The sequence below is a fragment of the Trifolium pratense genome, linkage group LG2, assembly GCF_020283565.1.
Source record: "Trifolium pratense cultivar HEN17-A07 linkage group LG2, ARS_RC_1.1, whole genome shotgun sequence".
Lineage (NCBI taxonomy): Eukaryota > Viridiplantae > Streptophyta > Magnoliopsida > Fabales > Fabaceae > Trifolium > Trifolium pratense.
The window spans coordinates 10,520,942-10,580,084 of record NC_060060.1 but is presented as its reverse complement, the minus strand read 5'-3'; the positions used below and the strand labels follow the sequence as shown (position 1 = coordinate 10,580,084).

General features: G+C 33.4%; 3 protein-coding genes, 1 long non-coding RNA gene and 2 pseudogenes across 4 annotated transcripts; 2 read left to right on the top strand and 4 right to left on the bottom strand.

Moving 5' to 3' along the window:
• Window positions 1-545: 545 nt before the first annotated feature.
• LOC123904150 lies at window positions 546-1,733 on the bottom strand. The gene has a single exon (XM_045953843.1). It carries the CDS (start codon window positions 1,731-1,733, stop codon window positions 546-548), a length of 1,188 nt encoding a protein of 395 aa, XP_045809799.1.
• A 15,656-nt stretch (window positions 1,734-17,389) lies between these two features.
• Window positions 17,390-19,422, top strand: LOC123908811 (cyclin-dependent kinase inhibitor 7-like). The gene is made up of 4 exons (XM_045959534.1): window positions 17,390-18,382; window positions 18,629-18,687; window positions 18,856-19,011; window positions 19,119-19,422. The coding sequence occupies exons 1-4, from the start codon at window positions 18,107-18,109 to the stop codon at window positions 19,186-19,188; spliced, it is 561 nt and encodes a 186-aa protein (XP_045815490.1). The 5' UTR covers window positions 17,390-18,106; the 3' UTR covers window positions 19,189-19,422.
• Window positions 19,423-21,447: 2,025 nt separating this feature from the next.
• Window positions 21,448-24,370, bottom strand: LOC123904149 (annotated as a pseudogene).
• A 12,321-nt stretch (window positions 24,371-36,691) lies between these two features.
• LOC123905387 lies at window positions 36,692-40,429 on the bottom strand (annotated as a pseudogene).
• A 10,072-nt stretch (window positions 40,430-50,501) lies between these two features.
• LOC123910297 lies at window positions 50,502-51,700 on the top strand. Its single transcript, XR_006810187.1, has 2 exons — window positions 50,502-50,956; window positions 51,055-51,700. It is a non-coding gene; the product is annotated as an uncharacterized LOC123910297 (long non-coding RNA).
• A 5,703-nt stretch (window positions 51,701-57,403) lies between these two features.
• On the bottom strand, window positions 57,404-58,541 carry LOC123908904 (rho GTPase-activating protein gacU-like). The gene is made up of 2 exons (XM_045959631.1): window positions 57,890-58,541; window positions 57,404-57,780 (listed from the first exon to the last, which is right to left on the bottom strand). Exons 1-2 carry the CDS (start codon window positions 58,406-58,408, stop codon window positions 57,748-57,750), a joined length of 552 nt encoding a protein of 183 aa, XP_045815587.1. The 5' UTR covers window positions 58,409-58,541; the 3' UTR covers window positions 57,404-57,747.
• Between the last annotated feature and the right edge of the window lie 602 nt (window positions 58,542-59,143).

The window sequence follows — 59,143 nt, the reverse complement described above, 5'->3', positions numbered from 1 at the left end:
CCACGTAAAAGGATACCCTTCCATTTGTAAATCAATAAGACCACTATCTTGCACCGCTTCTCTGAAACCTCTGATAAGCCATGGTGGTTGAGTTGTACCTCCACGTTTGTCATCTGCCGACAACATGTCATTAAAATCGCCCATTATACACCAGGGAAGTGAAGTATCATGTGCTAAACTCCTAAGAAGATCCCATGAGTCCTTACGTCGATCGTGTTCTGGGTACCCATAGAAACCTGTGAATCTCCAAGAATTCCACCCCTCCGAACTGACTTCAGCGTTTATAAAATTTTGAGAGTAATTAATGACGCGACATGAAACTTTGTGCCTCCAAAGTAAAGCAAGACCCCCACTTCTTCCGTTTCTATCTACCGCAAAAGCTTCATCAAAACCCAACTTAGTTTTAATTTCTGTAATTTTATTCATATGTACCAAAGTTTCACAAAGAAACATAACATCCGGTTGGTACGTCCGAACGAGGTCGCGTAATGTGGGAACTGCACTCGGGTTACCTAAGCCCCGGCAATTCCAACTTAAGAAACTCATTATCCCCGGCGGGCCCCGCCAGGGCCGGCCGTTAAAAAATTCTTCTCATTGTTGCTAATATCTGATGTACTAGGACTGCTATTTGGCACTTCCTGCACTTGTATATTTTTTGGCACATGATTGGGTTCACCACTTCTAGATCGTTTCCTATCCCCTTCTACAATTAACACTTCCACCTCATCTTCATCCATTGTCTCTCTATGAGTTTTGACATTTTTATTTTCTATTGGTTTAGGGAATAAAGCTTCTGGTTTGCTAAATATAGCAGCTAGCTGGGATTTTTGCACTCTCTCTGCATTATTAGCTTTGGTTTTCTCTTCAATACTTGTGCTATTACTTCCACCTTGACTTCTCATCAAAGTAGGATCCGGTGCAATCCAGTTCGAATTTCCTCCTTGGCGGAGCCATTTTGAGTCACTGCCTTGTCTCTTTCCCATCTCTGCTCTTAATTCTGGTCCCCATCCTCGCACAACCTTGGTTGTTTCCATGTCAAATAATTTAGGACATTTGTTTTCAGCATGTCCTAGCAGCCCACATACATAGCAGAATGTTCCAAGTCTCTCATACTTGAATTGAATCAATTTACTTTCCTCTCCAGGCTTTTTAATCTTCTTGGACTTCTTCAATGGTAATCGAACATCTATTAGGACACGAATTCTCATATACTTCCTCCATGAAAGACTATCATTCTTCTCATCATATTCCAAAAATTCTCCAATATAATCACCCACATTCTTTCCTACCTTTTGTGACATAAATCCTGATGGTAAATTGTGAATTTGAATCCAGAATGGAACATTAAACAGTGGAACATCCCGTGGGTCAACATCATCAGAAAGTATATTTAGGACAAGAGTGTGATTATCAAAAGACCATGGGCCTTGTTTCAATATGTGTTGCACATCTAATTGATGGAAGAATCTGAACACAAACAAACCTGGGTATGCTTCCTCAACATCCATTCCCCTTCCAGGTTGCCAAATATCTCCCATCTTCCCCATCATCATATTCACTCTGATGGGTCTGTTTGTCAAGAACCTGCCCACCAAATTGAATGATTGTTTGTTGACATGTGATTCTTCATCTAGTGTTATCTCTAGTTCGTCTTCATCATCATTGAGTGTGAGATTTTCCACGGTAAGAGTGGTATCGTGAATGGTGTTTCTGTTCCGAGTTGATTCCTCCATATCAGGTTGAATAATTGGATCAAAGGTGAGAGTTTAAGATTGTTGAAGAAACTCTCAAGAGGAGAGAAAAAGCTCACAGTCGGAGATTAAGAAAACGTTTTACTCGAATTGTACAGAGGGGTTCTATCAACCTTTGTGAAGTTCAAACTAGCATGAATCTAGTAGAACAACAACGCGGATGAATCCTCTACACTTGTTCCAAGCAAAACCCTAGCAGAGCCTTTGTCTGCCGTCTAGTTATAAAATTGAAATAACCTATTTTTGAGTAATCAGTCAATTTAGTCCCTAAACTATCACTCTCTCACCAACTTAGTCCCTAAACTATTACAAACAACTAAAAGGTCCCTAATCTATTTTTCATCCGTCAATTTAGTCCCTAAACTATTACTCTCTCACCAACTTAGTCCCTAAACTATTAAAAACAACTAAAAGGTCCCTAAACTATATTCACATCCTTCAATTTAGTCCCTCACAAACATCATTTTATGATTTCTAACAAACCTGTTATAATATCTCAAGGCACTTTTGAACACACTAGCATGGATGAAAAAAGCTAGCTCCTACTAGTATTACCAATAACACAATCAGCCTGCAAAAATAATTCACCATACAAATGTTTGAAATTTAATAAGACTTTGTTAGCATACTAAATCAGAAGAAAAGGAATAGAAGGATAAAAAAACTCTCAGACCCGCAAGAAACAAGAGATCACAGTATAAACTTCAAAGGGATAAAACAAAATCACAAACCCTTACAAATTTACAAAAGTGAGAACAAAAAACAGACCTGATTTTAGCGTAGTCACTAACAAGAAAAGTAAATGCTTGAGCTTGAGAAGCTTCCGGTCCAGTGGGACTATAAAACTCACTAGGATAAGCAGTATTATTAAACCAGACAAAACAACAAGGTATAAAACCAAAAACGGTTGAATCATATCATTTTTTTTAATCTTTCAGTCAAAAAGTTGAATAAAAAAAATATTCTGTGTTAAAAAAAAAAGAAACCGACAATTGTCACTTTTTTCATACTAAAGATCTCTTTCGTTCTAAATGATTATTCTGAAAGAATGAATTGAGTTCGGCGACTAGATGTTATATTTGCGTTGCGAGCAAAACGGTTGTTGCCGGAGAGTGGAGTGGTTGGCGGCGAGCAGGGTGGTTGTTTCCGTTGAAGCACGGGGAAAAAGAAAGGGTGATAATATTTTAGGGTTTGATAGACAAGTTAACCGAGGACTAAATTGACGGATGAAAAATAGATTAGGGACCTTTTAGTTGTTTTTAATAGTTTAGGGACTAAGTTGGTGAGAGAGTGATAGTTTAGGGACTAAATTGACGGATGAAAAATAGATTATGGACTTTTTAGTTGTTTTTAATAGTTTAGGGACTAAGTTGGTGAAAGATTGATAGTTTAGGTACTAAATTGACGGATGGAAAATAGATCAGGGACCTTTTAGTTATTTTTAATAGTTTAGGGACTAAGTTGGTGAGAGAGTGATAGTTTAGGGACTAAATTGACTGATTACTCTTTAATTATTAGTACTATTTTATTAGAAAATTTCTCATCCCACTACCCACTTTCTCACCCACCCGCTGGAAATTCTATTTTTGCCCTTAGTCAAAAAATTCGGAACGCGTTTTTCGAATTTTTTTAGTTTAAATTTGGAAAAAAATCGGAAAACACATTCCGAAGTTGTTTTTGAAGGCAAAAAAAATTCGGAAAACACATTCCGAATTTTTTGACCAAGGGCAAAAATGGAATTTTCAGGGGTGTGGTGAGAAAGTGGGTAGGTGGGATGAGAAATTTTCATTTTATTAGTTATAAAACAAAAGGGCCAGCCCATCCACCGGTTTGTTTGGACTCAGGAACCGTTAAATGTTTGGGCTCTCGATTGTATGAAGCCTTAATATTAAAGAATTTTTTTTGCCATCTTACCGACTACTCATGCGCCTTAGGCATTTCTCATTTTACTCTTCCGCTACTTAAGTAGTGGACGTTATAAAAATGAAAAATTTTGAGGAAAAAACACTCTACCAAGATTATGTCCGCTACTTAAGCAGCAGACGTTATAAAAATCTTGATAGGGTGTTTTTTTTTCTAAAAAATACCTTTTATTCCCTAAAGATGCAATTGTTGCTCCATAAATGATGTTCCATATTTAGATTCTTGAAACAATCCATTTTTATTCCCTAATGTTTTCACGAGCATTAACTTTGTTTCCCCTTGTCAATCCATTAACTTTTCTGTCAACTTATGTATTGGATTGGGATTTCATGAGACAATTTTGGCAAAAAAAAGTCTTGATGATTTTATGAGATTTTGTTGGACTATATTGATTTTGTGAGATTTTAAAGACTTTTTTACAGAGACTTTTTTACAATCAAGATTTTTAACACATGATTTGAATGGATTTTGAGAGATTTTTTTCAAAAAACTTTTTACAATCAAGATTTCATAATACTTTATATATTAAGAAACTTTTGTATATTAGGCAAATTTTAAAAGAATCAATAAATTTTAATAAAAGAAATTATATTTTTTTGGGAATCCAAATTTTTAAACAAAAAAAAAGCCTTACATTTTTTTCACGTATATGTTTCTAATCACAAATAAAAACCATTATCACCATTGATGGGAAAAGAAGCAGATGAAGGTAACGAAAAAAAATTTGCCGTAAAAAGTTGTATTGAATCAAAAGTTTGTAAAAAAGATGTAGAATTTGTTAAAATATTTTTTTGCAAAAAAACATATTTGATAGAAGAAGAAGAAGAAGAAGAAGAAGAAGAAGAAGAAGAAGAAGAAGAAGAAGAAGAAGAAGAAGAAGAACTGATATAATGATGATGAAAGTAAAAAATCTTGGAGAGTTTGAAAAAGTCTCAAGTCTTTTGGTGAGATTCTTGAACAAGTGAACAAAGAAAAGAAGAAGGAGTGCAGTGATGATGAACTATGAAAAAATAAAGAAAAAAAATTTGATACAGTGATGATGAAAATAAAAAGTCTTGGAGATTTCAAAAAAGTCTCAAGGCTTTTGGTGAGATTGTTGAAAAAGTCTATCAAGTGTATTTTCAACTAAAAAGTCTCTTAAAATCCATTCCATAGAAGAATCCATCAAAATCGGTAGACTTTTGAATACCAGTAGACATTTTAAAAGTAGTACCAAATCTCAATTGAATACCAACGGATTTTATTGCCCTGAAAAAAAAATCATGTTTGTCTTAATTGAATACCACAAGATTTATTTAACTTTTGTAAAAGTCTTGATTGAATACCTCAAGATTTTTTTGTCATAAAAAAGTCTTTTAAAATCCTATGAAATCTCAATCCAATACACCCTCCTTAGATTCTTGAAACAATCCATTAACTTAGATTCTTGAAACAATCCATTAACTTTTCTGTCAACTTTAATCCAATTGTCGTGTAATTAATGACTTGGATTCTCCTTCCAAATCAGGCTGCACCGTGTAATTAAGTAGCAGACAGCGATATTTTGGTAATTTCGTAGGGCGCACCTCATAATCAGTATTTCGAAATTTGTTTTCAAAATCTGTTTTAATACCCCTTCTAAGGTTCGGAACCAATTATGTTTAATTCGTAGTTTGAAGAATCGGATTCCCTCTTGCGATCCATAAATGCTCTTTTTGCTAATTCTCGCGTCTTGCATCAATCCAACATCAAAGAAACTTAATTCTTACCCACAAGTATTTGACGGTTTAATGTATTCGACAATTATTTGTTTTGGTTTAATGGCAATTATGGTTTTTTTGTTCATCCGATTTTTTGTGTTTGGTTAAGTATTTGAGTATTATTTTGATGGTTTAATGATTGGTATTTGAATTGGTATTAAAACATTTTAAAATGAGCAGTTGTTTCGTTTTTCGTTTTTGGTTCCAGGGTTTCGGAATCTAGAATCAAACCACATAACTAACTAGTTCGGAAAATATATTTGGATTCAATTTTTCTAAATTTCAAATTCTACATTCCAAAAAATGTCAATCTAAAAATTATTTCAGAAAATAAAATTATTCAAACGAAAATTGACATAGAACCAATACATCTTTAAAAGAATCAAACAACATTATGTGTGTATGATAATTAAATAATTCCTAGACTTCATCTCCTCAAAAAACATAGCACAAGAAGAGGACATAAACGCTCTAAGCAAACAGAGTAAAAAGTCATGAGGAACAGGTAAAGTACATAGTACATGAAATTCCATTATTTACTGGCATGAATAATTAATTTAGTTACATTACTATTTTTTTTTTTTTACATAATACTTACTATTTGAGTTTACATCGACAATAGTTTAAAAAATAATGTAATCCATGCCATTTCCACTTCATGAATGACACAAGGCATCATGTGATCGATTCAATAAAGCTCTATCAGATTATTAAGATGAAAAAGCTTCAACTTTCAAAAGCATTTGCTGGAACGTAAAAGAGTACACACCCCACAGGCCACAGCTGATTTATGATAATTTGTGCATGCAATCATATTTTTTCACATGACTTTTGAAACAATTAAAAGAAGGAAAAGGTTAAAAGCCACAAAAAGTCCTTTACTTTAGAAAGTGTGTAAGGGGGGCCTTAAGAAAAACAACATGTCCTTACTCTCATATCAATATAACCATAGAAAGGGAAATTTATGCTTTTAGAAAAAATAATTAGAGGCCCATTTGAGCACTAATAGAACAAACATGTCTTGGACATTTATTGAAACCTTACACTGAAGCCTAACTCTTATCTCGTTTAGGACAATGTTGAGATTCTTCAATTTGCTTTTGCTCCCCACTTTTGATCTATACCTCTTTATCCTTTTCTCTTTTGGCAATTTAATTAGGTCTTTCCTTTGTCTAGTAATGCAGAGCATGGCAGAACTTAAAGTTTGTATGGTTTTTTGGGAAATGTGGTCATGAGAATTTTTATTTGAGATGTAATTCAAATAGTTGATTAAGAACATCCGAAAGATTATTAGATAGAAATTTTATATGGAGTGATCAGAATAGAAGGTCAGCGTTGTGTAGAGAACCATTAAGGTAGAAGATGGTGGAGTATCTGTAAACAATTTTGACACTCAACTCAATATGAGAACAAGGAATGAGAAGTTTTTGACATTTGAATCGCATACCTTAACTCTTTGTGAGAAGGTGTTTTTATATTAATGACGCCCCACTATAATGAGGTGTTTATTGGCCGCAAGGATGTTACGACGATTCTGTAAGAATATGAGGCAAGCCGTTATGTGAGGTTTTGCGGAATTGGCCTTGTAGGCCTCAGCATGTTCTGGCCTTTATGTTTCTGAGACTAGATGACGTGGCGAGAATGGGCTTTGACAAGTCCATAACATATTTAAAGTTTAAATCCTTAATGTTAGGTATTGGGCCTTATGAGCATTAAGCCCAATACAAATATGTACTTTGACCCATTAGCTTATATATGGTGCTTTGCCTATATAAGTAATGTGTGCTTGATCAATAAAGGTGTGCATTACCATTTTGATCACAACAAGTGGTATCAATCGCCCTTAATCCAGGGGCTGAGAGAGAATAGAGTTTGTTAAGAGTTTGTTGAGGCAGTTACACGGTTGCAACCACCGTAACTGTCACCGTCTGTGCTAGTTTCTTGACTATCCCACCGTACCTTGCGCCTCAAGCCATCTTCTTCCTCACATTGTTCTAACAATGGCTGATCAATCTGACTTTCTCAAGCCATCAATTCCAAAATTTGATGGATTTTATGATCATTGGGCAATGTTGATGGAGAATTTGCTCCGATCAAAGGAGTATTGGTCGTTGATTGAAGATGGAGTCACGGTTGCTCCACCTAATGCTACAGCAGAGCAAATTCGATTAGCCAATGCAAGCAAGATCACTGATATGAAGGTAAAGAACTATTTGTTTCATTCCATTGATCGTGAGATTCTAGAGACAATTCTTTCGAAAGAAACCTCGAAAGAAATCTGGGATTCAATGAGATTGAAGTACAAAGGCTCGAGCAAGGTAAAGCGCGCTCAACTTCAAGCTTCAAAGAGAGAATTTGAAGTTCTTGAAATGAGGGAAGATGAAACTGTGGCTGAATACTTTGCAAGAACTATGGCAATTGCAAACAAGATGACATCACAAGGTGAAAGAATGGAACAAGTGACAATTGTTGAGAAGATCTTGCGCTCAATGACAGAAAGATTCAACTATGTCACCTGCTCCATAGAGGAATCAAATGATGTAACCAACCTTTCCATTGATGCACTTCAGAGCAGTCTAATTGTTCATGAACAAAAGATGAAAAGCAAGCATACAAGTCATGAAGAACAAGCTCTCAAGGTTGCTAATGGAGGTAGAGGGAGAGGAAGGAGTTCATCTTCAAGGGGTCGTGGCAGAGGAAGAATCAACAAAGAAAGTGTTGAGTGCTATAAATGTCACAAGTTAGGCCACTACAAGAATGAATGTCCATCTTGGGAAGAATCTGCAAAGTATGCTGCATTTGATGATGAAGATGAAATGCTTCTCATGGCCAAAACCAACTATGAAGAATTTGAAAATGAGAGATGGTTTCTAGACTCAGGTTGTAGCAACCATATGGTTGGGAACAAAGGCTGGTTATATGAATTTGATGAAAGCTACAGAGATACTGTAAAGCTTGGAGATGATTCAAGGATGAATGTCATGGGAAAAGGTAATGTCAAGCTAAACATCAATGGTAGAACTCATGTCATTACAGAAGTTTATTACATACCTGGTTTGAAGACAAATCTTTTGAGCATTGGACAAATACAGCAGAAGAATGTAACTATCATTTTCAAGAATGATACTTGCAAACTCTATCATGATGACAGAGGGTTGTTATTTGTCTCACACATGTCAGCCAATAGAATGTACACTTTGAATGCTGCAGTGATTACTCCCAAATGTCTTAAAGTTTCAAAAGAAGATTTGTCCCAGTTATGGCATGATAGATATGCTCATTTGAGCATCAAAGGCTTGAACATTTTGGCTAAAAAGGAAATGGTAAAAGGTTTGCCATCACTAGATGAGGTGAATGAAAGGTGTGTAGATTGCTTGACTGGTAAGCAACACAGGGAAGCTATTCCTAAGCAGGCTGTATGGAGAGCTGGCAAGGTATTGGAGCTCATTCACTCAGATATATGTGGTCCCATCAACCCAACAAGCAATGGAGGCAACAGGTATTTCATTACCTTCACTGATGACTTCTCAAGGAAGACTTGGGTTTATTTTTTGAAAGAAAAGTCTAGTGCATTAGATACTTTCAAAAACTTTAAGGCATTAGTTGAAAATGAGTCAGGGTGTACTATACAATGCTTAAGGACAGATAGAGGTGGTGAATTTCTCTCAAATGCTTTTAATGAATTTTGTAGCAATCAAGGCATTAGAAGACAGTTGACAACTGCATACACTCCACAGCAAAATGGAGTTTCTGAGAGAAAAAACAGGACAATAATGAATATGGTAAGGAGTATGCTGGCTGGGAGAAATGTACCAAAGATGTTTTGGCCTGAAGCTGTCAAATGGGCCACATATGTCATGAATAGAAGCCCTACATTGTCAGTCAAGGATGTCACTCCTGAGGAAGCTTGGAGTGGAAACAAGCCCTCAGTACATCATTTTAGGGTCTTTGGCTGCTTGGCATTTGTTCATATACCAGATAGTCAAAGGACTAAATTGGATAACAAGAGTATAAGCTGCATACATCTTGGAATAAGTGATGAATCAAAAGGGTACAAACTGTATGATCCACTGAAAAAGAAAATCATAATCAGCAGAGATGTGATCTTTGAAGAAAAGAAAGGGTGGGAATGGAACAAGCCTAGCAGAGAAAAGAATAGTGAGGTCACTATTGATGATATAGAAGGTGAAACCAGTGAACCAGTCACTGAGAATGAGATAGAACTTAATGTTGACAGTGATTCAGATATGAGTATAGCTACAAATCCAATTCAGACTCCAAATGAATCTGATGATGAGGTTGCTTTACCACCAAGAAACAGAAGACCACCAGCTAGTCACAGTGATTATGTATCAGGGACTGAACTTGATGATGAAGATTTGCACAATCTAGCTATCTACTCTCCTGTTGATGATCCAAAGAACTATGCAGAAGCTGCAAAATTTGATGTGTGGAGAACTGCTATGGATCAGGAGATTGAAGCAATAAAGAACAATGATACTTGGGAGTTGACAACTCTACCAGATGGTTCCAATGCAATTGGAGTTAAATGGATCTATAAGACAAAGTACAATGAAAAGGGTGAGATTGAAAAGCATAAAGCTAGGCTGGTTGCTAAGGGCTATAGTCAGAAACTTGGTGTTGACTACAATGAAGTATTTGCTCCTGTGGCAAGATGGGATACAATCAGGTCTATATTGGCATTAGCAGCTAAAGAAAGGTGGAGTGTGTTCCAATTGGATGTAAAAAGTGCATTTTTACATGGTGAACTAGTTGAAGATGTATATGTGGAACAACCTCTTGGATATCAGAAGAGTGGTAATAACAAAGTGTACAAGTTGAAAAAGGCCCTTTATGGATTGAAGCAGGCTCCCAGAGCATGGTACAGCAAGATTGAAAGTTATTTCAATTTTGAAAAGTTTGAAAAATGCTCTCATGAACACACATTGTTTGTGAAATATGGAAAAGATGGAAAGATATTAATTGTCAGCTTGTATGTTGATGATTTAATATGTACTGGTAATGATATGGATATGATTCATGAATTCAAAGAGTCTATGAAAAGAAAGTTTGCTATGACTGACTTAGGGAGGATGAAATATTTCCTTGGAGTTGAAGTCATTCAATCCAAAGCAGGAATTTTCATCAATCAAAACAAGTATGCAGCAGAGATTTTGAAAAGGTTTGGCATGGAAAACTGTAATGAGGTGTGTAGTCCAATAGTGCCAGGTTCTAAGCTTGTCAAAGATGAAAATGGAACAGCCACTGATGCAAGGGAGTACAAGCAGATGGTGGGTTGCTTGATGTATTTGCTAGCTACTAGGCCAGACTTAGCCTACTCAGTGTGCTTGGTTGCCAGGTTTATGGACAGGCCAACTGAATTGCATGTCACTGCTATAAAGAGAATTTTGAGATACTTGAAGGGTACACTAGCTGATGGAATCATGTACAGCCACAACCCTAATGAGAATGAGCTAATAGGTTGGTCAGATTCAGACTATGCTGGTGATTTGGATGACAGAAAAAGTACTTCTGGTTATGTGTTTATGCTTGGAACAGGTGCTATATCTTGGTCTTCAAAGAAACAGCCTATTGTAACCTTGTCTACTACTGAAGCTGAGTATGTTGCAGCTTCCTTGTGTGCTTGTCAGTGTATTTGGTTGAGAAATATTCTGAGTCATTTAGGAATTGGACAAGGGAAGACATCTTTGATCTACTGTGACAATAGTTCATCCATCAAATTATCAAAGAATCCTATAATGCATGGAAGATGTAAGCATATAGATGTGAGATTTCACTTCTTGAGAAATCTTGCTAAGGAAGGAATTGTGGAGCTTAAGCACTGTACAACTCAAGAGCAGCTAGCTGATTTGATGACTAAGCCATTAAAACTTGATACATTTCAGAAATTGAGAAGCAAATTGGGAATGATGGCTCTTCAGAAGATGTGATAGTGTTGCTTGATAGGCTGCAGTTGAGGCCTGCAAGGCTTGCCTGGCTTGTCTGTCTGTGCCTGAGGCTTGCAGGATTGGCGCGCGCTCAACTAGCTTGCCTGGCTTGCCAATGAGCTTGACTGGCTTGTGATGCTGCAATCTTTGATCTGTTTTAGTTTGTAATGTTTGTTGATTCTAGTTTGTTTTTGCTTGTTTTGTTAATTGTATAGTCATACAATTAGGGGAGGATTATGTTAGGTATTGGGCCTTATGAGCATTAAGCCCAATACAAATATGTACTTTGACCCATTAGCTTATATATGGTGCTTTGCCTATATAAGTAATGTGTGCTTGATCAATAAAGGTGTGCATTACCATTTTGATCACAACACTTAATACCATTTTCCTAGCGCCGACGGTTTTCTACGTCTACTCTTTAAATTGAGGTTTGATTAAAAGGTGCTAATTGGTGTTAGGCAACCTTTAATTTGAACAAGGATGGAGTAGTACAAAATTCACTAAAGTTGCAAAATTGAGTTAATACTATATTATAAATTATATATAAGATAATTACGTCAATAAATTAATATAGTATTTAATTAATTTGAGAATTACTCCCTCAAGTTGGAACCAATCGGCCAGTAGGCCAAATACTACTATACCAATGGCAAAGAATCCACAATGTAATGCGAGCTTAATTAGAATTTAGATTAGGGAATTTAGGCCATTATCAGATTAGTGAGAAATTATCATAGTTTTACACATAATTATATAGCCTATATATACATGTTACTATCAAAATTCAAGCCTAAGTTATAGTTAGTGCAAGCACAACATTTGACCATTTGTGCTAATTAACTCATCGTGTTGGATATCGCGAAAAAAAAAAAAAAACTCATTGTGTTGGTATCTTTTACTTTTACCGAATGTTTGTTGATTTAGTGATGATTGACGCTGAACTTGATAGGAAGGACCACAGTTCGATTCCCCGCAACTGTAATCGGAAGGGGTTGGAACCACTTGATGTCAGAACTGACCCATAAACCAAATTAAACTGGTGGTGAAAGCCAACAAAAAAAATGTTTTTTTTTATTTACAATGAGCTGAGAGTCGAACCCAAAACATATACCATACTACCAAAATCTTTTAGATATAAAAGAATCACATATGTTAAATATGCTTGGATCTCAACCCCAAAAGCTAGCTCAAAGGGTGAGGTCGCCCTCACATATTTATACACTTCACATCCCGGGAACCTAAGCAATGTAGGACTTCAGACAAACTCCGACAACACAAACAACATATTCAACACCCACCCTCACGCATAGCGTGGTCCTTGGTCAGGTGCCCATATTACAGTCCTTAACCCGACTCTGATACCATGTTAAATATGTTTGGATCTCAACCCCAAAAGCTAGCTCAAAGGGTGAGGTTGCCGTCACATATTTATACACTTCATATCCCGAGAACTTAAACAATGTAGGACTTCAAACAAACTCTAACAACACAAACAACATATTCAACGACGTACACTACTCATTTGAAAATTTCATACTAACATTTACTCAACAATCAATAAAAAATAAAAATAAAAAGAAGTTATTTTCATATTTATACGTAATACTCATAATTAACTTTTGCTTCATATCTGCGACTTATTTTCATTTGTGTTGCTGCCAAATTATGAAAGTGTTACTATATTTTTGCATGTATATGGATTACGTAATTAAGCTCGCATATTTTGATTGAAGTATTGGCCTTGTTCCCACGTGTAAATGAATGCACATAATTTCTACATGTTTATATGTCTCAACCGTATTCGATCATTATGCAGTACATTAATTTCTATTGTTACCTATATGGTCCTAAATTAAATGACACTGTGTGTCATGTTTCCCTGCTCTGCTCTCCTCTCCTCTTACTGTTATGTTACTGATTGCCCCCTCTGTTCTGAAATTAGTAATAACTTATAGCTGATCAATTTACACAAAAAGTTGTGTCAAAAAAAAATTTACACAAAAAGTCTTGTTAACAAATAGCTTTAGGATATTATTTTGTTTACAACATGTAGTTGAGATCGAACCCAGAACCTTTAACATACAACTTAAGCCTTTAATTACTAGACTAAATCTAATCGTTTCTGTCTTTAGGATATATTTGTTAAAAAATTAACAAAGAAAAATAAAATAATAATTTTATGTTAAAAAAACAAAATTTAAACCTCCATGGCTGCCTCATTTTGAAGAAAGGAGACCATACGTCTCTCCCTTAGCTACTTTAAAATGCCTCTAGCACAAGGGAGATTGGTGTCTCTAGGAATTATCATTTTTTAAATTCTTTTCCTTGGATGACTTGAGAAGAATTTAGTTTGCATTTGGTACGGGAAAGTGTTCCGAACAGAACACAGAATTATCCAAAGAGATTAAAAGATAATATAAAAGGATTCACAATGAGCTGGATAATGGAGGAAAAGCTCTGTAGTTCGAAATATGTGACATAGGTGATCGGCGATAAAAGAAGGAGAGATACTTGCACAAAATATTCTGACGTCCAAATTATTATAAGCTTTGAGGTGAAGGCGGGTTGGAGTGAAAACATATCTTGAGAGGTTGTAAAAGGTTGATTTTATTGGCGAGTGAAAGTGGCATTGAACCAATAGATCAAATGTAAAATAAGGTTTGATCTAACTCAAAAGTCCAGTTTAAACACTTGGTGTGCTCAAGCTTTCAAAATGGGTACATGATCAGAGGCAATAAAATGCAATGTAAGGATTATACCAATAAATCTTCCACAAGAATACTAGAAAACTAATGCTTTGTTTGGAAATAGAAAGTGAAATGAAATAAAGTGAAAGGAAAGAATGTGAAAAGAATGAAAGTGAGTAGAAACTAGAAAGTAAGTAAAATGTGAGATGATTAATTGGTTGTTCGGTATGAGTGAAAGTAAGAAAAAATGAAACATAACGCAATGTATATTTTTAAAATAATATGACATAACTACTCCTACTTAAAATAGAAGTTCTTTTTTATCAATTAAAATATTATATTATTATATCATATAGTATAAAATTTTCAAAATTATATACCATGTATAACTAACAAGTGCAGATAGAGGGATCCAGATTCCTTGTTGTAATGATTTGATCAAGACTAATTTTACGTTGTATACTTCGGTCGTTCATTTGAGATCAAACAATTCAGCCGTTGATTTAAGATCTGACAGTTCATATTTATTACAGCAGGACGTTGTTACTGCGTGAAATTATATCCCTGGATGGAGGCAACTCTGATGCATTGAAAAAAAAAATTAAAAAGAAATAAACCCTACACCATTGTCATGCCTAGAATGAGTTTCTTTTGGACGAACTATTGGAGAGAATCTAAACTCTTTTCTAAAAAAATAGTTATTAACTAGAATGTTTACCTCTCGCCTTCAAAATATATATAATTGTTTAACATTTTAAGTAGTGAAAATGTTAAATAACTACTTTAAAAAAAAAAAAATGTTAAATAACTACTCCATCTGTTCCAAAATATTAGCAAAAATGAGTCAAATTTTTTGATGTATTTGGTTAAAGATTTGGACCAAATACATTCACTTTTGTTGACCACTTTTTGCTTATATTTTGGGAGTGAAGGAATATTTTATATAAAAAGTTAAAATAGTTATTAAACAGAATTATTTAACATTTTAAAATTAAATTCTTTCTAATATTAGATGCAAATTTTCTAAAATTAGAACTTAATATGTGTCATTGTGTTTTTTATTTATTTACTAAGTATCTGGTTTTCATGTACCCAAAAAAAAGTATCTGGTTTCCATGAAAAGGGATTTGGGAATCCAAATTTTTTTATAATTATAACCTTAATACGGTAAAGGACACGTATTTACATGACTTTAATGAAGGGGTTTTCTAACTTAGACCCTAGTTAGGTCTAAGTTAGCAAGGTGCACCTTTTCAATTGGACCAAAATACCCATTCTTTTTAATTAATTAACCAAAATACCCATTAATAGAGGCGGATCCAGTGTCGCGCGCGTACCGAAGGACCATGGTTACAGACCGTTGATTTCCATCAGACAGCCAAGATCGGATCTCATCAAGACTGTCTGATCAATCCGACAGCCCAGATCATCCTGATCCATCAGATTCCAGCGCGTGCGCCACACTGGATTACACCCTGGAGAGAGAAAATTTTGCTTTTTAAAAGTAGGACACGTGTCACACAATGGTTGGCTGGACGTGATTTTTGTTCATTTAATACTTTGAACTCAATTATTTTGTTGTAAATTAATTTTTTATTTTTTTTTTATACCAAAATTCATAATTTTTTTTTTCTACAAATAGAGACTTGGTTCGTTTGATTTGGACACCGAAAAAAAAATGCAATTTTTCACTACCTTAATCTCATTTTTTGTCTACTAAATACGTTACTTGTGTGTTGTAATTTAACACGCACCACTCAACCAACTCACTGAAACCATTATACCAGGAAAATAGTAGATAATATTATGAAACTTTTGGTATATTTTATGAAATTTTTGGAGACCTGAAACTATTTTTAGTTAATTAAATGAGATAAAACGGTAATTAAAAACTAATGTTTGCTTCTGAAACCATTTTACTGGTAGAATGGTTGCACATAGTTGTATTCTGAAACCATTTTACTGGTAGAATGGTTTCAATGAGTAGTTTATTAATTGTGTTTGCTTCTGAAACCATTTATCTGGTACAATGGTTTCAGAGAGTTGTAATCTGAAACCATTTTGCTGGTAGAATGGTTTCAGTAAGTTGATTATTAGTTATTTGCTTCTGAAACCATTTAGCTTGTAGAATGGTTGCACATAGTTGTACTCTGAAACTATTTTACTGGTAGAATGGTTTCAGTGAGTAATTTATTAATTGTGTTTGCTTCTGAAACCATTTAGCTGGTAGAATGGTTTCAGAGATTTATACTCTGAAACCATTTTCCTGGTAGAATGGTTTCAGTGAGTTGATGTAAGGTAGTGAAAAATGAGATTAAGGTAGTGAAAAATTGGGTTTTTTTTTCTGTGTCCAAATCAAACGAACCAAGTCTCTATTTGTAGAGAAAAAAAATTATGAATTTTGGTATAAAAAAAAAATAAAAAATTAATTTACAACGAAATAATTGAGTTCAAAGTATTAAATGGAAAAAAATTACGCCCAGCCAATCAGACAGCGACACGTGTCCTGCTTTTAAAAAGTAGATTCTTCTCTCTCCAGGGTGTAATCTAGTGTGGTGCACGCGCTGGAATCTGATGGATTCGGATGATCTGGGCTGTCTGATTGATCAGACAGTCTTGATGAGATCAGATCTTGGCTGTCTGATGGAAATCAACGGCCTGTAACCATGGTCCTGCGGTACGCGCGCGACACTGGATCCGCGTCCATTGATGGTAATTTGGTTAATTAATTAAAAAGAATGGGTATTTTGGTCCAACTGAAAATGTGCACTTTGCTAATTTAGACCCAACTGGGTCTAAATTAGCAGCCCCCTAATATTTGTCATTGTGTTTTTTATTTATTTACTAAGTATCTGGTTTTCATGTACCCGAAAAAAAGTATCTGGTTTCCATGAAAAGGGATTTGGGAATCCAAATTTTTTTATAATTATAACCTTAATATGGTAAAGGACACGTATTAACATGACTTTAATGAATATGTTATGTTGGCGAAAAATATTTTTACACGAACTTCCAATTAAAATCAATTAATTATTGCTTATCAAAAAAAAAATCAATTAATTATTTTTCTACATCATATCATTAAAGTGATGAGTAGTGAAATAATTTAATGGAATATATAATTGGTCATGATATTAAATAATCATATTAAAAATAATTTTACAATGTCTCATTTTTACTGTTAAGTAATCGAAAAATGACTGGAACCTGACTATAGTACTGACCCCAAAACAACACTAAAAAAAAAACAAAGGGTGTAATTAATGTAATGAGGGTAAAAATGATGATTGATTGCTACGGGATAAAACGCCAAATGCTCGTGTGGCTAGTATTATGGTGTGACGACAAACAAACAGAAAAAACTATATGATGAATAGCAAATGGCAATTCTGCGTTTCACAATCACAGTTGAGGATAAATCAGTAATTCAATATTTTGAACACAATTATTTTGCTTAAGACCGGTTCTTCACCAAACGGAATTCCCCAACCTTAACAAAAACGCAAATATATGATGATTCTTTTCACCTCAACCGCATAATTCTAAATTTCCACTGCAAAAATCAGCGTCACCTGCGTTCTAAAATCCAAACACGGTCTTAAATAATCCAAACGCAGTCTGTACTGTCATCGTTCCAATTAATCCATTCCAACAAAACACCGTTTCTATTTCGTTTTTATTCCCCGTTAGTTATAATAACGTGTCATTCTTTCCTTTGTTCATATTTCGGCACATAACGGCGCCGTCAAATTCCCCGTTTTAAGATTCCCCCGTCACTATTAACGGAGACTGGACCACACCTACACCACACCAAGAGCCCACACCACTACGAGAAAGCTATCATCCAATCCTAGCCGTTCATTTTTCTTATCATCACAATTTTTCGTCGTCTCCGTACTACACGCGCGTAACATCTCTCTCTCTCTCTCTCTCTCTCTGAAATTAACAAAACCAGAAAAAACGCAGAAAGCATCAACACCTGAAAAGTAAGAGAGTGAGGTGTGAAGAAATTCGAATCGCAGTCTCAGAAAAACGTACTTTGCATAGTTTCATCAATGGAGATTTCTCAGGTAGGTGTCAGGACACGATCTCGAGCTGCATTAGCCATGGAAGAAGAAGCTACAAGCTCAGCCGCACAACGAATTTCAAAGAGAAGAAAGATCAACAACAGAAACGAAAACCGTAAATTATCAAAAAAGTCACCGACGGTTTTACCGGAACTAGACCCGTCCTCCGGTTCTATCTCCGACGAAGAATTTCCGGCGTCATGTTGTTCAAGCAATGGATCCGATGGAATCACTGAAGAAAGGATCAAATCGTTAGATCTAGAGGTTAGATAAATTGAATTTGAAGATTCGTTTCCGTTTTCTGAAATCTGAAATTGAACTGAACACAACAATTTAATGCTGTTAAAGAATTTGTTGAAACTGCTTTTTGTTCTGCTTATTTAATTAATTTAACTGCAACTTCTTATTCTGCTGCTACAATTGTCACGTTTTTTGCTCATTATTATTCATGATTTCATTCTCATTTTTGTTAAATTTAATGTAGTAACGCATTAAACGTTTTATTTACAGGTGGAGAGTGCGCAAGTTGAAACGTCGACGTGCAATTGTGGTGAAGAAGAAAAACAGAGGTTAGTTTTTGAAATTTGAATTTTCTTATTTCAAAATTTAATTCAAAAATCAAAATCGTGTAGTAACTGATTTTCTCTCTCTCGTGTGTGTAACTAACTTTGTATATATAAGCGTTTTGCATTTCACAGTTTCAAGTAATTCTGAAACAGAATATTTTGTGAGTGTAGGAGAGAGATGAATCGTTCAAGCGAGTTTCAAGGAAATTCTCAAGAGACAAATTCTCACCGTCAAAATTCATCTCCAAAAAATATGCCAACAGAATTTGAACTTGATGAATTTTTCTCTGCTGCTGAGAAAAACATTCAGAAAAAGTTTCAAGAAAAGTAAGTTAAAATTTCTCAATGTGCTTTATTTTTCAAACTATAGTATAAAATTCAGATCAAATTAAAAAAATTGTATGATTTAATCCTCAAAATTATTTTAATTGCAGGTATAATTATGATATTGTGAAGGACGTTCCATTGAAAGGACGCTACGAGTGGGTTGAGTTGAAGCCATGAAAGTTAACGTAACGTAACAAACTCTATGTATCTGTTCAAAATCGAATTACTTTCCACTTTGCTGACATTTTTTTCCTTACTTTTTTAGTCTAGGTATTTGAATTTGAATTAATCTATGTTTCTATGTCAATTTGAGAGTACTCTTTAATTATTATTTAGTGTACAGATTTAATATTTGGAAGTGTGGGTTATTTAATTTATGGTGGTGAATGAAGAAGAAAAATTAATCTGGTTCGTTAATTTGTTCTATGTAAAGTTAAACTTTGTGCAGAATTTCATTTCATGAATTTCATACTCCGTAAATCATAAGCTCTCATATTTTTAAGTATTTTTCTCCCTTAAAATCCGTGTCTGTTTCTTTATTTTAACTTTGCCGTTAAAAAGGTACAACAAAGTCAGTGATTGTATGATTGCATCTCTGTTTTTCCCTTTGTTTTTTATTTATATAAATATACTAGATTAAGATTTCTGTATATGTACATTTACATATAAAAAAATGGAAACAGTGAAAGGGAAAAAAAGGGGAGAAGAATTAACCATGGTGAAAATGGAAAAGTGAAGAATTGAATATTTTCTGGGTAGAAAGAGTAGTGGAGGTGAAGGTTTTGTTTGATTGTTGGGATTGTTAGGGGCACAGGGACACGTTCAATAGCGTGTAAGTTACGGCCACGTGTTTGAGAGGATGTGAAATTACTCTATTAACCTTCAATTCACTCACCCCCATGTGAGAAGAAGAGTCTTCCATATTCTTGAAACCAAATCCACTCTATACACTTTCACAAAGTACAACAAAATTGGTCCATGGAGTAAAAAATGGAATATTTGTTAGTTATTTCAGCATATTCTTCTTTACCTCTTCGTATTTAATTAGTTTAGTACATAAACAATACATAAAGTGGAAAGTCTTTGGTAGATCCTGATCAAAATTCACATTAATTTAATCAATTTAATCAGTATAAATTATTATACAGCAAAGTTGAATATTGAATAGAGAAGAATGGTAGTATTAGTGTAGGAAGAATATACATTTGTGGTCCTACTATAGTTATAGCTAGTAATTAACCTTGTTGTTCTTCATTTGGCGTTTGGTATTTAAATAAAGGTTTTTTCTTGGTTACCTTCACAAAGAGGTGTGTAAAGAGCACACCTGATGTGGATCCAATTAAAATTAGCCAGCTGTATTATTTATTTCTCTTTTTAATTTACAGATTTGGTTTATAAACTTTTGTTATTTTCACAATTGACCACATTGCATTAATGACTCTCAATCTTTTCAAGAAAATTGTTGGTGTCACTTTTCTTTTTTTTCTTTCACAAAAAACAAAAAATTGTTTCTATCACCTAGAGAACAGAGAACACGCTCCATCTTCTTTCTCTGGTTTTTCTTTGTTTCCTATTCTTCTTCTCCATACCCATTTTGCTGCTTCATACAAGTTGAATTTCACTTCATCATCTTATGAATCAAACTTGTGTTCATCGAATTAGCATCCTACACAAATCAACCAATCTTTCTATCTCTACCACAAGATTTACAAGTAAGTTACTCTATCTCTTGATTTTTTGGGTTTTTCACTTCCTTTAGTTTTAGGTTAGTTTTGTGTTTGGTGCTTTGATTTGTTGCTGAATTTTGCACTGTGGGTATTAGAGTGCATTTACTTAAGATAAGGCTCCATGAAATTATAGGACAAGCCTTGATCTAGTATAAAAGACAAAGATTTTATAAGAGGGATATGTTTTAATTAAGTTAGAATGTAATAATTATAGCTAAAATAATTGATGAATTATTGGTGTGTGTGAGTATGGAATGAAGAACAGAAACTCAATTATTGCCTTGCGGTTCACAAACAATCATCGTTGTTCGCTGTTGACTACTAACAGTGATAGTGATAGGCTATAACAAAAAATTATGACTATTGAGTAAAACGAGTTCCAGCTCTTGCCTTTGTTTTGTTCCCGAATTTTGCACTGTGAGTGCCTTGTTTTGTGCTTGTTCGGTTACCACTTTTATAGTGGATTGTATCCTTGCTTCTTCAAACACTCCTTGTGTTTTGTTGAAGTTTATCTAATAAAATTATTGTTGAAAATTGTAGATCCATCCTATAGAGTTCCTCATGAACTTGCACTTTTCTGCATGAACTTATATGCTACAAATTCAAGTCAAGAAACAAAATCAAGTTAAAATCAAGTTAAACATTTAACTAATCTGTTAGGAATTATAATTTCCACACTTAACTATTAGTATTTCCTGACACAAACCCATGACAGAGATAAACAAAATCATCCAAATATCTTCTTTCTTTATTTTTTTGACAGTAAAGGAATTTCATTGATAAATAGGAAAATCCTTACAAAGAGAAGATATAATTTGGTCAGGAACCTTGCCTTCCCAAGACTTACAACCAACAGAAAGTGCTAAACCAACAAGGCTCTTTTAACAAAACTAACACTAGCATTCTCTAGCCTTGCAAGAATTTCTAAACAATCTAAGACTAAATCAGCAATAGCAACATGTTTAGTAACACCATACACACACACACACACACACACACACACACTTCACTACTGCTTCAGCATCCATGATTTCAGCAACTAACGGAGAAACTTCAATGTCTTCACAATTTGTTGCAGCAACAAAACCGACCCCGAGTGGTCTCTAGCTATCAAGCCCCAACATAGAATTCCATTCTGGAAGCAGACAACATCAACATTAATCTTCGTAAAAAATTTCGGGGGCGGAGGCCACTTATCTAGAACAGCAGCTGCGCGTGATGGGGCCTGCACATGTAGAACTTAGCAAATATCGCAATATTGTGGAAAATAACTGAATAGTATACAACAATCACAAAATCTTGCTTTATGGTTCTAATGTTCTAGTGGTTATAAGTATGAGCCAAAACGATGCCTAATTAGAGTCCACTATAAGGTCTCTATTCCACATGAAAAAATTCAGCATGTCAACCAAAGTGAAAATGTGAAGAAACCTTCAGAAAAGTACATAGAAATAGTCACTGTGGATGGTTTCGACTTCTGGTTTATGGGTTTCTTTAATTACAAGAAAGCTTTAAGATATCTTCAGCATGCTATCTCTCTAGCTCAGAGGGAAAATTTGTAGAAATATAAGTGAAATTGTTCTTTGAATTATAATCCCTCTCATTAAGCTTTTTATCTGTCTGTAGTCGATTAACCGGCCTAATAAAGACATTATGCTAATATGCTTTTGTTAAGAAACCACTCGCCTCATTTCTAACTTCAGGTGCAGCATATTAAAGCTACCAAATGAAATTTGACATTTTAAAGTCTTCAGATGGAAAAAAAAAAGTTAAACATGGACCTTTAGTTCACACTTAAGCATATTAGTTAACACCTACATTTCCAATACTCAAGTAGAAAAGAGAGACATGTAGCAGTAACAGAATAACTGGACTAAAAATCGATACAGTTTTGGCATATTTTTTGAGTTGTACAAGAGAAAAAGAAGCCTTACTTGTACAAATAGGCAGCAATTCCCAAAATTATAATCAACAAAACAATATCAATACAGAAGTTTCGACTGGATCGTAGCTGGATGAAAACAAAAGATCATATAAGATTTAACAAGAAATCTATCACTGATGCAACCATAAATTGATGGAAATATAAGACTGGATGAGCTAATAACCTGGGTAACTGTGTCTTTAAGTTTAACGTTGGTATTTTTAACACCATGTTAACTTCAGCTTCTAATTTCCAGAGTTTTGAGAACATCAATTTCCATATTTCCAGAGTCTTCAATTTACAGGAAGAAATTGATGAATCTCACCTTTGTGTCAATCTCATCCATCAGTGGAACTTGCTTATCAAATTCCTGCATTTTGCACATATGTAGAAATATATAAATAAAATATAGTATATAACAAACTTAAACATTAAAAAAAATATCACACACAAAGGATGAATGATAAACAATAAGGAAATATCTGACCTCATTCATATCATGTGCCATGTTTTCAAAGTATCCAATCCTTCTGCAATCACATCCAAACCTTGATCCTAAAAGGTCCATGTAATTAGATTCAAAACCATGTCCAAGTTAACACTCTACATATAATATCATGCAAAAGTTAACAGCTCTGTGTTACAACTTCAAAAAGCAACTTGCCTGTTTCATTTTAGGCATTTCATACTCCTCCCTAAACTGACTTGATTCTTTGGTTTGTTCAAAGTATCCATCTTCAAATCGGCCATCTGTGTTGAAATAATACACAGAAATGAATAGAACCAATTAATTAAAAAACATCTTCAAGAACTTGTATACCTGTATAGCTATTAAACTTGGACATTTATTTCAATTACCTGAATCAAATTTAATTTCAGGACGTGAGGCAGAAGCTCCACAACCTCCAGTTTGTTTGGGTGCAGCAGGGGTCCCATCCGGGATAGCTTGGATCCTCTCTGGCAATGAAAGAACCAAATCATTACGGGCAGCAAATTCTTGCGACGAAAGCCCCTTTACCTGTGAATACAAAGTACCAATTTAACAAATTAATGATTATGTCATTAACTTTGAACACACTTGTATGCTATTAATGTTACCAACTGTGCAAGGACACAATCAATCGACCTATCTGAGATAATAAGCGCCAAATATTTTATGACAACAGTAATTGGATGAAATCATGGTGGAATTGTGCTGAAAATTATAGTAATCTGTCAAAGTCACAGTAAATTAAATTCAAACATGCATACACTACTGCAAATGTGATATGCGAATATAATGAATTCATCATTCATTCCAACCAAAATATCAGAAAGAAAAAGACACTCCAACACTAACAAAATCAACAACAACACTATCAAAATTCTCACCTGCGCTAGTCCCAGCTTCAGCTGAATAATCACATAGGAGATGTGTATCGTTTCTGATTTTTGTCAATGAAAAAAATTGGGGGTTTTGGCTTCTGCGTATTGGAGAATATTGGAACTGAGAAAGAAGGGGTGATTGTGAAGAGAAAAACGATGGTGATGGTAAATGTCGTCGTCGATGACCGGGAAGACGATGATATCTTCTTCGATTAGGATTCGTGAAGAACGGGAAGGATTTGGGTTTGGGAAATTCGCGTGGGGAGTTGAGAAACAGTGTAGATGTATTGGTGTATTTGATTGAACTGAGATGAGATCCAGTAGATGCATTTTTGGGATCCATTGAAGAAACAAGAACCCTAATTGCAGAAGAAGAATCCTAATTTCATATTATTGAAGAGATTTTTGTTTTTTTTCAAAGATAAATAGATTTAATTTTTTTTTGACAAAAGATTTAGTTTTATTTGAAAATATGAGATACTATTAATTATTAATTGAAAGTGGGGAGATTATGCAAATAACAAAAATTATAAGCTTAAATATGTAAAACAAAATTTAATGCATAAAATAGTTAATAAGTCCACATGGTTAATTTTAAGTGGTGCCACATCAGCAGAAGGTAACTAGCACACCTACATGAGAAGGCAACCTAGCACTCACCTTAAATAAATTTTCCAAGTATGGTAGTGTGGTAGGAACGTGATTGTCACGTAGTACAAGCTATGGTTGGAGGATAATAAGGGAATTATAGGGGTAGCACATGGTGATAGGATTAAAGATTCCTTATAGTGTGTGGAATTCATGATGTGATTTGTGAGTTGGGGATCATGGAGTGAGAAACGATCGACTTGATACTTTTGCAGCAAGCAAAGCAATTTTTACTGAACCACACTGCTACTTTCCGTTATCTTATATAATCATTGCTATTTCGAATCAGATGGGTATGATTCTGTTGAGATATCGTATCTCCCATCCGCGCAAGGAGGATCTTCATTGTTGCAAACTTTTTCAAATTTTGTAAGGACATTTTTTACTTCCCTATTTTACCCCTGGTAATTAAATGTACTAGTAAAGATAGTAGATAGAGATATACATAAGGCTGTTCTATTTTATCCTACAAAATCCATCGATTTCACAGTTTTCGTACGAAGTTTAAACTGTTGTTTAAAATGATTAATCTCTCAATTTTTTATAGGTAAGAGTTATATATTAAATTTCGAACTAATTTTTTATACATAAGATTTATTTTAATTTAATAATTTGAAATACAAACTTGAATTTAGTTTGTTGTTCAATTTTAATTAAAACCACTAATGTTCTCAACGTACAAATGCGTGTAATATCAAACTTCAATGATATTGCGTTACGAGAGGGTAATTGGAGGATTATCCACATTGAACTCACAATAACTATATAAGTGAGTTGAACACCACATCTTAACCAAAAATGTCGTTGTCGTTGCTCAACAAGACTCGCCATCTGATCACCTTTGTCATGAAGACTTTCGATATAAGAAGTCAGTTGAACTTTTCTTCAAACTATCGACTCTATGGTCCACCCACTTATATAGTATTCAACCTCCACTTTTTTAAACAATGTGAGATTTAACTCATCTAACAGTTGCCACAACAAATGGTTATAGGGGATTTGAATTCAATGCATTGTAATTACATACGATCAACACTTCTAGGTCGTATAATTAAGATTAAACGGTCTAAATTTTTAGATCAAATTTTAACTATTTATAAATATAAAATACAAAATATTGTATCTTGATCAGATGAATTTTTCATATGACTAATTATTGTGAAGTCAATGTCTTCCGATTGCACACCCAGGCTATAGATAAGATATGAACATTGGGATGTGTGACATTTCTGTTAGAATCATTTAGTTAGGTCGCAAACAATTGCCCGTGCGTGTCTCTCAGAAAACACATTGTTGAATAGTTGATGACAATTGTCACAAACCAGGAATAGGCAAGACAAGAAAACAAGAAAGGCTAATTCAAATTAATGCAAGATAGTTTATATCTTCTAATCATCAAGTAGGGGCCCCTGTTGGATATTCTTTAGTAGATTATATATGTCACACTTCACGACAAGTTTATGATACAGAATGTAATTCACAGATGTAATAGTATTAGTATTGGGCATATCCATACAACAATTCAACATCTCTTATTGTCGTCCCCCCCAAATACATGTTATCTAATAATCAACTTCATAATTTTGTAACCTTAATTAGGTACATTGTAGCCAAAAATATCCAATAAACTTCACCAACACTTATTATTTTATTTGTGCCCTAGAGTCAGCATCTATATATGAATTTAAGATTGAGTTTGGTATCATTAAGGGTAGGGTCCTATATGAAGACATTGCAATTGGTCACAATACCATATGATGTTAGAGTTTGGTAAAATAAAATATTGATATAATTAAGGGAGGTATCCTAGGATCCTATATATACATATAGAGATATAAAATAAAAATTGCACAAATTGTGCAATTGGCAACCATATATAAAAATATGGATGGAGAGGTCAGAATTAAAGTACAATCTAAATGTAAAATGTGAATTAAAATGGTAATCCGTAGCTAAAACGAAGATTGAAGGTACAAAAGTATGTGAAAACTTGAAAAAGAAGGTGGCAGCAGTAAAATTTTATACGATGATGGACCATAAAGAAGAAAGAGATGGATGTGGTGGCGGGGGGCCCAACATTCAATTTTTAGGGTGATTGATATTTATCATCCGTTTGATAGTGAAATGTTCTAAAATGGTGAAAATAGGTGTCAGTGACTAAGGTAAGATAAAGAATAGGAGGTGTATCTGTTTTGGGTTGGGGGCGGTTATAGGCTAGCTAGAGGGGGGTTGGGGGTGAAGAAGTAATTCAGACGTTTTTTATAACTATAGCACTTGGTTAATTATATTTAAAAATGTGTTTGCTTCAATTAAGTATATAGTTAGTCTGGTTAAATTGTGATAAACAAAATTAAATAATAGGAAATCAAGATATTGGGAATTCAAGTTTGATTTCTGGTGGAAATAATTTTTTATCATGACTTTACTTATTTCATTGTTAAATTCTGAATTATGAAAGTTTCTTCTCCTGAGAACAAGAATGTTAACACAACAAAAAATTAAATATAAGGGTTAGACAGTAAATTAGTAAAAAAAAAAGGGTTAGATAGTAACTAAGTTTCTTAAAAGACAAATTATTTTAGAAAATCCAGATTCATAATATCAAAATTTGTAACCATTTTGCATGCGTAGGAAAGTCACATTCGCAGAAAATTCATATGTTCTATGTGTACTTGTGTAGTATATATCAACTTAATTAACTAGACTTTTAAATGAAATTAATCAAATGGTGCATAAATCATAGTTCAATCAATAAAAATATCAAAATTGTTAAGTTGGACGCTATGGTCAGAATTTAAATTTTGGTACCTTATTTTTGTGTGTATAGATTTTCAATGATTTATCATTTTATCTATACTAAGAAAAATTTGAGTTTTTTTTTTTTTAAGGAAAAAATTTGAGTATCTATAATATAAGGGGGGTATATTGGATTGAGATTTTATGAGACAATTTTGGGAAAAAAAGTCTTGATGATTTTATGAGATTTTGTTGGACTATATTAATTTTGTGAGACTTTAAAAACTTTTTTACAAGACTTTTTTACAATCAAGATTTTTAACACATGATTTGAATGGATTTTGAGAGATTTTTCCCAAAAGACTTTTTACAATCAAGATTTCATAATACTTTATATATTAGGAAACTTTTGTATATTTGGAAAATTTTAAAAGAATTAATAAATTTTAATAAAAGAAATTATATTTTTTTTGGGAATCCAAATATTAAACAAAAAAAAACTTACTTTTTTTTAACGTATATGTTTCTAATCATCAATAAAAAAGTCACCACCACCACCACCATTGATGGGAAACAAAAGCAGATGAATGTGACGAAAAAAATTAGTTTGTTGTAAAAAGTTGTAATGAATTAAAAGTTTGTAAAAAAGATGTAGAATTTGTTAAAATATTTTTTGCAAAAAAAACATATTTGATAAGTAAAGAAGAAGAAGAAAAAAAAACTGGTATAATGATGATGAAAGTAAAAAGTCTTGGGAGAGTTTGAAAAATTCTCAAGGCTTTTGGTGAGATTGTTGAAAAAGTGAACAAAGAAAAGAAGAAGAAAAAACCGGGTACAGTGATGATGAACTACGAAAGTAATAAAGAAGAAGAAGTTTGATACAGTGATGATGAAAGAAAAAAGTCTTTGAGAGTTCAAAAAAGTCTCAAGGCTTTTGGTGAGATTGTTGAAAAAGTCTATGAAGTGTATTTTCAACTAAAAAATCTCTCAAAATCCATTCCCAAAAAGAATCCATCAAAATCGGTAGACTTTTGAATACCAATAGACATTTTGAAAGTAGTAACAAATCTCAATTGAATACCAACGAATTTTATTGCCCTGAAAAAAAAAATCTTGTTTGTCTTAATTGAATACTACAAGATTTATTTAACTTTTGTAAAAATCTTGATTGAATACCTCAAGATTTTTTTATCATAAAAAAATCTTTTAAAATTCCATAAAATCTCAATGCAATACACCCCTAATTTTGGCTAAAGAATTGCATTTAAGTGGCCGTTGTTGAGTACAATGTACAATATTGTTAAGTGAGTGCTGATAGTGAAGCTACTAGCTACAAGGGTGGTGTATTAATGAAAGTAATTAATTGGCACAAACAACTACATTACACTCAATAGAATAGAATGGCGTCACTAAGGTACGGTAACCAATTTTCTTGGATCTTGTGCACTATTCTTTTTTACTTCACTCTCACTTTTTTTTATCATGCTACTTTTGTTCCCTCCCTACCCACGTGGAATATTGACTTCCCAAGTGTTCCATCTAATTCTAAATGGGCTTAATTAATCTATTGGTCCCTTAAAGACATTTTAGGTTTCACAATAGTCTCTTAAAGAAAAAATGGCTCAGATTGGTCCCTTAAAGAAAAAAATGTCCGGATTAGTCCCTTAAAGACATATATGTTTGTCATATTGGTCCTTTTCGTTAAATTTTAACTCCAAATATAACAAAAAATTCCACTGGTTAATATTTTAAAAATTAATAAGGTTTTTGGTAGACCACTTACACTTAATGACATCCACAATCCAGTCAATTAAAACTAACGTTTTTTGTAAAAAATTGACAGAAATGACCAATTGAGAAACGAGTGTGTCTTTAAGGGACCAATCCAGACCTTTTTTTCTTTAAGGGACCATTGTGAAACCTAAAATGTCTTTAAGGAACCAAAAGACTAATTAAGCCTTCTAAATATAAACTCCTCCTCCCCACTCTGTCGATGTGTAATCTTAATGTGAAGAATGTTACCGGTATAAAACATCCTCGTGAATTTAGTTTAATTGGTAGTTGCATTTTATATATAGAGGTCGATGTTCGAATTTCATGCACCTTATTTATTCATTTTAAGCGTGTAATTTTCAACCACTAACCTATTTAAAAAAAAAAAAACAGTTAGTGAGTTTGAATTTAAAATTCTCTATTTTATTCAATTCTCATATTATTTATTATTGAGATAATATAATTTTGTTAAATATAATAGGTTATTGTGTTTATATCGTTGAACCTTTTATATTATAAGTTAGTGCATAGTTTGGTTCTTTTACACTGTGTTTGGAACAAAGGAAACTGAAAGGAAAGAAGCTAGAGAGGATGGAAAGTTTATTGGGAATTGGGCTTCCATTGTTTGGATCACCAAAGAAAGAGGAAGGAAAGATCAATATTGGTGGGGTCCATAGAAAAAAAGTTTCCGTCCAAAGTTGAGAAGAAAGTTGCTGGATATTGTTCAATTTTGCAAAAGACAATCATGCCCTTGTTTTGGTTTGCGTGAAGCTCTTTTGCAAGTGTTACAATACAATACAAGTTTATACAAATAAGTAATTGAATTCCCAAGACCTATTTAATGGAAAAAATGTTCCGTTAATAATTTTTTTTTGTGGGATTAATAATTTAATTATAAATAAAAATGATAGTAATATTATATTTTAAAATATAATATAGGTATATTAAGATAAATATTTTATTATTAGGTAGGGATATTTATGTCATTTACCAAATAAATCTCTTTCTTTCCTCTCACTTTCTATTCACTTTCACTCAAACCAAACAACTCAACAATCATCTCACTTTCCATTCACTTTCTACTCATATTCAATCCTTCAACATTCTTTCATTTCCCTTTCTTTCCTTCGACTTTCCTTTCTCATTCAAACAAAGCCTTAGATTTTGTTATATACTGTATATGGCAAAGTCTAACATGCACAAGTGAATCATGTGGTTCATGATTCAAATTATTTTCAATTTTTCTAAAAATTTCTATGGATGATCTATATGATATAAACTTTCGATCCAACGGTGAATTTTGTAAAATTCGTATTCGTTATAATGTAATTGCAAACTTGTGCACCATACACCATATGGTGCACTTGTGCCATGTTAGACAAAGCCTACTGCATATATTATAGTAAAATGAAAATAAGATCTTGTTTTCATTTTCATGTTATTGATACTATTAAATCCGAACCTTTTTTTCTTCTTCTTTATAATCTATATTGTTCAAAAATACTCCCTCCGTCCCAAAATATAAGAGTGTGTTTGGATGAGGGATTCTAGAAATTCAATGGATTTTAAATACTAGGCAATTCAATTGATTCAATTGAATTCCCTTCATTTTCAAATTTCATTGTTTGGATAAAGTGATGAAATTCCATCAATTTTAAAATTCTTTGTTTGGGTAATGTAATTGAATTTTCTTCATTTAATTTTATTTATTTTAATAAAATCGACCCTAAACCCAAAAATTGGCCGAAAAACAAAAAAAATCGGCCGAAAAACCTAAAATCGGCCAAAACCATAAAATCGGCCAAAAAACCTAAAATCGACTATCAACCATTAAATTGGCCGAAAAAATCGGCGGAAAAACCAAAAATCGGTCAAAAACTATAAATCAGCTGAAAAACCTAAAATCGACTATAAACCATGACATCGGCCGAAAACCATAAAATCGGCAGAAAAAACATAAAATTGGCCGAAAAACCTAAAATCGGCCAAAAACCATAAAATCGATAGTAACACACAAAATCGGCTGAAAAACCTAAAATCGACCAAAAGCCCTAAAATCGACTAAAAAATCTAAAATCGGCTGAAAACCCAAAAAATTAATCGAAAACCCAAAAATTGACCCTAAACCCAAAAAATCGGCCGAAAAAACTAAAATCGGCGAAAAACCCAAAAATCGACTATAAACCCTAAAATCGACCGAAAAACGAAAAATCGACCGAAAAACCTAAAAATCGACTATAAATCCATTTTTCGGCTGATATTAGGGTTTATAGTCGATTTTAGGTTTTTCGGCCGATTTTGGGGTTTATAGCCGATTTCAGTATTTTGGGTCGATTTTAGGTTTTCGGGCGAGTTTTTTGGGTTTAGGGACGATTTTAGATTCTTCGGCCGATTTTTTGGATGTTGTCCGATTTTGGGTTTTCGGTCGATTTTTGGTTTTTCGGCCGATTTTTTGGGTTTTCGGCCGATTTTAGGGTTTACAGTCGATTTTTGGAATTTTGACCGATTTTAGGTATTTCTGCCGATTGTTCGGATTGCCGGCCGATTTTTGGGTTTATAGTCATTTTTTTGGATTTTGGCCGATTTTTTGGGTTTTTGGTCGATTTTTGGTTTTTCGGCCGATTTTTTGGGTTTTCAGCCGATTTTAGGGTTTATAGTCGATTTTTGGAATTTTGGCCGATTTTAGGTTTTTCTGCCGATTTTTCGGGTTGCCGGTCGATTTTAGGGTTTATAGTCGATGTTTTGGATTTTGGCCGTTTTAAGGTTTTCGGCCGATTTTTTGGGTTTTCGTCCGATTTTTTGTTTTTCGGCCAATTTTTTGGGTTTTCAGCCGACTTTAGGGTTTCTAGTCGATTTTTGAAATTTTGGCCAATTTTAGGTTTTTCTGCCGATTTTTTGGGTTTTCGGCCGATTTTTGAGTTTATAGTCGATTTTTTGGCTTTTGGCCGAATTTAGGTTTTTTCTGCCGATTTTTTGGATTTTCAGCCGATTTAGTGTTTATCGTCAATTTTAGGTTTTTCGGCTAATTTTAGGTTTTACTATCAATTAGTAATTTTTAAAAGTTTAAAGAGAAGAAGGAATTTCAAATTCTTTGATTTTAGGTGTCATTTTGAAATTCTCTAAATTTAACTTGAACAAAATACTTCTTAAATTTCCATCATTTTGAAAATTCTTCAAATTTCCATCCAAACAGTGGAATTCAGCTTAAATCATTTGAATTCCCTCAAAACATTACTTTACTTCAAAAAATTCCCCCATCCAAACACACTCTAAGGGAAAATTGGTCAAACAAATAAAAGTTGATGTATTTAAACTAAATTTTTAACCAAATACATCAACTTTCTTTGACCAATTTTCTCTTATATTTTGGGACGGAAGAGTATGAATTAAGAATCGACCTCTTTAAGAAAGTATCTGTTTTGATATTTTCATTGGTATTCAGTTTATATATGACACATTTATTTTATAGCCCCTCTTTTATGAGTATTTATTCGTCTTATGGAAATATCTAATTATTAATAATAATATATTTACCGTTAAAATAAATAAATTAAGAATTTGGACTCTCTACTGTTCAGAAAACCCCTCTGTATCCATTTGATACTTCAAATAACACCCTTTATCATAACTCATAAGCAGATGCTCCAAGAAAGTGGGTTGAAAGGGGTATGTAACTACTAAGCTCACACGACATGGGATTAACTTTTTACTTTAGATAAAAGTATGAGATTAATTTTTTTTTTTACACAAGTATGAGATTAATTGTTATGCATTGATAATGTAATTTTTTTTTACACATGTATCTAATAAAATTTAATCATAGTGCCATTTTTATAAGTTTGTTCTTGAAATATAGCATCAAGTGTTTACATGACTTAACATTTTTTTTTTATACATGACTTGTTTTAATTAGATGTTTGTGTAAAATAATTTTACATCATCAATATATATAAATTAAATCCATAAAATATACTCTTTTCTTCCTAAATCTTTGATCCTTTTAGTAAATAATCCAAACAATTGACGTCACAACGCCAACCCCTTCGACTCCTTATTTTTTACTAACATTCTATTTTATGCACAATTCATTTTTAAAGGGTAAGTGTTTTTGTTTTTTTTTTTTATGCGAAAGGGTAAGTGTTAGAAAGTGAATATTGACAGCACTTTATTATATATAAAATAAAACATTAGGAGCAAATTGTACCCAAAAAAGAATAAAAAAAATACATTAGGAGCAATGTGCATTTAAGTCTAGTAAATATTTATAAAATAAATGAGAATAATTTACTTGAAACAAAATGATAGACTGAAATACCAATCGTTAGTTGGTTCAGTGTTGATTGGCGCTGAACTTGGTAGGGAGGACCACGGTTTGATTCCCGCAACTGCAATCGAGAGAGGGTTGAAACCACTTGATGCCAGAACTGACCCTCGAACCAGATTAAACTGGTGGTGAAAGCCAAAAAAATATAAAAAAATGATAGACTGAAATTACATAATAATAGTATAATACTTACTCCTCTAGTCATATTTATAGGCAAAAATAACTACTTACGCGGTGTTTAAGGAATTTAGTTTTTTTTTTATTCACATTTAAGGAATTTAGTTTAGTGTAGTTAATTTTCTTAATTTAATATAAAACATAAATAAGTTTACTATATTGCCCTTTATAAATAAGATTTATTTTCCTTGGAAATCACATACTCCACCCGTGACAATATATAAGCAAAAATTGTCTTTTTAGGTTTATTGTATATTCAATGTATTTGGTCTATATTATAGATCAGATACATTAATTATGCAATGAATCTAAAAAAGTGATATTTGCTTATATATTGTCACGGAGGGAGTACATCTTTTGGAAAGTAAAATGGAATAAATTCTTAAAGAAAATTAGTATAATTAAATAAGAGTATATTAAGAATAACAATATTAATTAGTTAAAAGTAGTTAATTTTTGCTTATAATAATACCAAAATTTGAAAAAAAAAATTTGCTTATAAATATGACCGGAGGGAGTATAATTTTTTTTAGAAGAGTCGAATGTTTTGTTCAAAAAGAAAGCTTTAACTTTTTGTTGTGGTACTCCCTTTTGTTGTAATGTGGTCTTGTACTCAAGTGGTCCGGTCTCCGGTCCACTAAAATCAGGGCTAGGATGCGATGTCCAAACCTCAATTAAACATTACAAATTCAATCAATGTATCAGTCTCTATCTCATAAAAAAATCTTAATCTTCCCTACACCCATATACCTAAGTCCTGGCAATGTTGAACTTTGAGTTTATGGCTTATAAATTTGTTTGGTAACTTTTTCATGAGTTTATAGTTTAATTTTTCTATAGTTCATAGCTTAGAACTTATAATTTATCATTTTTTTTCCCTTTTAATTTTATCCATGTAATAAGACGAAGTGACTGTTCTCACCCCCCCACTTTTGATACAAATAAACAAGTTGCTGAGCTGAGAGCTATGGACTGGTCGAAGTGAAGTGGCATTGGATGTTATTGATATTGTTTATCTGAATATTCTAAGCTGTTGTATAAGTTAGTTAGTGTCATAGTATATTTGTATTGACTGATTATTTATGGCTCTGATGTAAGTTTTAAGTTACATTATGACAGAAATTTCATCATTCAGTTTAGTCAATACTTGTATAATGACAAGACCTTTATGTTTTATGGGTATATACAACGAGTTTAATTTAGTAATTTTAACGTATCCCGATCCTTTTATTTATGTCTCGGCTAATATTCTAGATAAATTAGCTGGGGTGTTTTAGGGGGGGTACATGGTAGTAGACCTGTCAAAACGTGCGGTCCGACTCATTTCGGGCCGGCCTAGTCGGGCTTCGGACTTCGTCGGGCTAAAAAGCCCGGATAAAAAAGGGCTACCAAAATTAGTGCCCGAGCCCGGCCTGGAACGGGTTGTCGAGCTTTCGGGCCGCCCGGTTTATTTGTTTATTTTTTATTTTACTTTTAGTTCTCAAACTTAACATTATAAATAAGATCAATAATTCTCGTGCGCCCTATTTTTACACATCCGCTAGTTATATTATACATATATGTGTATATATATATAATAATTCTTGCGTGCCATATTTTTACTCATCTGCTATCTCGCGTGCCATATTTTTACGCATCTGCTACCTACGAGTTTCTCACGCCCTATTTGTACTCATCCGCTTCCTACGAGTTTCTCGCGCCCTATTTGTACTCATCCGCTACCTACGACTTTCTCGTGCGCTGTATTTTAACTGATCCGCTACCTACGACTTTCTTGTGCGCCCTATTTTTACTTATCCACTACTTACGACTTTCTCGCGCGCCCTATTTTTACTAATCCGCTACGTACAAGTTTCTCGCGTGCCCTATTTTTACTCATCCGCTACCTACGACTTTTTCGGGTGCCCTATTTTTACTCATTCGCTACTTAAGTAGTAAAAATGAGAAATTTGAGGAAAAAAAACACCGTTCGGCGACAAAAGAAACTCTTATAGTACAAACTAAGTTCAAATCATCCAAAACAAATTATTTATATTTATATTTATTTTTAATTTTAATTTTTTTATTATAATTTATTCGGGCTTGCGGGCCGCCCGTGGCCCATTCGGGCTAGCCCATATTTTAATCGGGCTTTGTCGGGCTAAGCTAAAAAGGTCGGAAACAATTCGGGCTAAGATTTTTAAGACCTAAGCCCGAGAAAAAATGGGGCTTGACGGGCCCGCCCATTTTGACAGCTCTACATGGTAGATTTCTCTCTCTCTCTTTTTTTATGATAAGCAGATTTTTCTCTCATTAAAGAAGATAAATTCATTTTGGGCCGGGTTACCTTCATAAGAGCTCGTGAATAGATTTTTTTTTTTACGAAAACATTATTATCTTATTGAGTAATACTCTTATACTACTTTAAATACAATTATTCTGTGTAATATTCTCCAATAATTGCATATTATATACAAAAGATGGGATAAAAATAGCTTAATATAACTTTGTTTATAAAAAAAAAAAACTTTGTTTATAACTTTTCTCGTCATTATTTTAATTTTTGAAGAAGTATTAACATTAATTCTTATTTTTACTTCTCTTAATTTTTGAAGAAGCAATTTTTTCCCTAACTTTAAAAAAAATAAAATTGAACAACCTGATTTGGTTTACTTGGGTTCAAATTTTCTAGAGTGCTGGTCATGGGGGGGTGGGGGGTGGGTGGGGGGGGTGAATCAAGGGTAATAGGTTCAAATACTGACGAGGTAAATAATTTAATTTTATGTGACTTGATACTTATTCAGATCATGTTTTTCAGTATATAAAATGGATAACTTTTGACATCAAGTTACTGTTAAACACTTAAATGACAGTAAAAATTTCTTACCTATATACTTAACAAATCATGAAAGTGAAACAATTTATATAAAAAAATGAAATATTGATCAGTGCTACATTTACATGAATCGTCATGACATAAAGGTTGTCAAAATTCCAATTTGATTGAACATAATATCAAACATCCAATTATGACCAATTTAACAGTATTTGATCTTTGACTAGTTGTTGAAGCCTCTTCTCCTGCAAATAAAAACAATGCCCGATCTGATTCCATGCCAATCCATTCTTTTGAATCAGAATCAGTTCGCAATGTCGTAACAGTAGAGGAACCCCAATGAGGATAATCAAAATGAATTTTTGGAGACGATGATGGCAACGACAACTCATAGTAAACACTTTCACCGACAATTTTTTTTCTTCTTCGAAGATAAAAGGGTGTTTCAAAAGCATCTTTGCACTCCATCTTTTCAAAGGATCCCTAACAAAACACTTTTCAAGAAAATCTTTCCCTTCTTGTGATTATTCATTTGGAATCATTGGTTATTCTTCTCTTATCACAATTCGAATCAACAATATCCACATATTTGTTTCATTCTTCCACACAGGTTCTCTAGTAAACATCTCCACGACGACGCAACCAAGAGACCATATATTTGCTGGAGATTCATACACATTGTCATTTATCGCTTTCATACTTAAAGTTTTGCAAATAAAAATCATCCATAAAATTATTAGTGGGATCTGTTTAGAACTTTTAAAAAATGTGCCGAATTGGAGAGATCGAATACTTAGTAACCACTACTATTTAAAAATATCAAAAAATAAGGAGATTCATCGTAGATACTCTTAATTGCTTTTTGTTCAAAATATATGTCTTTCCAAAAGCACTAGTCTTACAAACCGGATTTGGATTCAGTGAAGTCGACTGCATGCAGTCAGTAAATCTGGACCGTCTGATCAAGATCAGACGGTTCATACTTTAAGATCAGATTTTAATTATAAAATCTGATCTTAAAATCTGGACCGTCTGATCTTGATCAGACGGTCTAGATGTGACCAACTGCACTGCAGTCAGTGAATTCCTGACTGCACTGAACCCCTACCCTTACAAACCATAAGAGTAAGTAAGACACCATGCCAATTTGCCATTGGGCAAAAGGACATGACTTGTCAAATGAAGCCAAGGCACATAGCGGATTTTTTTACTACTTAAAAAGTTATTATATTCAATAAAAGAAGGAGTGTTGCATAAACTTTAATCTTGATCAATCTCAATGATATATGAAATGATTTTATTTTATTTTTTAAAATAACATAGATACTATATGATATAATAAATTTTTGCGGTGAATTTTGTAAACTTTGTATTCTCTAAAGCATGTTACACCAGTGTAATTTGATCTATCTCCCTATATACTCCCTCCGGTCCTTTTTATAAGGAACACTTTGAAAAAATCACACAGACCAATGAAACACATTTAACATAGTTATTTTCATTTAATACACTTATAAATTTAAATTTATTCCATGTATACCCTTATTTAATTACTCTTTATTCAACTAACTTACTTATTTTTAAATTCTCTCTCATAATAAATAAGGGCATAAGTGGAATTGAACATTTAAAACATTTGAAAATTGGTCAAAGTTTCTTATAAAAAGGACCAAATTTTTTGCCCTAAGTATTCCTTATAAAAAGGACCGGAGGGAGTATATGTGTATATATATTCCAGGACTCGAAGAACATAATTACCGAAAAGCTGTTTTCATCTATAAAAAGTTCCATATATTAGCTTTACCAAAAGTCCATTATTGATGTATTCTATATATAATTAAACATTTTTTTTATCAAAGTACTTTAAAAAATATTGTTTGGCCAGATTTCTCCTTCTATGAAGTAAAAAATTAGAAGTAAGTTGGGTCAACCGGTACAATATACCGGTGCTACTTTAAAGGAATTTTTTTTTATCTGAATGTCAGTGCTACTTTAAAGGAAAATTTGTTTTATCTTAATTTACATTTTAAATTCAATCTAATATATCTAATCTTGGAACCAATTTTAACAGATAAAACCTAAATTAATCCTAATTCTAATTAAAATTAAAGATTGGTTCACACTATAACATTTGAAGAATTTGTTTTTTATCCGAAAAATGTTTTAACTCAAATTCAATAATATCCACTTTGAGTTTATTAAAAAAAAAAAAAACCACTTTCATTAGGATTTATTTAGATTGATTTATTTGAGCTAATCTTCTAAATATAAGTTTTGTAAGACCGTATGACATAATCTATAAGAACAACTTAAGACAATTTTCTTAAGTTTTTTCAGCTAATAAAAAATAATTCAATTTAATTTTATCTTAACTTATGCTATACAAATAACTTACATAAAATTATACATAAACACTTTTTATAATACAATCTTATATTATTAACTGCAATTAAGCTGTTTAACCACTTCTAGGAACACCCATCAAAGAATTGGAGAAAATCTGAATTCTGCTATAAAATCTTCAGGGTATGATATTTTCTCAATAACTAGTACCTATTTGTTGATTAATTAAGATATTTATCTTTTCTTTAATTTTCAAAATAGTTTTGAGAACAATTCATTGTTTCTATATAGTGAAGCCAAAGAGTTCATTCATAATCATAGCATGAAAATTATAAACACGTATATAAATTAAAATAGAATACAAGATGTAATGCAAAATATAAAATTAAATAGAACAAAATTGAAGATCGAAAACCTCAATGGATAAAAAAGGCAAAGTCAAATTTTGTATGTACACTTATTGAATATTTGTTGTCTACTACAATTCACATCTTAAATAACAAAAGGAATTAACCAAGATCAATGTTAAATATGAAACATGTGATAAAGGTGAAGTATCTGCAATGTAATTGACTCTTCATCAAAATCCTAATTTGATAAAAAAAAAACATCGGCCATCAGATTCTAACCAATCTAACAAATCTTTGATCTTCGACTAGTCGTTGAAGTATCTCTTCTGGCGAACAAAAATCATACTCAAATTCTGTAGGAAAATTGAGGTGTGTTCTTGGAGATAGTGATGACAATGACGAAGGCTCATGAATTGACTCTTTCACCAACGAAATATTTTTATCATCGGAGATAAAAGGATGTTTCAAAAGCATCTCCGCGGTCCATCTTTTCAATGGATCCTTCACGAATATTTTTTGTAGCAAATCTTTTCCTTCTTGTGACAATTCATCTGGAATCAATGGTAATTCGTCTCCTACCCCGATTCTAATCAACAAGGACCATATATTCGACCCACTAAAATTCCATGCCGGTTTTCCCGTAGCCATCTCCACTACCGCGCAACCAAGAGCCCATATATCTGTCGGCGATTCATAAATATTATCGTTCACCGCTTCCGGCGATATAAACATCGGAGTTCCTCTGCATTCCAATTTTCCATTCTTTAAACCTTTCTCCTTTGCAAGACCAAAATCTGAAAGCTTAACATTGCCATCCTCAAATACAAGAATGTTTTGTAGCTTCACATCACAGTGAACAAGATCGTTTTCATGAACATATTTAAGTCCTTCGAGGATAGACTTTGTGTAACAACGGACGAGGGTTTCCGGTAACTTGCCACCGTAATTCTTGAGCTGATCAAAGAGAGTGCCACGGGCAGCATACTCTAGAAAAATATTATAACACTCTTCTCCATCTTCGAAAGTGTGATCGTCGCCAAAACAATGGATGATATATGGTGATGATCCTAAACGATCTATTATTTGTTTCTCCTTTTGAAGAAAATGAGAATAGCAAGTATCGGAGGTTTTGACGGCGGTGATAGACGGAAAGTTATCGGAATTGTTTGTGTGTGTAGCTAAGTTGACGGTGGCGAAACTTCCACTACCTAACAACTTACCACGAATCCAATTCATGGTTGTGTTGGGTTTAGGTTTGTTGTGTTACTATGTTTTGTTAGAGAAAGATATAAATACTATGAAACAACTCGTTGGAGAGTTGCGTCTTGTGTTGTGTTATATAAGGGAATTTGTTTAGGTTGATAATTCAAAGACTTAATGAGGAAAATGGAGGCTAATGAATAGGAAATATTTATATATTTAAAAGAGAGATTCTAAATTCCTTATTAATCGCAGATTAATAACTAACTAGTAACAATTTAAAAGATAGATATCCAAAATTCCTGATTAATAGTAGATTAATAACAAACTTTATAGCTTAGTTATACTTGAATTTGTTGATTGGATTATCTGATTTAGATAATTGAATGGTTGTTGACTGCACTTTGAAATTTATCCTTTATTCAAAGTTTCAAACTTAAGGTTGATATTTATTTTGTTTTAAAATACAGTATTATTTATTTATCGGGGTACTTCTTGACCAAAAAAATGTTAAGTGGTACTTTTGGAGTATTAGTTCCAAAAAATAATAAATTTTACATTGAAAAAAATATTTTATATATTTTAAAAAAAATAAGTTTACTATACAAATTATAAGATAATTTTATTACTTTTAATTCATTACTAACTAATATTCTCTCCGGTCCTTAATATAAGAGACATTTTACTTTTTATATTCATTGAAAATCTAATATATCTAGTCAATAATATGGATTAGATATATTATATTCTTAATGAATGTAAAAAGTAAAATTTCTCTTATACCAAAGACCAAATGAAGTATTTCGGAAATATTAGTCATATATTCTTCGTAAACTTTAGAAAATTAATTATTGTTTGACTTATTGAAATTCAAAAAAGTTAGCAATGAAGACTTTTAGATAGGGGTAATGTTTCATATACACAAACACGGCTCACATACACCCGTTTGACATCACTTAAACTTTTCATTTTTTCCGTTTTTAAAGAAGGAAAATGCTAACCGGTGCCCTCAGGGTACTAGTTAAGGTAACTAAAGATAGTATTATTATCTTGAAACTTGTGAAGTCTACATCTTAAAAATTTTAATTTTTGTTTTTTCAATGTAATTTTTTTCTTTTCTTTCCCTTTTTAGTTCCTTAACTAGTGCCTCGGGGGCACTAGTTAGCATGACCCTTTAAAGAAAAACTTAAAAATGGTTTTCATTTAATTTTTTTTTTTAAGTAGTTTATTTTATTGGCTAAAAGTTTAATTAAAGGTGAATAACTAGAATGTTTGAATTCAAACTCCGACTCTTATATATAAAATGCAATATTCCCAAACTATGAGTCAAAATTGATCATAAAAAATGGAGACTTAAGAGTATCCAAGTACTTGATAGTGGAAGGAGAGACCGAGTTCGGATTGACATATGAATTACTTGTCGTGTCCATTTAAATTTTTGGCTATACAATATTTTATTTTTATTTGTAACTTGTCTCAGAGTACTAATGGACAAATGAGAATTGGTAATACATATGTAAGACAACATTTTTCATCTCTAATAAGTTTGAGTTGTCTCACAAAACACAAACTTAACATGGATATGGATTATCTCATTTACTCTTATCTCTTTCTTGATCTATATATTTATTTTTTTAGTGGAGATAGATAGATAGATAGAGAGTTAGGAATGAGAATGAGATAAGAATGAAAGAGATGATCCAATATAAACTCAGCATTGTTTTGTTTAACAAGCATTGAAAAAAATTGTCTATTTGTGTATCTACATTGCGTGCACGTGCACACAGACGTTGAAAAATTAAGTCGTAAGACTAATTTTCATGGATAAACTACCAAACACAATATAAATTTTCATAGATACATGTAAATACAAATGCAAACGGTAAATTGTAATTTACGAGTATTAACATATTAACTATATGACTCAATTAAGTTGACTTCATAGGAAAAATATCATCAGTAGAATAAATTCATGCAAGTTCATCAAATACTTCAGAGGAAGGAGTACTAGAAATAGCGAGAAATTATTACAAATGTTATGAAGCAGTCAACGGCATAAAAAACTCAAAGTTCAATATCTGATGCAAAAATTTAAAATTACTTGCTTATAAGATGTAACTTTTATTCTATATTACGATGTCACCTTTCAATACCGTAAAAGTGTGATTTAATGTTAAAAATGAAGTGGAAAACTACAAACAAACAAAAAATTACACAATAATTTGTTTTTTATCCGAAAAATGTTTTAACTAAAATTCAACAGTATCCACTTTGAATTTATTAAAAAAAAAAAATCCATTTTGATTACTTATTTGAGCTAATCTTCTAATATAAGTTTTATAAGACTGTTTGACATTAGTTATAAAAACAACTTAAAGACAATTTTCTTAAGTTTTTTCAGTTAATTATAAGCTCTCCAAGATAGCTTACGAAAAAAAGTTTGTAACATATACAAAAAATAATTCAATTTCATTTTATCTTATCTTATGCTAAAATAAAAATAAAAAAACTTATATTATTAACTGCAATTAAGCTGTTTAACCACTTCTAGGAACACCCATCAATTAAGCTGTATACAAAATATTTATAAAACCTTCCGGATATATATCTTATTTTCTCAATAACTACATATTTGTTGATTAATTAAGATATTCATCTTTCTCTATAATTTTCAAAATAGTTTTGAGAACAATTCATTGTTTCTATATAGTGAAGCCAAAGAGTTCATTCATAATCATCGCATGAAAATTAGAAACATGTATATAAATTAAAATAGAATAGAAAATGTAATCCAACACATAAAATTAAATTTCGTCAAAAAAAAAAAACACATAAAATTAAATAGAACAAAATTGAAGATTGAAAACCTCAATGAATAAAAAAGACCAAGTCAAATTTGGTATCTACACTGGCCAATGTGGCGTCCAAACAATGAATATTTGTTGTCTACTACAATTCCTAGATAAATAACCAACATGATCAATGTTAAATATGAAACATGACTCTTCATCAAAATCCTAATTTGATCGAGCAAAACACCGGCCATCAAATTCTAACCAATCTTACAAATCTTTGATCTTCGACTAGTTGTTGAAGCCTCTCTTCCGGCGAACAAAAATCATACTCAAATTCCGTAGGAAAATCGAGGTGTGTTCTTGGAGATGACGACTCGTGAATCAACTCTTTAACCAATGAAATATTTTTATCATCGGAGATAAAAGGATGTTTCAAAAGCATCTCTGTGGTCCATCTTTTTGACGGATCCTTCACGAATATTTTTTGTAGAAAAACTTTTCCTTCTTGTGACAATTCATCTGGAATCAATGGTAATTCGTCTCCTACCCCAATTCTAATCAACAAGGACCATATATTCGATCCACTAAAATTTCATGCAGGTTTTCCCGTAGCCATCTCCACTACCGCGCAACCAAGAGCCCATATATCCCCCGGTGATTCATAAACACTATCGTTCACTGCTTCCGGCGATATAAACATGGGAGTTCCTCTGCATTCCAATTTTCCACCGTTCTTTAAACCTTTCTCCTTTGCAAGACCAAAATCCGAAAGCTTAACATTGCCATCCTCAAATACAAGAACATTTTGTAGCTTCACGTCACAGTGAACAAAATCGTTTTCATGAACATGTTTAAGTCCTTCAAGAATAGACCTCGTGTAACGACGGACAAGGGTTTCCGGTAACTTGCCACCGTAATTCTTGAGCTGATCAACACTACTAGAAAAATCTTAAATACCGACGGAATTTAGAGACAGAATTTATTTCTTCTCTAATAAAGACGAAATTAGAGACGGAAAAAAGCTGTTAGAGACCAAAATTAAAATATATGTATTAGTCACGGATTTTAGAGACAGAAATTTCTGTCTCGACAAAGTTTTGTCTCTAAATCCGTCTCTAATTTATTATTTTTATAATTATAATTGAAAACAATAGTTGGAGACGAAAATTAGAGACAAATTTTTTCCGTGTCTAATAGTTTTCGTCTCTATATTCGTCTCTAATTAGTCAACTTGATATTGAAATAGTCAAACATTTGTCAGAGACAGAATTTATTAGTCTCAGAATTAATTTGTCTCTAGAATCCGTCTCTAAACGAAATAACATTGAAAATTCATCCCACCATAAATTTCACGCCAGTTTTTTTATTGTCCACTCAAAATTTTAAACAAAATTATTTATTTTATTTTATTTATAATTAGACTTTTTTAATGTTATAAAGCACATTTTCCTGAGTCACAATTTCCCCTTTCTCTTCACGATGACTTAACGCTCACGAACTCATTAACTCAGTCCATTTTCTTTATCCGTTGATCTAACTCTGTCGTTCAAACTCAATCTGCTAACTAGTCACAATTTCATTTTCCATCACACGTTATCACCACCGCCAGTCACGATTCTCACCACCTTCGGTCACAATTCAGAGGTAATGCTCTTCTCTTAAGTTTCTTGATATGTTTTCTTTCTCACCCTTCTCTTAGATTTCTACAATATTTTGGGAGGCATTTTTAGTGGAGGGTTTACAAAACCCTTGCAAATTGAGGGGAATAAAAGAGAAACTCTCGAATTCTTTTATTAAATTTCAGGGGTTTGTTTTAGAGTGCATTTGTACTTTAAGCTTTAAAAATAATAATTTTGTTTTAAATTTTTTTATAAAATTCTAAAGATAATTTCCATTTGTTTACTATCATAATTTATTTTTTTTTAAAATGTGAAGCACCTAAGTTCCTTATTTTTAAAAAAATATATTCTAAAAAAACTATTAATATTAAATTTTTAGTTTAAAATTAAAAATAAGACTTTAAAAATCTATTACAAACACTATCAAAATAATAAAATAACTTTTTTTTAAAAATAAATAATTATTTTCTTAAAAAAATCTAAAACAAATTCCCTCTAATCTCTGCAAATACAGAGTAAAAACTAAAAACAAATTCACCAAGCGCTCTCCAAATTTTGTTTTCCCCGCTTTTCACTTTACTTTTCCCCCTCTTTGCTTTCAATTTTTTCTTCTTTCTTTTGCAGTTACTCTTAAATCTTTTGCTCTCAGATCATTCTTTCCAATTATTAAAAAAAAAAACCTTCTTTCCCAATCTCTCTTCGAACCTGAAGTATATACCTCTCCTTTCAAGATCCGATCAATCCACTACTTTGTCGAAGCTTGATTGGAACATTAACGGCAAATACAACCGAATACGCGATGGGACATGACAATATCAATCATAATTAGTATTTAATTATTATCATTATTATTTTGGATTTGTATAAAGTCTATAGAGTCAATCACCTCAGTTGTTGGAGATATTTGTTCCTTAATTTACTCCAATTAGGTTACTATACTTGTGTATATATACACCTCTTGTAAACTCTCAAAAGTAATGCAATATACAACTTTATTCATTCCTTTATATGGTATCAGTTGGTAACGTTCCAGCCCTACCCTGTTAAACCAGAAAACGCCGTTTTTTTTTTCTCCGTTTGCCGTAACCCTTTGCCTCCCATGACTTCTGATGGCTCTCGCTCCATAGCTAACCCCTATGAACCCTCCAAACCCTTTGCGTGTATCACCCTCAGCGGTGTCACCAAGCTTCTCCCTACCAATTACCTCAATTGGAAACTCCAGGTAGAAGCCTTCCTTGATGGTTTTGATCTACTCAAATACACTGATGGATCGTTCCCTGCGCCGACAGCAACGATCACCACCACCGCAACGCCTCCGGTAACATCACCAAACCCTGCTTTTCAAACATGGCGTCGCCAGGATCGTCTCATCTATGGTGCCATCCTCACCACTCTTTCCGACGAGGTGGCCTCCTTGGTGTCCCAGACGAAGACCTCGCACGACCTCTGGGAGCTTCTCAAGAACACCTATGCCAAAGCCTCCCGCAGTCACCTTAAACAACTCAAGGAACGTCTTCGGATGGCCTCGAAAGGTACTCAATCCATCACGACCTACATGCACTCTCTGAAGCAAACTGCTGATCTCCTCGCCTCTCTCGGATCTGCTGTCTCCGTCGAGGACATGACCGACCATGTTTTGCGCGGCCTTGATGACGGTTACCGAGCAGTCATTGATGGGGTCAACGCAAGGGACACTCCAATCACCTTTGATGATCTCCTCGAAAAGCTCCTCATCCAGGAACTCTCTCTTGCTGCTGCTCAACGCCAATCACCTGCTCCTGTTACTGCGCTGCACGCTCAAGCACGGTCGACCAACAACAAGCCTCGACCAAGTCAAGCACCTGCACCGACCAACCAACGCCCAGGTGATCGCAAACCATTCCTTGGTCGATGTCAATGGTGCAACACCAAGGGACACGTCCTCGCTAACTGCCAACTCTTTCGGACCCAACACCCCAGTGTCCCCGCACCTCCTCGTTCTTCTCCGAGCACCACTGGCCAGGCCCAGGCCCACACCGCTACTGCTGGCACATCCTCGCCTGGTTTTCTGCTCGACAGTGGAGCAACACATCATGTGACCAACGACCTTACAAATTTGGCACTTCACCATCCATACACTGGCCCCGACTCCCTCTTCATGGGGAATGGTTCAGGTTTAAACATCTCTCACTCTGGAACACTTTTAATTAATGATTTATCCTTGTCTAATGCTCTTTATGTTCCCTCCATGAAACAACAAATCATTTCTGTCTCTCAACTCACCAAACAAACTAACTCTGCCGTTGTTTTCTTACCAAACTCTTTTTATGTCTTGGACTTGCAGACACGCCAAACAACCCATAAAGGCTCATGTGTGAATGGACTTTATCTGTTGCCCACGACCTCACCTTCCGCCCACACCGTCCAAGTGGAATCCTCTGCTTCCTGGCATCACAAGCTTGGACACCCTTCAACTTCCATCTTTAAATTTATTCAGCAGCATTTTTCTTTAGGTTCAAATAAATTTCCGCAATCAGATTGTAATTCATGCCAAATTAATAAAAGTCATAAACTTCCTTTTCATGAATCTACTCTTACATCTACTTATCCATTAGAAATAATTTTTTCTGATGTATGGACTTCCCCTGTTTTATCTATTGATGGTCTTCGTTACTATTGTTTGTTTGTTGATCATTATACTCGCTATATATGGCTATATCCCATGAAACTAAAATCTGATGTGCAATCTATTTTTCCCAAATTCAAAACACTAGTTGAAAACTTCTACCACCACAAAATAAAAGTCCTATACACTGACAATGGTGGCGAATACATTGGTCTTCGTTCCTTTCTAAGTACTCATGGCATAAGTCACCACACCACTCCCCCTCATACACCCGAACACAATGGCATCTCTGAACGGCGGAATCGGCACATTGCCGAAACCGGTCTCTCCCTCCTTCACCACGCTGGCCTTCCTCTCACCTACTGGCCTCACGCCATGACCACTGCAGCCTACCTCATTAACCGTCTCCCTACCCCAATCCTCGGGCACCAATCACCTTACTCTCAACTCCTCCGCATTAGTCCGGATTATCATAAATTAAAATGTTTTGGATGTCTGTGTTTTCCCTGGATTAAACCTTATGCTAACCATAAACTTGCTCCAAAGTCTACTATGTGTGTTTTTGTAGGTTACTCAGCTGATCAACATGCATATCTATGCCTCGATCCTTCAACTGGACGGATTTACACCTCTCGCCATGTTAAGTTCGTCGAAACTGAATTCCCTTTCCGTTCATTGGTGGCCCAACCGACCACGTCCACGACCTCACAGACTGGTCCACTCCAACTGCCCGTCTTGCCGACCATCGCTCCACCTACTGCGAGCACCAACCCCACATCCCCGGATACCTCACTTGTTGAGCCTCCCTCCCCGTCTGGCATTTCCTCCCCGACCACATCCCAATCCTCGTCCTCAAATACAACGAGCAATGAAATGACCAGTAATGACCCCCCTTCCTCCATACAGCCAATATTGCTCCCACAACCACAAACGACATCTCCCCCCACAACGACCACTGAACCTCATGGCGGTGGGATCATCACCCGGTCCAAAAACAACATCGTCAAACCCATCCACAAACTCAACCTCCATGTCCGTCCCTCATCCCCGATGGAACCTGGTACTATTACCCAAGCCCTTCGTGATCCGGACTGGCGTTCCGCCATGTTGGCTGAATTTGATGCCCTACATCGCAACAACACCTGGGAACTCGTTGGTCGTTCCTCTGCTCAGAATTTGGTTGGTTGTAAGTGGGTCTTTCGCATCAAGAGAAATCCAGATGGGTCCATTGATAGGTACAAGGCTCGATTGGTCGCTAAAGGTTTCCATCAACGCCCTGGTTGTGACTACACAGAAACTTTTAGCCCCGTCGTCAAACCAGTGACAATTCAGATCATCCTCGCCTTGGCAGTTCGACAAGGATGGTCCGTCCGCCAGCTTGATGTTAACAATGCCTTTCTTCAAGGGACGCTCAACGAGGAGGTCTACATGGCTCAACCACCTGGCTTTGTTAACAAAAGCTTTCCTGATCATGTTTGTCGCCTAAAAAAGGCGCTCTACGGGTTAAAGCAAGCTCCTCGCGCTTGGTATATGGAACTTCGTGTATTCCTGCTCTCCATTGGCTTCGTCAACTCCACCGCCGATGCTTCTTTGTTCATTCAGCGGACACCACGCACGACACTATACTTGCTCGTCTATGTCGACGACATCATTGTTACGGGGAGCTCCTCGACAGAATTGTCTCGTCTCATTGCTACACTTGCTGCCCGTTTCTCATTGAAAGATCTTGGCTATCTCAATTATTTCCTGGGTGTTGAAGTCATTCCTTCCGCTGCGGGCATGTTTCTTTCACAACGGAAATACATCACTGATCTCCTTCAAAAGTCGGGCATGACAGAAGCTAAACCAGCGTCCACTCCAATAACTGCAACTCCTCCGCTGCTCAAAAACTCTGGTGATCCCTTGCCCTCCCCGACTGAATACCGAGCACTAGTTGGAAGTCTCCAATACTTGAGTCTTACTCGACCAGACATTGCCTTCGCGACCAACAAACTTGCTCAGTTCATGCAGAACCCGAGCACCATGCACTGGTTGGCTCTCAAGCACCTACTTCGCTATCTGGCCGGCTCTTGCGACAAAGGCATTTTCATCTCCGCGACTGCTCCCCTGACCTTTCATGCGTACTCAGATGCGGACTGGGCGGGTGACAAAGATGATTATATCTCTACCACTGGTTACCTGCTCTATCTTGGCGACACCCCCATCTCTTGGAGTTCCCGCAAGCAACGCTCGGTTGCTCGATCATCCACTGAAGCTGAGTATAAAGCCTTGGCCGACACGGCCAGTGAACTCCTTTGGGTACTCTCTTTGTTCACTGAACTTGGTCACACTCCTACAGCTGGTCCTGTCATCTACTGCGACAATCTTGGTGCTACACATCTGAGTGCTAATCCTGTCTTCCACTCCAGAATGAAGCACATAGCCTTAGCTTATCACTTTGTCCGTGAAAACGTTCAACGTGGCCGTTTTCGTGTTTCCTTCGTCTCTACCAACGACCAGCTTGCTGACATTCTCACCAAGCCTCTGCTTCGCCCTCGGTTCGAGTTTCTACTATCCAAGTTGCATCTTTCTTCCTGGTCGCCCAACTTGCGGGAGGATATCAATCATAATTAGTATTTAATTATTATCATTATTATTTTGGATTTGTATAAAGTCTATAGAGTCAATCACCTCAGTTGTTGGAGATATTTGTTCCTTAATTTACTCCAATTAGGTTACTATACTTGTGTATATATACACCTCTTGTAAACTCTCAAAAGTAATGCAATATACAACTTTATTCATTCCTTTATAGACAACGCTGATGGTTCAGGTTTTATCTCTTTTCTCGTTAAACAATAGATCTAGGTTTTCTGAGTTTACAGTTTTTCTATTAGTAGGCCCTTTCCTCTTAATCTCTTAAACCCTAAAACATCCAGGAATGCAAGAATTGATGCCGCGTAAGTTAAGAGGAGAATAGAAAGTTCAGTAGAACACATATTTGAAGATGTTTTGGGCGTTAGGGTCAGATTTCGAACGACAACAATGGTTTTCTTCTTCCTCCACTCATCTTCCTTTGTTTGTTTGTGTCTATGACTACTTTAACTTTGTGGAAAATGTGAGGGTCAAATTTGTGTGTTTTTGTTTGCTCATTTCTATGAAGTCTGAAATCAATTTTAGTTTTAGTTTTACCTTGTAAGTGTCGTTTATCTCTCTCATTCTCAAGATAATGGGTTTTTTTTATTGGGGCTTCACATGCTTAAAATCTTTGGAATGATCCTTGTATCTGTTTGCAGTGAAGAAACTGAATGTTATAGTTTTCAAGGACTAGAGTGATGCACAATTTCTTGAACTGATATCCAACATCTAATAAATTCAGCATGCCAATATTACAAATGTAGAAAACTATATATTGAATATTGTCATTTTCCAATATTTAATTATCTGTGCTTCTTTCTGGTCAATAATTGGTATCCCAAAACTGGTTTTATACCACAAGCGTCTAACATCTAATTGATCGATAGTAGACAATGATTTGATTCTAACCTCCACATCATGTCATTTGGTAAGTATCCTATCATTTGATTATATTGTTTTAATAAACCTAAACACCATTGCGTCAAAAAAAATAAACCTAAACACTTTTTCAAATTTATACTCTAGACTTCCCAAAGAGTTCCATGACCAAGTGAAGGATACAGGAAGGAAAATTTGTTCCAGACCAACTTAAAAGTTATGCCATTAAAACTTGTCACCTTCTTTCAAATTCTATATTTTTAATTCACATAATGTTAGTTAGTTCCTACACTTATATAATTTGACAACAATGTAGTTAATTCATGCACATATTATGCTAATTGCTAATATTTGATTTTGAATTGGTTTCAGAGAGTTGCATAAACTTTGGTAGAGCTAGAGGAAGAGCTAAGAGTTGCTTCTCTACATGATGAGAGGAGATGGATCTGCATAAACTAAATTGTTTGAGAGAAACTCTCAAAGAGGTGAGGATAGCAGACAACATAGCCAACAATCTGATGATGATAGTATATACATGTGGTTGGAGGCATTAACAAGAAGGGAAACATATTTGGATTAGGATCTCAAGCAGCCACTATCAAAGAATCTTTGAAATCCAGTGAAGTTTAGTTTTAGTTATTTTCCCTTATGTATTTTCGTTAAATCAATTATATGTATTTTTTTGTGTTGGACAACTTTAAGTTTGATATTATTATGTAGTGCCGTAGTAGCGCATTTGATACTTTGTAAGAATGACATACATTTTTATGTTAATTTGCAAATTTGGTGTCGATTTTTTTTTTTAATATTCTCACATTCTAGAATTATATGAATTACATAGAGTAAATAAAAATTAATATTTAAAAAATTGTATAAGCATTTATAATTACTAAACAGACAAAAAATAATAATTATTAGACACGGAAAATGTGTTGTCTCTATGGAGACGGAATTCTATGTTTAGAGACGGAATTTTAGAGACATAATTATTTGAATATAGAGACGGATAATTCTGTCTCCAATAGAGGCGGATTATTGTGTTTTGAATTCAATGTTTAGAGACAAATTTTTATTTGGTAGTGACGGATAAATTCCGTCTCCAATCAGAGACAGAATATAAAATCCGTCTCTGATAGTTTAGAGACGAGGAAATTAAAGACAGAATCAAATCCGTCTCTAATTCTGTCTCTAACATATTTAGTGACGGAATATTTGCATTTTAGAGACAGATTTTGCCCGTCGGTATTTAAGATTTTTCTAGTAGTGCAAAGAGAGTGCCACCGGCTGCATACTCTAGAAAAATATTATACCACTCTTCTCCATCTTCGAAAGTGTGATCATCGCTAAAATAATTGATGATATATGGTGATGATCCTAAATGATCGAGTATTTGTTTCTCCTTTTGGAGAAAATGAGAATAGCAAATATCAGAGGATTTGACGGCGGTGATAGACGGAAAGTTATCGGAATTGTTTGTGTGTGTAGCTAAGTTGACGGTAGCTAAGTTGACGGTAGCAAAACTTCCACTCCCTAACAAGCGACCACGAACCCAATTCATCTTTGTATTAGGTTGAGGCTAATGAATAGGAAATACTATGAAACAACTCTTTGAAGAATTTGTTTATATTGATAATTCAAAGACTTAATGAGGAAATTTATAATGGAGGCTAATGAATAGGAAATATTTAAAACACGTTTCTCAGCCGTATGTGTAGATGTTTAGTTAGTCAATTTAAAAGATAGAATATTTATTTAAAAGATAGAATTAACCTAAATTCCTGATTAATCGTAGATTAATAACAAACTGATAGCTTAGTTATACTTATACTTATACTTGAATTTGTGATTTAGATAATTGAATGGTTTGTTGACTGCACTTTGAAATTTATCCTTTATTCAAAGTTTCAAACTTAAATTATTTATCGATAAGATATCCTTTGTTCAAAGTTTCAAAGTTATCCATGTACATTTTTTTTCTATTTTTATTTATATTAATATGACATATAGGTATAGGATATGAGAGTGTTTAGGTGTGCCAACTTCGTTGGAATGTCTATTCAACCCTTGATGCCTAGATGCTCTTAATTTATAAAAAAAAAATTCAAACTTATAATATAAAAAAAAGTTTCAAACTTAAGGTTGATATTTATTTTGTTTCAAAATATTATCTATTCATAGGATAATGCTAAGTAGTACATGTGATGTGGGATATTAGTTAAGGAACTAAAAAGTATTATTATTTTTTTTTTGGGTGCACAGGGAACACCCGCAACAACACCCAAAACATATATTAAAGGAAATAAAAAAAGAGGAGGGAAAAAAACCAAAACCCTCAAATAAAAGAAAGACGGACAATAAAAGATAAAAGCGAAAAGAACTGGAAAAACACAGGAGGAACAACGTTCGTCAAGCTAACTAACGGTTGAAAGCACCACTTGAATCCTTTACTAGCATCTGTTGGTTTCTGCTTGAACTTGTTCTTCCCCTTTTTTGGGACCACCAACTGAAATTGTTGATTCAAGTTTCCAACAGAATCAACAATCTCTTCCTTTTGAGTCATGTTATCTCAAGAATTACTCAGAAAATCCATAGTTTGCTGGACCGCAAAAGGGGCATTTAGAAGCCCTAAGACTTGCATGTCATGAATAACATTTGCACTAAAGTTTGACTCCGACACCACTATGGACTTTGCCTGGTTTTCCAAAGGAATTGAGTCTGCTATCACTTCATCTTCCTCAGGCAACTCTTCACAAAAAAACTTCATTCTCAAGGTTTAGGACATCTCCTACAATAGGGGAAGCCACGCCACTCGAAGATGCACTATCTTGAACACAAACATGAGTTGCTTCAATAGAAATAAAAGGAATCTCTTTCTCGTGATTTAAGACGTCTCCCATAAACATAGAAGTCATAGTCTCCTTAGACCTTATAATGTAATCAACAATAGGGTCTATTTGTACAACAATTTTACTACAACTTGTAGCAATATTTGGAATCGAACATTCAAGTGGCTTCTCAACATTTGAAGATAATGTAATATAGTTTACATTAAAAAAAAAATTATTACACCCTTTCAAAAAAAAATACTATAAAAAAAATTACTATACAAATTCTTACTTTTAATTCTTTAACCAATACTTCATAGCACTATTTAACAACTTTTCAAAATTAACAAGTACTAATGTATTTTGTTTGACATCATCACCCGTTTGATATTCGAAAAGCTAGTAATGAAGTTTTTTTTTTCTTTTATAATATATTTTTTTATAATATACTCTATCCGTCCCAAAATATAAGAACTAGTTTGGCTACTGTATGTATGTCAATGCACAATTTTGATCATTAATATATTTAATTGTCTATCAGTAAAAATTATAAAATTTTGATATTTTGAAAGTACTCATCAAAACAAATCAAACAATATCTTATATACTAATAAAATTATATTCTAATTTTATTGGTTGTGCCTAATCATTAATGTTTAGGTGATAGTGATCGTGGAGGGAGACATCCGGCTGCATCTCCATTCTCCACCACCATGACCACCGTGAACACTTCCAAAAGGAAAGATATAGCTCAAATTTACTCTAATATTGCTATTATTAAATAAGGAAATCCATAAAAGATAATACTTGTATCAATTAATTAGAGGCATAAAATTAAACTCGATCACTCTAGTGAACAAGTAATTGCCCCCAAGCTATGAGTCATAATTGACCTTAATCCGCAATGAAAATGATGGAAGCTAAGAGTGTCCAAGGACTTGAGTTCGGGCTGAGTCATAATTATTATTTTTACACAAGAACTGAGGCATTTTGGTTGTTTTTGCAGGGTCTTATTGGTTTATATCTTTATATGTGTAGGGTACAATTAAAAATTGTCCTAAACTTTTTTTTTGAATGGCCCAAATTAAAATTAAATATGCAAACAAGATCATTTGTTGGATTGGGCCAATCTTAAATGCTAATAAACCCAATGTCCCCAATGTAGATGTAGATCTAGCATACTCCAAACCAGAAAATCACATGTTACTGAAACAGAGATATTGTTTCTTGAAAAAACCAAACAAGCATGCGTACGTTTTCTTGAGATGGGTTTTAAATTCCATAAAAGAACCAACAATTTTAATCTTTATATAAATGTGTGAAATGCATTATTTTTATACTTCTTCAATTTATCCAACCAAGTCAAGAAATTCCTCTAGAATAGAGCCTCTAAGCACATTATTATCAAGATGTTTAAGCATTTCAATCAATGACTTTGGACTAAAGTATATGATCATAATTTGATTAGTAAATGGACTATAAGAATACAATGAACATTCTGCCTCTAAAAAGGAATAGGAAAAAGCTAACATGTGTTCTAAGGGCACATTTTAAGATACTTAATGTAGAAAATTAGTCTCAAAAGTTGTGCATTCAACTTTTACAAAGTCAAAATCTTTATTTTTCCAATGCAAAATTTCCATTTTAAGCCCATTAAAGTGTGCCTTTAGGGCACATGTTAGCAAGACCCAAAGGAATAAAATGTGTTATGTTGCTTCTCATTTTATGGATCATTACAATCAAGTTCACGATTTCAAGTGCAACTTTTAAACGACTAATTGTACGATTGTAAATGAGTCTAGTCAACAGACATATCTTCAACTACTCCCTCCGTCCCAATTTGATTGATACAGTTGACTGTTTCACGCATGTCGATGCATAACTTTGATAATTAATATTTTTAATTGTATAATAGTGAAAATTATAAAAATTTGATATTTTGAAAATACTCATCGAGACGAATCAAACAACATCTTATATGCTAATATTTATTTTTGTTTATTAGTAGAAAAATAAGGTCAAAACAACATGTGTGAATAGTGCACAATAGTCAACTGTGTCAATCAAATTGGGACGGAGGGAGTATATAAAAGGAATTTTATTTTGAATAATGACTAACGGAAAAAGATGACAGTGAACGACTATTGATGTTCATCGACATTATTATTGACAATCATCGATGATCTTCAATATAGTTCGCATAAGACGATTCAAATGAACATACATGATAATTAGAAAAGAATAGAAAAAAGGAAATAAAGAAAAGAAAAGGCCGGATACCAAGTTTTCAAAAAAAAAAAAAAAAGGCTTAATTGCAGTTTTAGCCCCCTAAGTTTCACAATTGTGCGATTTTGACCTCAGGTTTCAATTGTGCGATTTTAACCCTCTAAGTTTGATAATTGTGCCATTTTGGCCCCCAAGTTTCAATTTTGCGATTTTGGCCCCCACGTTTACCCCCTTTTGCATTAGCTAGTCCCCGTTGGAATTCTTTTTTTTTTAAAAGTTTTTAAAAAACGTATTAATTTTTAAAAGGTTTAATCATTATTGTTTTTTTTAAATAGTTTATAAAATTTTAAAAATAAAATAAGTTTTAAAATAAAATATATTTTTATAAAAAATTAAAATATGTTTTAAAACTTTGTAAACTGTTTTTAAAAATAAAAAAAAATTATTCAATATTTTATTAAAAAAAAATTAGTACATTTTTCAATTTTAAAATGTCACATGAATAATTTTTAGTTAAAAAAGTCAACAGGGGGCTAGCAAATGCAAAATGGGGTAAACTTGGGGGGCCAAAATCGCACAGTTGAAACTTGGGGGGCAAAATCGCACAATTGAAACTTGGGAGACCAAAATCACATAATTTTGAAACTTGGGGGGGTCAAAACTGCAATTAAGCAAAGAGAAAAATACATGGTTTACTATAGAAAATGATATATTAGAAAATGTCATGAACAACATTTAAAAAAATAAAGTCATGAACACATGAAAAGCGTATATTGTATATCCTTCCTCCCTGTTAATCAAGTAGTTTTCATATACCTTGAATAATTGATATAGAAATTGAATTGTGACATCTCTCATTTGAGAGTTAGATTCCATATATAAGTTGTATAAGGAGGTATATATGGATAATGGATATTGATACTACTACTTTTTTTGGGTACAAAATTCTAATTATTTTATCTCATTTTAATACTATTTGATATTACATTAAATATGAACATATCTTTCGATCAATATTTGAATTATAAGAGTCCGACCGTTTTATTTAGACTCAACCTCTGTTAATAGATACTACTTTTTAATATCGCTTATTAAGTTTCATAAACATAACTCAATAGATAAAAATATTACATTTTATATGTAGCGCCTACTTATTTACTTCAAAATGTGAATTTTCAACTATTATAAACTGTTTGATAAAATATAAAATCCCTAATTATTATTTTTGCTTAAAAATGTTACAGCAGAAGATGTTAAGATGTAAGAAATAACACTTATTATCTATAATCGGTTAATCACACTCATTAACCACACAAACATAGGTTTGTCAAAACATGAAATGAGTTTGTCAACACAAACATTTCAGAGCCATAAACAAAAACAATAAAAAATCATAGCAATCTACATTCTCAATTTTATTCAAGAAAAAGATAAGTGAAAAAGCCTAACCATAAAGGAGATTTTTCTTTTGGCATCAAAAAGTTGTCAAATACTTAAATCACTAGAAGCAAATAATTTGTACAACCAAAATACCCAGATCCTAATTCCTATGGGATCTAAGAGAAATTACATGAGAACAAAACAAGAATCCAAATTGACAGAAAGAACAACCCAATCATAAAAATAAAAATAAAATTTAAAAAAAAAAAAGAGAAAATGAACTTCCTTTTTCCTCCACCTTGTCAACAAGACAAGAAAAACAAAAACAAAAGAGAAAAAAATAATTGGTCCTTTCCTCTAAAAATTCAACACTTCCTTCAACCATATCTTATATCCCAATTTCCAAATCTTAATAACTTGAACTTCCTTCATTCACCAGCTCCTGTATTAAATTAAATCCAAAAAATAAAATAAAACACCAAAATATTTTTAATAAAAAAAAATATTAAAAAAAAAATGTGGAAAAATAAATAAAATTATATTATACATACCTGAGAATTGAAATTAAATTGAGGTCCTTCATTAGGCCTTCTAAGATCAGAAGGTTCACTCTTGTCAACTTTTTTAGAGCCAATGTGAGATTTTCTAAGACCCAAAAGACCCTTCCACCTACCCTTAGGAGGCCTTAAAGAAAAGCTATCACATTCATCATCATTATGAAGAAGTTCTTGTTTAAGAGTAGTAGTAACTCTTTTATTGTTGCAATTATCTTTGTAAGGCAACAATCTTCCCTTAGAGAAAAGTTCATCAGCACTCATCATTGAGTAATTTGTGACAGAAAATTCAAAATCTGAAGACACAGTTGTTGGTGTGTCTGATGATTTTGAAGCTCTTTCTTGTTTGATGACTTGTTGAAGATCTACAAAATCATTTGAGAATGAGATTCTTGGACTCATTGGAGCACAATGATGATTATGATTATTGTTGTTATTGTTATTGTTATTGTTATGATTATGATTATGATGAGGCTTTTGTTTGGAAGAGTTGTACATGATGTCTAAACTTGCCATGAGAATTTAGAACAAGATGTAAAAGTTTGAATTAAAAAGAAAAACAAAATGGATGTGTGAGAGAAGAGAAGTTGAAATAATAAATTCTAGTTGGGACCCCGGACCCCTTATTTCTCACTGTTACAACCCCACTTACCAGCAGGTGTTTGTATTTATATATTACAGAAGGATCTTCCTTTCATTTATTCATCTCATCTCATCTCATTTTTTTTTTTACAAATAAAAATAAACTATACAATATACTATCAATTATCAGTTGGTCTAGCGGTGATTGGCGATGTATTTAACAGGAAGGATCACGATTTAATCCTCCGCCATTGCGATTGAGAGGAGGTTGAAACCACTTGATGTCAGAACTGACCCCCTAATAAAATTAAGATATTCAGTGGACCGGATACTTGTGGTGGTGAAAATAAAAATAAATAAATAAACTATGCAATACGGATATTGTCCTATGTGTACAAGTAAAATATTTGTGCATAATACATACACATGTTTTTCACCATTGGACTATATACTATACACATTGAAGAATGAACTAGGGAGAAAGTATTTTCAACTTCAAAATTTTGATATTAAAATTAAATACGGTATCTTTGAATTTGTGTTTATTTTTAAATATATATAGTGTCATATGATGTGTGGGTCATGATCAAATAACACCAACTAGTTTGACATCAAATATTACACCTCTCAATAACGTTTTAACCGATATAAATTTTATAAAATCCACCG

What these genes read in the sequence shown, in the direction of transcription:
- LOC123904150 (XM_045953843.1), bottom strand. Translation starts at nt 1,733, where the DNA reads ATGGAGGAATCAACTCGGAACAGAAACACCATTCACGATACCACTCTT.
- LOC123908811 (XM_045959534.1), top strand. Translation starts at nt 18,107, where the DNA reads ATGGAGATTTCTCAGGTAGGTGTCAGGACACGATCTCGAGCTGCATTA. An exon ending in TCAAATCGTTAGATCTAGAG is followed by an intron (nt 18,383 to 18,628) that starts GTTAGATAAATT and finishes TTTTATTTACAG; the next exon opens with GTGGAGAGTGCGCAAGTTGA. An exon ending in CAGAAAAAGTTTCAAGAAAA is followed by an intron (nt 19,012 to 19,118) that starts GTAAGTTAAAAT and finishes TTTTAATTGCAG; the next exon opens with GTATAATTATGATATTGTGA.
- LOC123908904 (XM_045959631.1), bottom strand. Translation starts at nt 58,408, where the DNA reads ATGGCAAGTTTAGACATCATGTACAACTCTTCCAAACAAAAGCCTCAT. An exon ending in AATTTAATTTCAATTCTCAG is followed by an intron (nt 57,781 to 57,889) that starts GTATGTATAATA and finishes AATTTAATACAG; the next exon opens with GAGCTGGTGAATGAAGGAAG.